Here is a 72,089-nt window from a genome sequence, read left to right as displayed (position 1 = left end):
CACATCCTTAATACTTTCGTTGATGGAAGAGGACATCTCCCAGCTAATCTTTACTCTTCCCTCCCCTGGCTATGAATGCAGTTGACCCCTATTTAATAATCTTTAAAACAAACAAACAAAGTCAGATAGGATTCACTACATAAAATAAGTTAAACAAGTATTTGGGATAGGCACTAGGGAAGGGTTTAAAGAATTAAGCAAAGTAGGGAGCCTCCCTGGTGGCTCAAGGGGTTAAGCACCGTACTACGAAGCAATCCGCAGCCTCTGCAGCATGAGTTCAATCCCCAGCCAGCCAGGGAGCAACCCACATGGCACAGCAGACCTCTCCTGACTCGCCCACTGCTCCCCTCAGCAGTGTATTTCGGTCACTCTGCCTGTCTGTTCCCCACTCTGTCTCTGGGGAATTCTCTCACCTTCCTGCATCTCTGGCCTGTACCCCATGCATAAATAAATAAATCTTTAAAAAAAAAGAATTAAGCAAATTATAAGGAATTCCTTTCTGAACTCACATGTAACCTCCCAACTGTGAATAGTATAAGGGGTATCCGTATGAAATTATAACTCTCATAGGGAACTTAGAGGCAATTAAAAGCAACATTAGTGTTTTTCATAACTTTACAATGTCTTTATGCATGTGATAAAATCTTACTAATCATTGAAAAGTTATTTGTATTAAGATTTCAGACCAGAGAGATAATCTGGGCAATTTAGAAGCCTAAGCCATCTAAGAGAGCTGGCTGGCTAACAAAACCAGAATTCCCTTGCCATCATCTCCAGTTGTATCAGTGAACCTCAAACAGGATCTTTTTCTGGCAAATATTGGCTTATTGTAGCTTAAAAATAAATAAATACCTTGAGCAAATGTGCAGTGACACCAAAAATTAGTTTCCACAAACTGACTAAATATAGTATCTGTTGGGAAAAGGCATACAAGTTTAAGTAGAAAAAAATACCAAGTTCTAGAATGGAAAGCATGCATTTTTTTTAAATGGATGAAATATTTCAGTGTGATCTGAATGTAATCAGCATTCAAGGCTTACTGTATGGTAAGAAGAAAGGTAGAGGCTGATGGGGCAATTATCCCAATCCAGTTCAGTATCAATTTGCTTGCAGGGGTGGGTTGGGGCACTACGGAACATCCCATAGTGTTCTGAGCACATACTGGGCACCCAAACCATACAACTGACTCCCCAAATTCTGTGATGAGCTATCACATAATAATCTAGCCAAGTAAAGTTTTAAAAGCATGTTAGAGAAAAGGTGAAGAAAATTACTGAGATTGCTAGAGTGGGATAAGAGCTATTTCAGAGTGGGATGGTCCTTAGAACTCACTGATGTCCAATTCTGTCATGGGAAAAGAAAAGAAATTGAGATGCAGAAAGACCTGAGGACTTCCACAAAGCCATCCATCCAGTGTGTGTCAGAACCCATGGCAAAAAAGAGTTCTCAGTGTTTGGGTAAATACTCTCCCCACATAAGTAATATAGCTGGTGTGCGACATAGGGATATTGACGAGCATATAGGTCAGCAAATAAGTGTTTATTACTTAGAAACAGTTAGTGTGGTGGGGACGTTGATCCAGGAACAATGTCAGATTACTTTAGGACAACACTTGAATTCTTTCACAGTTCTTCAGTACCAGGGGCCAGGAACAAGTGGTGCCAATCTGGAACAAGAGTAGGCAAATGCTATCCTCTCAGATAACCCAGACTTCTCTGGATCAATAATCACCAAGGTCCAGGATGGATAGGACTCTACCTAAGAGCTGATGACAGGAAGAATTTGAGTCCCTATAGAACTATCTGGTGCCTGGCTAAAGTGTAAAGTTACCAGAGTCAAGCATCCCGGATTATTTTGTATGCTGGCAATCCCATGGCCACTGAGTAGCACTAGCACTCACTTAGTAACAAAAGAAGCAGGGAGCAAGTATGTCAGTCTATTTAATTATCAAGTATGTCAAAGCTCTGTTTAAATCCATTAAGTAAAATAAGTGAGCCCAGTAGAGATCTGTCAGCAGAATTAGAAAGTTATTTCTTCATTGCTATATTTCACAGAGAGTACACAATCAAAAATATTGTGAGAATAGTTTATGACTGAGTCCTATCATAGACATTCATTAGGGAGGGGGCAAAGTTATGCTTATCCATCTCTAGTGAGCTTTGGAAGAGCAAAAGAGCATGCAGGGGCTGCCCATGGGGGGAGAAGGAGGACTTTGCAGGCATGAAGTTCCACATAATGACCTATTTATCATGAACACCATGCATTCATTGACCTGAAACCAATGCACTGAAAGTCAAAATATGTTTTCATTCATTATGCCTTCATTTTGCAGACTGCTACAAAGTTGTCATGTTTTGATAAATGCAAACTCATACACACAGATACACACTCACTCACCAACCACTACAACAAAGAAAATGGAGGTGGAGAGTTCAGGAAGACACAAAACTAAGCATATGATGAAGTTAGAAAGAAAGGCTCAAGCTACAGAGGTTCAAGCTATAAGAAAGGTTCAAGTTACAATAGTGAATAGCCAGGGAAACAACTTTGGGATAAGTAGTGCCTCCGGGAGTCAGGTTCCTTGCCACTCTGCCTTCTCTGTTTCCCATGTGATGCCCTGTCATGAGGCAAAAAAAAAAAAAGAGAGAGAGAGAATTGAAAGCTATAAATCAGCCGTGTGCTTATGGTTAAGGTGGTGTTTATATGGCTGATATTTAGACTGACCTTTGCTGGATTGTGGAGTTTGTCTGGAGATCCTCAAATCTCAAACCAGAGAATGCGCTGCTGAGAACCAACTGACCTGGAGGGAGATGAAATATTACTTTCTCCACTGTATACAATTTTGCTTGGTAAGCCTTCAGGCAGCTGAATTCCAAGATATGAGGACCCCATGAGGAGGTGAAGAAATTATACATTTGTCTAAACTTGGCAGGCTTTTCCCATACCCCTCCTGTCTCTTTTATGGAAGCAGGAAAGCAAAGCATGGTGGAGAACACAGACTCCAGAGCCAACAGGCTGGGCTCTGATCCTTTCAGTGCTTCGGTTTCTTATGTAGAAAATGAATGTGATGATAGGACAATCTTGCAGTTTTTTTGTGAAGATTAAATGTGCATCAGCCAATTACTTAGCACAGGTTAATGGATGGCCTGGTTCATACGTACTGTCAATGTCTTGATGTTTTCTTTTATAGCTTTAGAGACTATTCTGGGGCTTCCCTGGTGGCTTAGGGGTTAATCACAACACTATCACCACCTCAGCTGGAGTTGGATCCCTGGCCAGGGAGCTGACCCACATGCCACAGCAGACCTTTCCTGTCTTGTCCGCTGCTCCTCTCAGCAGTGTATTTCAGTGGATCTGAAACAGGGGTGGAAAGGGTCACAACAGCAGCCACAGGGCAGGAGGCCAGATGGAACAGACATGCCCCTGCCCAGGCTTTGAGACCAGAGAGCCACCAAAAGGCCCCAAAAGGCTAAAGACCAAAAACCAAAACCAAGAGCTCTAGCCTAACAAAGGACAGTGCCCAGTTAAGAGGACAAGTCATTGTCTGTGGGTCCTCACCTGCGCACACAACTGCAAGAGACCTTAGACTCCAGGAACAATAATCATGGGGTTTATTTACAAATAGGGGAAACAAAGAGCTCACTGTATCCACAAGTGGCAGCTGCCTCACCCAGGTAGCATCAGTGATGGTCATCACTGGTAACCAGGATTGCTGGACAGCACTGGCCAGTAGTGATGGCCACTACTGGTCCTGCAGAGGTGGTGTCAGAGACACAGACAGCTGTGTTAACAGCTCTTTGTGAGTTGTTTGGTTATCCCCAACAACCTGGGTTATCCCCAGCTCAAACAGCAATTTGAGGCACCAGGCCCAGGGCCTTTGGTGCTCCTCTCAGGCAATGTCAGAGACAGGACCAAGGCCCAATTTGTGACAGAGTCCTTCGGCCTCTCTTCCCTCCTCCGAGGGCAGCTGCTGGATGCTTCTTTTCTTCTTTCTTCGGAGGCTGGTACCATCTTCTTTTCTCCAGGGGCTGGCATTGTCTCTCCTTCTTTGGGGGCCCTGGTTGTTGTCTCCTTTCCTTTGGGGACTCCCTTTTCCTCTTCTCTCAGGGCTGGGGCCATCAGCTCCTTTTTCTGAGGGCTCCCCATGTCTCCTTCCAACCCCGGCTTACATCCTCTTTCACCCACAAGTCTGATTGGACCATTAAGTGCCAATCAGCTCACAGCTCACATCTGATTGGTCCATTACAAATGGCAGTTACTGAGCTCTGAGAAGCAACTGCCACAACTGACTTATGGTGGAGCAGCAGGGTTGAAAGGACATCACTGTTCTGCCTGCTCCCACCACTAAGACAGCTGGGTTCTGGTAACAGATCCGCCTGCTTTGCTCCTCATTCTGCCTCTGGTGGATCCTCTCACCCCCTGCACTTCTGGCCTACACCCCAGTTCTTCTATGCAAAAAAAATTACATGAATAAATAAATAAAAATCATTCTGACATAAGTTATAGGACTTCAGTCCCCTAAGGAGGAGTAGTTCAAAGTGATTAATAACACAAGCATTAATATATGATAGACCTGGACTAGAACACTGGCTCTGTGACTTAGTAGCTCCATGATTTCAGTAAGTCATTTTCAAGACTCAATTTTCTTATATGTGAATTAAAGATGAGAGTACTCAGCAAAGGAAACTATGGAGCCATTATTTTTAGATTCTAGAACTGTATCACTAGAAGTAAATCTAGAGATTTATTTGAAGAAATGAGTTTTATGAGAAATCTATCATGCATGTATGCATGTATGTATGTATGTATGTATGTATGTATGTATGTGTCTATCTATCTATCTATCTATCTATCTATCTATGTATCTATCTATCTATACGTTTAACCTTCCCCACATTTCCCATTATTCAAGTGGCAGCTAGACCATTCTATACTTCTGCCTCAGGGAAGAGATGTGACAATAGAAAAGAAAGATAGGCAGTATATTTCTGGCTTTGAGTTTCAAAAGCTAAGATCCTCAAGGCAACAGAAATGACTCAGTGTAGACTACCAATTTGGGAATAAACTGAATGATAAAAGAACAAAACTTCTCACCCCTGAAGGCAGCCTGTTTCCCATAGTTTGTGCTGAGGAAATGAAGTTTGCATAGAGTTCACAAGTCTCAAAGAAAGTGGAATCTTGCCTAGCTCCTTGGTTCAAATCCTGGAGATTAGTAAACTCTGATATTGCAGTATCTGAAAACATTGGAGATTTTCTTCCTATTATGCAGAGTAGAATATTCAAAGGAACGCATCAAAAATAAATGAGTGCATGTTGTATACAGGATGGTAAGTCCCAGTCACCCATTCAAGAGTTTAGCATATCCAGTGAGCTTGACCACAGGAAACCATCAGAGAAAGCCACTGGAGCTGAAGATACTTGCAGAAAAACAAGATGCTTTAGTTGCAACCTGTGTAGAGTGACAACAAAGGAAGAACTGGGAAGAGGGATACCTCAATGTTTGCTATGACAAATCGTCAGTGCTTAGATGCCACTAAGCCTTTCCTCCTTACTATGAAGCTATGACACTAAACAAACCTCCTAGAACTCAGAAAGGGTTCTGGAAAGGGTGCATGTCCAAGCGAATGGCATTGTGCTTCTGTCATCTTGACAAACTAAAGAGTTGAATTAGAGAAAAAACAAATTTATATTTCTTGCACAGACATCTTTGTGCAAAGGCTAGAATTATACTTGCTACATAGGTGGGTAAACCTGGAGACGTGAAAATGAATCACCTCATCATACGATCCCCTGATGTCCTACAGAGCTACCTCAGCACACTTTATAACACAAGAATGGAACAGAAATCTCCCTCTCATTTTACATATCCTCATTTCCAGAAACACTCTTTACATTGATGTATGATGCGCTTCTGACTATAGTTACTTTTAGGAGAGCCTTTTAAAAAAATCTTATACAGAATCCCAATTTTTAGAAAAGGTAAGCATAGCACTTTCCTTGTTGAAAGTGGAAGTGGACTTTGTCTGACTCCCTTTAGACATTTCTCTAGATCAATAGAACTCTAAAGAACAAGTTGAAGCTGTTTTCATAGAAAGGCCACTGTTGGGCCTCCCTGGTGGCACAGGGGTTGAAGATACAGTGCTATAAAGCTATTGCCTGTCACTGCAGTACGAGTCAATCCCCCCAGCCATGGAGCTAACCCACATGGCATAGGAGACCTCTCCTGTCTCACACTGCTCCCCTCAGCAGTGTATTTCAGTAGATCTGCCTATTCTGTTCCCCCCACTCTGTCTCTGGTGAATCCTCTCACCCTTCCAGCACCTCTGAGGCCTATACTCCTGTTCTTGTATGCATAAATAAATAAATCCTAAAAAAAAAAAAAAAAAAAACAAGAAAAACCACTGTATTTGTCTGCTCCATAACAAAATTCCACATGCTAGTGAGGTATACAACAAAAATTTGTTTTCTCACAGTTTTTTTTTTTTAAAGATTTATTTATTTAACAAAAACTGGGGTACAGGCCAGAGGCACAGGAGGATGAGAGGATACACCAGAGACAGAGCAGGAATCAGAACAGACACTGGCCGAAATCATTGCCAAGGGGAGCAGCGGGTGAGACAGGAGAGGTCTACTGCGCCATGTGGGTATCTCCCTGACCATCCAGGAATCGAACCCACACTGCAGAGGCTGCAGGCAGCTTCACAGTGCTGTGCTGAAGCCACTCCACCACCGGGGAGACCTGTTTTCTCATAGTTCTGAGGTAGAAAGTCTAAGATCAACATGCCAGCAGGGTGGACACGAGTGAGGCCTCACTTCCTGGTTTGCAGTCATCTTCAGGCTGTGTCTTCTTATGGTCTTTACTCCATGTGTGTTCATACACATGCTTTCTCTTCCTCTTATAAGGACACAGTCCCATCAGATTAGGGCCCCATCCTTATGACTTCATTTAACTTTAATAGCCTCCCTAAAGGCTCTATCACCAAAAGCTGTCAAATAGGGAGTTAGAGCTCCAACAAATGATTTTTTTTTAATACAATTCAGCCCTCAAGCAGCCTTACTGAAAGGCTGGAATCCTGAGAAGTACTCTCAACTCTGATTCTCACCAGCTGGCTTTAGAGTAGAAAGCCAAGTTTCTCTGGGATGCAGTTTCCTCTTTTTTTCCTCATAAATAAAGTGAGATAAGTAATTTCTAAATTAATTTTTTAGTTATTTGAATAAATATAAAAATTTAGGTCACAGCAATTCTACCTAGCCACTCTTCCCATTGTTGTCTGTGTTATACAAATTGTGCACATTGGTATTCACCCCTCTTCTTTGTCCTTCAGTTAAGGAAAGTGCCCAATTTCTACTATTACCTTCTCCTGGAATAGAATTTGAATATGCAAAAACTTCTAATAACCATCTGGATATGAAGAGTCTACTGATCAGACTAACCTTTCCATAGAGAACTACAAAAGTCATACAAATTATAAAATACGTAGTTATTTGAAGGCATGGAGAGCAGAGGCATCCGGGATTGAAGGACCATAACTATTTGGAGGAAAGGAGGATACACTGACGTGTGCTGAGATTATCTTCTATTTTCTCCATGAAGCATTTTGTCATAAATAAATGACCCAAAACCAAGGAAAACTAAGAAGATGGTACCTTAGAGTTTTAGTAATCATGTGTGTGAGTGCTAAAATTGGGATTTCAGTGCTACCAAAGCAACCAATAAATTTACGAAAGTATATGAAAAGATGAATCAATAAAAAATTAGTGAAAATTATAATATTTAAAAGTGCAATAGCTAAATGAAGAACTCAGTAAATAGATTTATCACACACTAGACATAGCAACAGAAAGAAAAATATCCAGATGGAGGTAGGTTATAAAAATGTTAGAGACATAGACATATATTACATGATGTAAGGTCATATAATTAGAGTCACAGATGGAACAGAAGCAAGGTTTTAAGGGAAAATAGAAAAAAATCCAAAATTAAGAAAAAGACCAAGTCACAGAAGTAAATAATAGTGTGAACCAAATGCAGGGTAAATTCAAAGTAAAAGAGACCTAGTGACCACATAGTGAGCTGCCTGCATGTGCTCCAAAGGCAAAACGTTAAGAAGACAGAAATAGACATTATGGTTAAAAAATAATTGTTTTTAAAGATGTGTATCAAAGTTTACAGCTAACTTCTTAAGAGAAACAATGAAATCATATAATAATAGTTACAATGCTGAGGAAATAATTGTAAAGCTATAATGTTCAATTTAGTAAAATTTCTTTTAAATATACCAATGATGCAGGTTATTTCCAGGCAAACAAAAATGAAGAGAAATCATTATCAATGTACCTGTGACAAAGAAATTACCAAAAGATGTTGTAAAAGTGGAAGAAAAATAATCCCAGAGAGAAATTTAAAGTTTCAAGAATAAATGAAGAAATATATAATAGGGCCTCCCTGGTGGCTCAGTGGTTGAGTGCTGGGCTGTGAAGATGCTGGCAGCCTCTGCAGCACCGGTTCAATCCCCAGCTGCAGGGGCAAGGGTCCCACATGGTGCTGCAGACGTCTCCTGCAGCCCGCTGCTCCCCTCAGCAGTGTACTTTGTCACTCTGCCTGTTCTGTTCCCCACTCTGGCTCTGGTGAATCCTCTCACCCTCCCGCACTTCTGACTGTACCCAGTGCATGTATAAATAAATAAATATTTTTTTTAAAAAATAAAGAAATATATAATAGTAAATATATGGGACCTCCCTGGTGGCTTAGGGGTTGAATTTCAGCACTGTCAGCTCCAAGGCATAAGTTCGATACTCGGGCCAGGGAGCTAACCCACAGATGGCACAGCTGAGCTCTCCTGTCTCTCCTGCAGTTCCCCTCAGCAGTGTATTTCAGTCAGTCCACCTACTCTGCTCCCCACTCCATCTCTGGTGAATCCTCTCATCCCCCCACCTCTGGACTGTACCCCAGTTCTCCTATACAAAAATTTTAAAAGAAAGTAAACATGTGGGTGAACTGCATGAATATTAAATGAATAAGCCATTAAAAATTAGTTTTATGTGGCTTAAAATGTAGAGAGAATTTTTTTCTTTTTATAAGAGCACATGATTTTTTTTTTTTTTTTTTAATACAAGCACTGGGTACAGTCAGAAGCACGGGAGGGTGAGAGGATTCACCAGAGCCAGAGCGGGGAGCAGAACAGGCAGACCAATGAAATACACTGCTGAGGGGAGCAGCAGGTGGCAGAAGAGGTCTGCCTGCCATGTGGGACCTTTGCAGGGTGACCAGGAATTGAGCCCGCGCTGCAGAGGCTGCGGGCAGATTCGCAGCCCAGCGCTCAACTGCTGTGCCACCAGGGAGGCCCGTAAAATGTAGAGAGAATTAAAGGCAAGTGTAGCATATATTTGAGGAGGGGAGTAATTTGAATTTTATATTTTATAAATATTTTATATTTTATAACTTTAATATTAATTTTAAGAAAGCAAGCAGTGACCAAAAGAAAGACAACTTAGCTATTCTAATATCAAACAGGTTTTAAATTAAGATGCATTACTGAAGATAATAAAAAATGTTTCATAGATCTAAAGATCAGTTTATTATGACCGTAAGAACTCCAAATTTGGATGAACCTAACAACAGAGTTCTAAAATATGTAAGGCAAAACCTAATACAACTAAATGGAGAATCATACAATTCAATATCATATTGGACTTTTCACCGACTGATTGAGCAAGATGACAAGAAGTCAGTAAAGATATAAAAAACACAGTGGCCAACTTACTCTATTTGACTCAGAAAATGCAGAACTACAGGGGGAATTTCTCTTTCAAGACAATGGAACATTTAACATATAAAGTTAAAACACATCACAAAAATATTTAAATATGAAATAATAGTTTACTCTCTGAAAATAGTAAAACTATGTTAGAAATCAATAAGTAATAATTAGAAAATGTCAAAATGTTTATAAGCCAAGCAGTTCACGTCTATTTAACACAGGATTCAATATTGTAAATATGCCTGGTCTTTCCAAATTGATTATATAATCAATACAATCGTGTGCATATATATGCATACATGTGTGAGTTTAAAAAGTACTATGTTAATTCTAAAATTCAAATAGAAATTCAAAGACCAAAGATTCAAATAATTGAAGAGAAAAACTGGATAATTTTGTAGAACCATTCATCAGGAATTACAGGAAATAATACTATTATTACCATAATGATGTAATGATCTTATATACTATTAATAATATATATTAATAGTATTAATTAATAATATTATATATTAATAGAACACATACTGATGAAATTCATATGGAACCACAAAAACTATGAATAGCCAAAGCCCTCCAGATGAAAACAAAGGAGAAAGGTGGTATCACACTTCCAAACTTCAAGCTATACTACAAAGCCATAATAATTAAAACAGTCTAGTATTTGCACAAAAACAGACACACAGACCAATGGAACTGAATAGAGAGCCCAGAAATAAAGCCACAATTATATGAACAACTAATCTTTGACAAAGGAGCAAAGCATACGCAATGGAATATGGACAGTTTGTTCAATAAATGGTGCTGGGAAAACTGGACCTCTACTTGCAAAAAAATGAAACTAGACCACTACCTCTCTCTGTGCAAAAAATCAACTCAAAATGGATAAAAGAACTGGACATAAGACCTGAAACCATAAAATATATGGAAGAAAATATAGCGAAAACACTACAAGACATACATCTCAAAAACATCTTTAAAGACTCATCACCCAAAGCAGTGATAGTGAAGGCAAAGATAAACACCTGAGATTATATGGAACTGAAAATCTTCTGAACAACCAAAGAGACATTAGCCAAAACAGAGAGACACCCCACTGATTGAGAAAAAATCTTTGCCTTCCATTCAACTGATAAGGGACTGATTGCAAAGATATACAAAGAACCCACAGGGCTTAACAAAAACAAAATAAACAATCCAGTCAAGAAATGGGCAGAAGAACTCAAAAGACATTTCTCCAAAGAGGAAATGCAAATGGCCAACAGGCATATAAAAAAATGTTCAACATCCCTTATCATCAAGGAAATGCAAATCAAAACCACACTGAGATACCCCCTTACACCAGTAAGAATGGCACATATCAAAAAAAAAAAAAAAAGCAACAACAAATGTTGGCAAGGATGCAGTGTAAAAGGAACTCTCCTGCATTGCTGGTGGGAGTACAAACTGGTCCGATCACTGTGGAAAGCTGTCTGGAGGTTCCTCAGTCTACTAAAAATGGAGCTACCATACAATCCAGCAATTCCACTCCTAGGGATCTACCCAAAGGACACAAAAGCAGTGATTCAAAAGAGCACCTGTACATCTATGTTTATTGCAGCACTATTTAAAATAGGTAAAACCTAGAAACAACCCAAATGCCCAAAAATAGATGACTGGATCAAGAAGATGTGGTGTATATACACAATGGAATATTAGTTAACAATCAAAAAAGAGAAACTCATGCCATTTGTAGCAGTATGGATGGATCTAGAAAGAATTATGCTCAGTGAAATAAACCAGAAGGAGAGAGAAAAATATCAGATGGTTTCACTTATAACAGGAATACAGGGAAACCAAATAAGACATCAGTGTAAAAATAATAATAACAGCACAGAACACAACAAAGCAAAAACAGACAATTATAAACCAGAGACAAACTGCGGAGGAGGAGGAGGGAGAGGGGAGAGAGGGAGGGAGGGAGGAGCACAGGGGACTGTGGTGATGGTGCACGGGTGCCTTGGGGAAGGAGATTCTGTGGGGACTCAATCTGAGGGGTGGGGGGAAGCAAATATTGTCTAAAAAAATTAAAAAATGATAAATATTAAAATAAAAAATAAAGTGAAAAAAAAACAACAAGGTGGGGAAGGAGCACAAGGGACTATGGCAATGGTGCACAGGTGAAGTGGTAGAAATTCTGTGGGGATTACACCTGAGAAAAGAAAACAAACATTGTAAAAATAATGAAAAATGATGCAAAATATATCTAAATAAATTATATATTAATATTGTATTTTTTCTTTTTAAAATTTATTTATATATATTTTACATCATTTTTGAAGAATGAAAAAGTAATATATATTATAGTATATTAATAATATATAATATATAATGATATAATATCAGCATAGAATTGATAGACTTTCACCTATATGATCACTTTAATGTAAAGAATAATAATTGCTTGGCTGATTGAATATTCATATATAAATAAATCTGATCCTCTCACATATATAGATAGAGAAATCAATTTCAGTTAAAGTCTAGAAAAAGTGAAAGAGAGACCAATAAAGTTTCTAAAAGATAACAGTATAATTTCTTCATGACCCTAAAGAAGACAGAGCTTCTTAAACAGAACATAAAAAGCACCAACTATAAAGAAAAATACTGGTAAACAGAATCTCATTAAAATTAAGAACTTTTCATTATCAAAAATTTCATGAATAGGGCCTCCCTGGTGGCGCAAGGGGTTAAGTCTCAGCACTATGAAGCTATTGACAGCCACTGCAGCATGAGTTCGATCCCTGGCCAGGGAGGTGAGCCACATGGCACAGCAGACCTCTCCTGTCTTGCCCACTGCACCCTCAGCAGTGTATTTCAGTCAATCCACCTGTTCTGCTCCCTACTCTGTATCTGGTGAATCCTCTCACCGGTACCTCCCTCCCCCGCACCTCTGGCGAACACCCCAGCTCTTGTATGCATAAATAAATAAAATATTTTTAAGGGCCTCCCCTGGTGGCGCAGCGGTTGAGTGCTGGGCTGCAAAGCTGCCCACAGCCTCTGCAGCGCCAGTTCGATCTCTGGCAGCCAGTGAGGGTCCCACATGGTGTGCAGACCTCTCCTGCTGCGCCCGCTGCTCCCCTGAGCAGTGTGTTTTGTCGGTCTGCCTGTTCTATTCGCTGCTCTACCTCTGGTGAATTATCTCACCCTCCCGTGCTTCTGACTGTACCCAGTGCTTGTATAAATGAATAAATAAATCTTTAAAAAAATAAAAATAAAATATTTTTAAATAATTTCATCAACAGGCAAGTCACATAGGGAAATACATTTTTCTAGAAAAAAAAAAAAAAAAAAGAACTTTCATTCAGAACATATAATGAAAGACAACCCAGTAGAAAAATAAGCCAGAAACTTGAAAAGTACCTTTGCAATCAAGAGGAGGTCCAAAAATCCAATAAACATCTGAAAAGATCATTATTAAAAAAATGAAAATTAGACCTCCCTGGTGGTGCAAGGTTTTAAGATTGCACTATAAAGAAATCCGCAACCTCTGTAGCACGAGTTTCATCCCTAGTCGGCCAGGGAGCAAGCCACATAGGGAAGCAGATCTCTCCTGTCTCACCCGCTGCTGGGGATTTCAGTCAGTCTGTCTGTTCTGTTCCCCACTCTGTCTCTGGTGAATCCTCTCACCTCCCTGCCCCGCCCGCATATCTGGTCGGTACCCCAGCTGCTGAATGCATAAATAAATCTTTAAAAAAATGAAAATTAAAACCACAAATTAACTGTGAACCCTCCTCCCCAAAGAAGTTGAAAAAGGAAAAAGAAAAAAAAAAAAAGAGAGAGAGAAGGAAGAAGGACAACAGAAGTGAAGAAAGTATTTCAATATCAAGCACTGAAAAAAGATGTCACAAGGGAATATCTCATGTATTAAGAATATTATTTGATAATATCAAACTTGACGTACACATTACCTATTACCCAGCAATTTCATTCCCAACAAAAAGGGATACATGCAAAAAAGGACTATACAGGGTCATTATCCCTATTCATGAAAACCAATAATAAAAAATTGAAACTACCAAACTTTCATCAGCAAGAGATTAGATAAATAAACAGTAGCATATTTTGCACAATGGAATTTTATTTGGCTTTGAAAATGAACAAACTACAACTATACACAACCACATGAATGGATTTCACAAACAACACTAAGCAATATAATCTTGACACAAAAGAAGGGAGGTGACTGTCACAAGGAACTAGGGAAGTGGTGGGATATTGATAATATGCTATTTCTTCATCTGGTGTAATTCTTCATCTTATGGTGGTTGCAGGGATGTGTCACTTATAAAAATGTCTTGCAGGGACTCCCCTGGTGGCGCAGCGTTTGAGCGCTGGGCTGCCAGGCTGCCCGCAGCCTCTGCGGTGCCGGTTTGATCCCCGGCCACCAGCGAGGGTCCCACATGGCGCGCAGACCTCTCCTGTCGCCCGCTGCTCCCCTCAGCAGTGTATTTCTTCGTCAGTCTGCCTGCTCTGTTCTACCCTCTGGCTCTGGTGAATTCTCTCACCCTCCTGCACTTCTGACTGTACCCAGTGCTTGTATAAATAATAAATAAGTAAATCTTTAAAAAAAAAAAAAAGTCTTCCAGTGCACACTTAAATTTTATGCATTTTTCTATGTATGTTATAAAGAATGAATAGAAAATACAAAAACATTTTTGCTGTAGTGAATGGACTTAGTCACCTGGGTGAGAATACCAGCACTGCCTTTTCGAGGAGGTCCGCAAAATAATTGATGGAAACCTGCGAAAACGTAATTGGTCAACTTTCAGAAGGTACCAGCATACATTCTCATGCTAAGCTCTTATTACATTCCCCATAATTGAGTAACACATTGTGGTAGATAAAAAATGTCTCATAACCTGAATCTTTTTTTTTTTTACAAATTTAGTGATAAGCCAAGGTATATGTATGCAAAATGAAGAATAGCCCTAGTGAGCTTTTAGTAAGGACACAATTATACAGAAGACATTGTAATGTACAGATGCAAAGGAAACAGAGTAATCTATATTGGGGGAATAAGAGAATTCACAGGGTATCAAGTGAGGCTTTGGATGTAAAATGTTACAGGGCTACAAGCATAGCTTGGCCAGTGGCATTCACGGGTGGCCATGGGGATCCCTTGGGAATATTCTTTTGTCTGATTCGTCTGTGATAGGGAAGTTAGATTCTCTATTGCTTTTTGGAGATAATTTTATAGCACATGCAATGGAATAATTGAATGACTATTTTCAAAGATAAGAGTCATCATTTATTTTCCTTGAGTTCCTTCTGTGGAGAAGGATTTGGGATGATTGGCATAAGTTGGGGCTAAAAAATGTGCCTGGTCATCCTAGCTGCTCTGTCTTTCCTGGACTCCAGGGAAAGGCACCACAGTTCACTCAAGGCAAGAAAGAACAGATGGTTAAACTTAAAAAGGACCCCTCGTGGCCGATTTTAAGAGCAAGGGTTGTTTTTATTTATTTATTTTCCAACTGCATTGGCTAAAAGAGTTATTTTCCCTTGAACCTTTAAGCACCAGATGGGCCTGCACCTCCCAAGGACTCTTTTCTTCTTTAAAAGCACAATTGTTGTTCAGTTTCTCTCAGGTGCAGATTCATTAGCTCTTGACTGGCTTTCCTTGTTTGCCGACTACTTGTGGAAAAAGCCATTTACCCTGGTGAATGTCAAGGTTAGTGCAAACCGTCCTTGTCATCAGTCTCTCTGGCAGAAGGTCAGGGATAAGCTTTCCTCAAATGGGCAGCGTCAAACAAAGCAGAGACGGACTTAACTCACCAAAAGAAAGAAAGGAGGCCTGCTCAGGAGTTGATAAACATTCCTGTGAGCTTTGAGGACAAAAGATTAACTCCTCCTCTGCCACTTCGAGACCCGCTCACTGGGAGAAGCCTTATATATCTGGATTTTTCAGAGCATGTGTGATGTGCTGATAAGGTAATGAATAGCTGTCCACATCTACCCGTTCTGTATCTATATTCATCTTCATAGCAGCCTGTGGAATCATCTCTTTTAAGCAAGTATTGTGACTTACAAAATATCTGTTTCAGCAGTGTATACCATTTCCTGGCCATGCTCTTGTGGGTCATTTTTAGTTTCTCCCCTATGTTCACTTTCACTGACAAGTTATAACCACATCTGAAGTGTTGCCACAGTTGGAAGTCGCCAAATTTCAATTTATTTTCATAAAATAATAAAACTTTGGTGTTGGACGTTACTTCAAGAGAGGTCTAGTCCAACCTTCCATCTATCAAATACTCTGAGTGACTGTGACAGATCTCACCCAATCTGTTTAGTCCCTCCCAGTGAAGGAAACGTCCCCAACTCACTGGACAGTTATTCTTTCTGGGGTGTGGAAGGCTTTATTGTTACAAGGAAATATTTCCTTAAACCTAGCTGAAATTCATCATCTTGGAAGCTTAATCTGTCCAGTTTTGCCTTTTAGTTTAGTACAAGAAGCCATTATTAAGCCAACACAGCAGGTCCCCAGATATTTCGAAAAGTCACTGAGGTCACGCTGAGGTATTTTCCTCTTGTGGCTTACTGTCCCACTGCCCACTTCTTACATGACATGATGGCCAGACTCTGCATTTTTCTCTTTGTGTTCCTCTGAATGACCATTAGTTTTGAGATGTATCCTTGAAAGATGGGATACAGAAATGTGAATATGCATTATGCATCTTCATGTGTCAGATGATATATTATTTATTATATAATATATATATATATATTTGCAATTCTTCCAGTCCATCAATTCCTGCATTGATTCACTGAGAAATCAACTAATACCAAAAAGCTTTTATATATGGTCCAACCAGGCAGACTTGCTCTCATCTTTCTGTATTCCAATCACAACTCACACACTGCATATACATTCTTAGTTATTGTATCAAGTTTTTAGTTTGTTTGCTAGCCATACTTGGCCACCTGTTTTATTAATATAATGAAGTCCACATTATTCTTCCAGGAAAGTTCTAGGGACCCTGTATGTTGGTCTCTCGGGGCCACCATTTGCTGTCCTTGTCCTTACTATTCTTTCCTTAGTGGTTTCCTAAGCAATTTTGTTTCTCTTTCAAAGTTATCTTCAGCACTCTTGGTCAAATCACTAAGATGTCAACCCTGGCATGATTTTAATGATAAAACACACTGTCAGCCAAACGAGTCCTAGTCCTCAAAATCAAAATCGTTAGAAATTAATGTTGATGTCTGCTTGGTTAAATTTGTCCCGCATGAAATAAAATGGGAAATTTTTGAGTTCTTATATCCCCTGCATTTTGTCTTCTTCATATGATCCAATTTTGCTTTCTTTTGAATTTCGCAAGATTGTGAAAATTTCAAAAGATTATGCAAATATTTTTCTTGGCATCTAATCCTACAGACTTTCTTTCATCCTCCCTAGAATTCCTCCTCAGCATATAATGATCAAAGTATTAAAAGGGCGTCTTCCTTACCTTTCCCTCATTCACCTTCTCCTCTATCAAGGAGACAAGTTACTATTTATAGCACATGCAATAGCTGTGTAGTTGAGGAAGGAAAATTAACCTAGAGCAGCTCAAGGCTTAAGGATAATTTCTGAAGGGTCCACATTTTGTGGACATCCAGATAAACTAATATTTTGTGTGACTTCTCCTAGAAACTGTCTCAGAAGTTGGCATGGCTTGCTTGTGTTATGTATTCACTCCTGAATGACTTTATTTTTATTTAAACCAGTCTGAGAACCACATTCTTTCTTTCCCCATCTCCCAAGACCTTAGCAATGGACACTATACTACTACTAGATGTAAGTCTCACTTCTTCAAGAATGTTAGAAGGGTTTTTCTTGTGTTTTCTCATCGTTAGTGGAAATACTTGCATTAACTCCTGTTCCTGCCCCCACAGCCACCACACACTCATTCAGACACTCAACAGCTTAGATGTTAGGAACTTGCAACAGCTTTCTAATTAGGGACCCTGTCTCTAGGCTCAAACCACCAACTCTATAAAAAGGCAAGCATAAAATGTACTTTTGTAATTATTTCACAACTCAGAATCTCTGAACTTTTTCCAATGTACATGCAACAAACAAAGTTTCATCATTGTAACTAGGTTTACATAGTTTATGGTTAAAAAAAAAGTCTAAACACAATAAGTCTTTACACTTGACAAATATAGGGAGCATTACAATAAACATAAATTGAACTATCACTATTTTCATTATTTTCATTAAAAGTGACCTTCCCACTCTCGAGTTTATCAAATGATCCATTTAACACTGTACAGACCAGGTGGAGCCATTTTTATCATTAGAACGCGTATGTGATTGCTGAACTTGTCCATGACGTGGCAAAAATAACAGTTCTAAACTGAGTTTATACTTGCTTTTCTGCTAATGTACCCTCATTGCTACAAGGCTTCACTGGGCCCCTGCGTGCTGTATGCTGAGCACCCCCAGCGTTCCTCCCCTCCCCACCATAGCCCCTATTGATGGCATAATCTGCACAGGTTGTGAGAGGAGAGGACACTTGGAGACTGCACCTGCTAAAAAGAGGAAAATCAATATTCATCATCCCAAAATACAGAACTACTAGCACGCAAACCAGTTGCTCAAGGTCTCTAGGGTCGAGAAGGAGAGCCCCTTTAAGAAGGACATATGCTTAGAGAGAAGTCAATACTTATAGCCTAAATAATAAGGGAAGTGAGGATGAAAGAGCAGGATGGGATATCCCCATGCAGGTCCTCTGTTCTGCAGCAAATATCAGAGGGAAAATAGAGCCATTTTTATATCAAAATATTAGGTGGGGATCTTTCTGAGTGTAATCTATAAATCCTAGTATTCTAAATGCTCTTTAATGCTAAATTCAGTGGAAACAAATCTATTGTAATTCATTTTTTAACTATTACTCCCACTTTTACTACTTTATCTTTTCCAATTAGGCTCTTTTCTAATAATTGATATTTCAGGTTAGAATTTCATCATTTCATATCAGAGATGATTTGTTGAAAAACACGAACGTAGATTTGCATTCTTAAAAAGAAATCTCACAGAGGAGAGAGGTTGATAAAACCAAACCCATATACTATAACCCAAGAAAGGATTGTTGCATATTTGCAATTCATATTTTAATTACAGAAGCAATGCACAAATGTAAATAAATGTGCTTTATAAATTGTAGATGGATAGACTAAAGAGTAGAAATCATACTTCATATATCCCTGATCTCACTCCTCTCCACAGAACTAATTGTTAGTTCTAATCACTTAACTCTATCTTCCTGACTTTGTACTATTAATTTACATAAAATACATATTCACATGTGTTTAGTACAAAATAAACGGTTTACTTTTGCAAAATAGTGTAGTCCTCAATATGAATTTTCTAGTTAAATAACTCTCTTGAAGATCTTCCTGTTCCACTATTTGTGAATCCACCTTATTCTTTCAGATTTCTGAATAGTTTCCCATAACATGGATTAACTTAATTCACATTAATTTATTGGGATCTCTTACCCTCAGTTTTTTCTCAATTACCAAGAAAAAAAATTAAAATTAGTATCATTTTACCTACTTCTTTGTGTGTTTTTCAGGCATTGCTCATGAGTAAATAATGAGAAATATAGAATTTTTAGGTCAAAAATCTATGGAAGTTTTGATAGAAACTGACTAACTCTAAAAAGACTACACATTTATGTTACCACACATTGCTGGTAACCTATCAACTAATGAGTAATAACTGTAGTGTGTGATGGTTTGCATTTCTCCACACATGCTCAAATGCTATATAATTTTTTTAATCCCTTGATGTGTTTTGTTTTTTATTTGAATGTTCTTTTTACTTAAGGTATGTATTTACAGTTATCTGTCATCTATTATTTCCTGTTCACTTTTTGGACAATGCATTGAGATAATTGTTTTTCTTAATCCTCAATAAACAGAAAGGTAGGTAGGTAGATGGATTAAGTATGATTGCTTTTCTTCATATAGTTCAGTTATATTTTTCAGTCTGTCATTTGCTTTTTATTTTAGCCTATGGAATCTTGGTCATAAAGATTTAAGTTTTTTGCTATAAAATCTGTTAATATTTCCTTTGTAGATTCTGAATTATTTTCTTTTTCCTGAAAAGTTTTCTCAACTCTAAGGTTTAAAAAAAGTGCCCTAAATTTTCTCCTTTAAAAGTTTTATTATCTTCCTTTTATCATTTTTAATGTGACTTTATTATTTCATCCAAGTATTTAAAACAAGTATTGATTTATATGAAAAGATATTTTATTCTCATTGAGATTATTATCTTTTTCTTTTAATTATTATTTATTTACATTACTAGATTTCCTTAATTTGAGCCATTCTTGCATATTTTGCATTTTCTGCTTGTTTAGGATTTAATGTCATCCATTGATAGCCAGATTTACTTATATTTATTATATTTGCTTATCTTTGATATATTTGCTTATATTTTGCATCTATGTTTAACAGTAAGATAATAAGATTGGCTTTTAGGGCCTCCCCGGTGGCGCAGTGGTTGAGCGCTGGGTTGCGAAGCTGCGGCAGCCCCTACAGCACCGGTTCAATCCCCGGGGGCTCCCCGGCCACCAGAGGAGGGTCCCACGTGGCGCGCAGACCTCTCCTGCCGCCCGCTGCTCCCCTCAGCAGTGTACTTCAGTCTGCCTGCTCTGCTCTCAGCTCTGGCTCTGGTGAATTCACTCACCCTCCCACACATCTGACTATAACCAGTACTTGTATAAATAAAAAATAAATAAATCTTTAAAAAAAAAAAAAAAGATTGGCTTTTAGTTTTGTTTCTTGTTGACTTTTTACATAATTTTTCTCTTGCTTGGAAATCAAATGTACCAATATTATTGAATGTATTAGGAGAGTTCCTTTTATTCTATGTTCTAGAATACTTTTATAATATGATTTCCTTGAAACTTTTGAGAATATAATTAACTGCCTAAACATTTAGAGTAATGCATATATGAAAAAAATATAGAGAAGTTCACAAAATATAGTTTATAGTTCAAATATTATCACAACTGAACCTCCATGTGATGTCTGCCCAGATCCTGAGATAGACTCTTAATGGTCCCAGGATGCCTTCCTGTCCTGTCTCCTTCTAACCATTACACTCTTCCACCTCTTCAAATGCAATCAATATTTTAATTGTGAACATTTTAATTTCCTCTGCTTGTGAACTGAATATCAGTGGACTTACATAGCATGTGTCTCCTTTCATGTTCAACTTCTTTTTTTTTTTAAGATTTATTTATTTATTTACACAAGCACTGGGTACAGTCAGAAGTGCAGGAGGGTGAGAGAATTCACCAGAGCCAGAGCAGGGAGCAGAACAGGCAGATTTTCTAAATACACTGCTGAGGGGAGCAGTGGGCGGCAGGAGAGGGCAGGAGAGGTCTGCGTGCCTTGTGGGACCTTCGCGGAGGGCCTGGGATAGAACCGGTGCTGCAGAGGCTGCCGGCATCTTCGCAGCCCAGCATTCAACCACTGCACCGCCGGGGAGGCCCTCACCTTCTTTTTTTTTTTTTTTTTTTAAACACTTTTCCATTTGCCTGACCCCCTAGAGCCTTTATTCTTATTTATTTATTTATTTATTTAGTGGGACCCTCGCAGGCGACCAGGGATCGAACCGACGCTGCAGAGGCTGGGGGCAGCCTCGCAGCCCAGCGCTCAACCGCTGCGCCACCAGGGGAGGCCCCCTCAACTTCTTTTGTTGAGTATTATACCTGCTAGTCCCATATGTAACAGCAAGCTATCCATTTCATCACTATAATCAATACAAAATATCCCATTATGCTATATACTTACCTCATATATTTTTTTCAGATTTTGGTTACTGTGAACCAGGCTTCTGTGGACATCCTTCAATTTTTCTTGATCCATATGTGCATGTTTCCTATTGGGTATTCAAAGGAGTAGAATTTCCTTAGTAGATAATGTCAAGCAGTGATATTATTCACCAAACCCAGCAGCTGTGACTAGCAGTCATGCTCCCTAACCTGTATGTTTGCTGGGTTTTCCATTGTCAGTCTTTAAAATTTTAGTCTAGAGAATGTACACCAATATCTCAGTTACTTCAATTTACTTATTCCTTTTCTGAGCATCTATTCTTACATTTATTGGTAGTTCAGATATTCTCATTTTGAACTGCTCATTCAAGTCTCCAATTCATTTACATTGTGTTTGGGGTCTATGCTTTCTAGAAGCATTATAACCTATAACCTAGATGAAGTTGATTTTGTTACTGGTGTGAGGAAGGTTCAAAAAATCTTTCTTCTTCCTATGGATTCCAGGAGAAGAAATGATTTAGAGAAAAATTTTAAAATGTTTAGAGAAATGATTACATTCTTACTTGTCTACATAGGTCTCCATTTTAATCATATTTCCACATGTACGAGTCTGCTTCTGAATTATTCAATTTCATAAGTATATTTTTCAAAAATGCTCTTCTTTAATCACTGCAATTTTATTACAAGTTTGATAACTAATAGAAAAAGTCCTAGTAAATATTCTTGGCCCTTTTCTTTTCTAATACTCATTTTAGAAATGGCTTGTCTCTTCCATACTAGAATCTATGGGTGAATTTGAGCTTGTATTAAAAGTAAATGTCAATTCATAGAGAATCAATGTTTTTACAATTGACTCTTCAAATCAAGGAATATGGTATTTTCTCAATTTATTTTGAACTACTTACTATCAATATTCTTTTAAAAAATTTCTGTGTAAAAGTTACTTACAGCTTCCACTAACTTTGTTATTCTTATGCATTCAAATGGTTTCTTTAGGCATATTTTATTTTCTTCTAACTTTTTGAAACTAGTATACAGATATAGAATTGATTTGGAGGCATTATCTTCTTATTTAAAAACTTGCTGCCCCATTTATTAACTCTAATAATTTATCTGGAAAATTCTTTTAGAATTTTATGATTATAGTAATAACATTTAAAAATAAAATTTTTATTTTTTAATTTAATACTTCCTTCTTTTGTTTGCTTTTAAATCTTATTGCCTTGAAAATGACACCCAGTAACATGTTGAACAGTGCTAGTCAAAGTATCCTTGAATCATTCCCAATATTGAATATACTCAGTATTTCACTATGAAGTATAATATTTGTTGCTGTTTATTTATCATTATAATTTATTGCATGAGGAAATTTCCTTTTGAGTCCTACTTTGCTGAGATGTTTTGCTTATGTCTGTCCTTCTTTGTTTTAATCAGAAATAGCAAATATTTCTAAAATTGCCTTTTCTGTATTTATTGAAAATATGTTTTTATTTCCCTTTAATGTGTTGATGTGGAAAATTACATTAATTAATTTTCTAATATTAAACTTTGCATTTTTTGGAATAAAACCAACTTTATCATGAAATGTGACCATTTTTTATTTATTGCTTCATTCAGTTCACTCTTATTTTGTTTAGAAATTTTGCATCTATGTTTGTAAAAGAAATTGACCTGCAATTGTCCTATTTGCAATTTTTTGACAGTTTTGGTAAAGAGGTCATGCATACTACATAAATTGAGTTGGAAGTGTTCCCTAATTTTGTTTCTGTTTTCTCTTCTTTGGAAGAGGATGTCATGATTTTCTCCTTAAATAGCTGGTAAAATTCACTTATGAAGCCATCTGGCCATGGACTGCATTTTATTTTTTGTAGAAGACTTTAACAGGGAAGTCATTTTTGTTTAACAGTTATATACATTCAAGTTTTCTGTTTTTCCATCCTCCTGTTTTTGTAAGATGAATTTCCCTAAAAATGTGTTTATTAAATGTTACATTTTCTTGTGCTTGACATAAATTATTCATTAAAAAAGCATGTGATTTTTATAAGATCTATAGCAATGTCCTATTTTTTCATACTTGATTTTGATACCCATTTTTCTCACCAATTTTGTTAGAAAACTGAAATTTCTCAATTTCAGAAATTTCTCACAACAATTGACACTAGACTTTATTGCATGTTTGTTTTCTATTTCTTTAATTTCAATTGGAACTATATTTTTTCTTTCTTCTACTTTTTTTTTGGATTTCTCACACTTTTCTCAATTTCATTAAATGGGAGCTCAGAGTATTTTTTGAATTTATTGTCTTCCTATCTATGTATCTAAATACATGACTATCATCTAAATCTCTTTAGTTGCAAACTTCAAGTGAAATTTTCATTACCACTCATAATCTTATAATTTCCCTTACAATTTATTTTTGATGCAAAATCTATTTAGAAGTACAATTTTTAATTTTCAAACATATGGGTACTTACTACTTTGTTATTCTTTTTGTTTCTAGCTTAATTTCCTCTGTGGTTAAAGAACATACTCAGCATGAATACAGTCACTTGAAATTTGTGTAGGCTTTCTATATGAATCAACAAATGATCAATTTCAGTTAATGTTTTATGTGCACTTCATATGACTTGCCTGGCAATAATATTCTCACAATCCACCTTTTCATTAATGATTGCATGGTATATATTTTCTACTCTTTCAATTGCCACATTTCTTACATTTAAAACCTTTTTATTTTCATATAGGTGAATTCTACTTTTTTTACTTAATCTGAAAATTTTGTTATTTTTGGAGCATTTATTTTTTTTACATTTATTTAATTTCTTAATTTTTATTATGAATTTTATTTTTATATTCCCCATACAATTGTGACCCCCTTATTTTGACCACAATCCCTCCCCTCCAACCCCCAACCACCATAGAGTGTCTCTGGTTCGTAGTTGTTTGTTGATTTTGAATTTTACTTTCTTATAGTTATTCTTTTTCCTGGCCCCTTATTTAAGTTTTCTAGATTCCTGCTATGAGTCAGACCATCCGGTATTTTTCTTTTTCTTTCTGGCTTATTTCACTGAGCATGATCCCTTCCAGCACCATCCATGTTGCTGCAAATTGCATGTGTTTATCTTTTTTGAATGCTGAGTAATATTCCATTGTGTATATGCACCACATCTTCTTGATCCAGTCATCTATTTGGGGGCATTTGGGTTGTTTCCAAAGCTTAGTTATTGTAAACAGTACCGCTATAAACATAGGGGTGCAGGTGCTCTTTGGAATTGATGTTTCTGTGTCCTTTGGGTAAATACCTAGGCGTGGAATTGCTGGATCATATGGAAACTCTATCTTTAGTAGGTCAAGAAATCTCTACACAGCTCTCCATAGTGGTTGGACCAGTTTGCACTCCTACCAACAGTGCAGGAGTGTTCCTTTTTCTCCACAACCTCGCCAACATTGGTTGTTGCTATATTTTTTAATATGTGCCATTCTCACTGGTGTAAGATGGTATCTCATGGTAGTTTTGATATGCATTTCCCTGATTACAAGTGCTGTTGAACATTTTTTTCATATGCCTGTTGGCCATTTGCATTTCCTCTTCAGAGAAGTTTCTTTTTAGCTTTTCTGCCCATGTTTTGACTGGATTTTTTTTTGTTGTTGTTGAGTCTCATCAGCTCTTTGTAGATTTTTGTGATCAGTCCTTTACCATTAGTGTTGTGTGCAAAAATGTTCTTCCAGTCGGTGGGGTTTCTCTTGTTTTTGTTATTGTCTCTTTTGCTGTGCAGAAGCTCTTTAATTTGATGTAGTCCCAGCTGTTGATCTTTGCCTTCACTATCACTGCTTTGGGTGATATGTCTGTAAAGATGTTTTTGATGTGCATATCACATGGTGTTTTGCCTATATTTCCTTCTATGTATTTTATGGTTTCAGGTCTTATGTCTAATTCTTTAATCCATTTTGAGTTGGTTTTTGTGCATGGTGTGAGGTAGTGGTCAAGCTTCATTCTTTTGCATGTAGCGACCCAGGTTTCCCAGCACCATTTATTGAACAAACTTTCTTTGCTCCAATGCATATTCTTTGCTCCTTTGCCAAAGATTAGTTGACCATAAATCTATGGGTTTATTTCTGGATTTTCTATTCGATTCCATTGGTCTGTGTGTCTGTTCTTGTTCCAATACCATGCAGTTTTGATGATTGTGGCTTTGTAGTATAGTTTGAAGTCTGGGTGTGTGAGGCCTCCATTCCGTTTTTTTTTTTTTTTTTTTTTTTCAGGAGAGCTTTGGTTATTTAGGGTTTTTGGTGATTCCACATGAATTTCATCAATAATCGTTCTATTTCTTTGAAGAATGACATTGAAATTTTTATTGGAATAGCACTGAATCTGTATATTGCTTTTGGTAGGATGGCCATTTTAATAATGTTTATTCTTCCAATCCATGAGCAGGGGATGTCTTTCCATTTCTTTGTGTCTTCTTCTATTTCTTTTAACAGTGTTTTATAGTTTTCTTTGTATAGGTCCTTTACCTCTTTTGTTAGATTTATTCCCAAGTACTTGATTTGTTTTTGTTTTGATAATAAAAGGGATTTTTTTTTATTTCTTCTTCTTCAGATTTATTTTTTGTGTATAGGAAGGCTACTGACTTTTGCATGGTGATTTTGTATACTGTCATTTTACTGAATTTATTGATGAGTTGAATTAGTTTTTCTGTGGAGTTTTTGGGGTTCTCTATGTATAATATCATATCATCTATAATAGTGATAGTTTGACTTCTTCTTTTCCTATTTGGTTTCCTTGTATGTCTTTCTCTTGTCTTATTGCTCTGGCTAGGACTTCCAGTATTATATTGAAAAGCAGTGGTGAGAGTGGACATCCTTGTCTTTTTCCAGATCTTAATGGAAATGCTTTCAGCTTTTCACCACTGAGAATGATACTGGCTGTTGGCTTGTCATAGATGGCCTTTATGATGTTGAGGTATGTTCCTTGTATCCCAAGAATTTCAAGGGCTTTTATCATGAATGGGTGTTGCACTTTGTCAAAAGCTTTCTCAGCATCTATTGATATTATCATATGGTTTTTATATTTCTTTTTGTTGATGTGTTGGATAACGTTGATTGATTTTCAGATGTTGAACCATCCTTGTGTCCCTGGAATGAATCTGCGTGGTTGTGGTGAATTATCTTATGGATACATCATTGGATTCTGATAGATAAAATTTTATTGAGGATTTTTGCATCAGTGTTCATTAGGGAGATTGGCCTGTAGTTTTCTTTTTTTGTGTTGTCCTTGTTCAGTTTCAGTATTAGTGTAATGTTGGCTTCATAGAACGTGTTTGGTATTATCCTTTCCTTCTCAATTTTTTGGAAGACTTTGTGAAGGATAGGCACTAATTGGTCTCTGAACATTTGGTAGAATTCATCTGTATATCCATCAGGTCCTGGGCTTTTGTTTTGGGGGAGGTTTTTGATTACCATTTCAATTACGCTCCTTGCAATTGGTCTGTTTAGGTGTTCTATTTCTTCTTTATCTAGCCTTGGGTGATTGTAGAGTTGTAGGATTTTGTCCATCTCCTCTAGATTGTTGAACTTGTTTCCATATAACTCTTCATAGTAGTTTCTGATTATTCTTTTGATTTCTTCTGTGTCCATTGTGATTTCTCCTCTTTCATTTGTGATCCTGTTTATTTGTGCTTTCTCCCTTTTTTTCCTTTGTGAGCCTGGCTAAGGTTTTGTCTATTTTATTTATTTTTTTGAAGAACCTGCTCTTGGTTCATTGACCTTTTGGATTATTTTTTTTTTAGTTTTGATTTCATTTATTTCTGCTTTGGTTTTTATCATTTCTTTTCTTCTACTGGATTTGTTTTTTTTGTTGTTGTTGTTGTTGTTGTTGTTCTTTTTCTAGATCTTTGAGCTTCGAGATTAGGTTGTTTCTTTGAGTTCTTTCTTGTTTGTTGATGTGAGCTTCTATTGCTATATATTTTCCTCTTATTACTGCTTTTGCTGCATCCCATACATTTAGGAAATTGGTGTCCTCCTTGTCATTCAATTCAAAGAATTTTTTAATTTCTTCTTTGATCTCCTCATTAGTCCAGTGGTGTTCCAGTAGTGTGGGTTTCAATCTACATGAGGTAGGAGAGTTCCTTGCCTTCTTTTTATGGTTTATTTCTAGTTTGATGCCTTCATGGTCAGAAAAGATGCTTGGTATGATTTCAATCTTGGTGTATCTGTTGATGTTTTTCTTGGGTCCCAGTATGTGATCGATCCTGGAGAATGATCCGTGTGTGCTTGAGAAAAATGTGTACTCAGATTTTTTTGGGTTTAGTGTTCTATAGATATCTCTTAAGCCCAAGCACTCTAGATCCTTATTTAGAGCTTTAGTGTCTTTACTTATTTTTTGTCTCGTGGATCTATCCATTGTTGATAGTGGGGTGTTGAAGTCTCCCACTACATATGTGTTTTGTCAGATGTCTGTTTTCAAAGATGATAATAGTTGTCTGATATATTTTGGTGCTCCTTTGTTTGGTGAATATATGTTAATGGGTGTTATTTCTTCTTGAATTATTGTCCTCTTGATCATAATGTAGTGACCATTGGGGTCCCTTTTTATCATTTTGAGTTTGAAATCTGTTTTATCTGATATAAATATAGCTGTTCCTGCTTTCTTTTTTTGGTCCATTTGCTTGTAGGATTGTTTTCCATCCTTTAACTTTGAGTCTATTTTTATCTTTTGTAGCTAAATATGTTTCCTGGAGACAGCAAAACTTTGGATTTTGTTTCTTAATCCAGCCTGCTACTCTGTGTCTTTTTATTGAAGAGTTTAGTCCATTTACATTTAGAGTTAATATTGATATGTTAGCATCTGTATTTGCCATTGTGTTTGTCTTTCCTTTGATCTTATTTGTTTATTCTTTTAATAACTTTATTTTGCCCTTCTTTAGTTGTTATTCGTCCCTCTGGCTTTAGGACACCTTGTAGTATTTTTTGGAGTGGGGGTATAGTCATAATGAAATTCCAGAGTTTCTGTTTGTCTGGGAAGGTCCTTATTCTTTCTTCATAGAGGAAGGAGATCTTGCAGGATAGAGTATTCTTGGTTGGCATCCGTTTTCTTGGAGTCTGTTGACTATGTTTCTCCTCTCTCTCCTTGCCCGTAGTGTTTCTTCAGAGAAGTCTGATGTCAGTCTGATTGGTTTTCCTTTGAATTTTATCTGTTTCTTCCCTCTTGTCAGCTTCATTATTTTTTTCTTGTCTTGGATTCTTGGGAGCTTTACTATTATGTGTCTTGCTGTATTTTTCCTTTCGTCATGGAAGTTTGGTGTTCTTCTTGCTTCTCGTATATCAATTTTCAGCTCCTTTTTCACATTTGGGAAGTTCTCTTCAATTATCTCCTTGAATACTTTCTCTGTTCCTACATGTTTCTCCTCTTCTTCTGGGATTCCTATAACTCTTATATTTCCTTTCCTCATGGAGTCAGATATTTCCTGAAGTCTTTCTTTGTTCTTTTTCCTTTGTACTTCTCTTTCCTTTTCTGTTTTGGTTCTTTTTATTTCTGTGTCTTCAAGAGTACTTATTCGTTCTTCCATTTCATCTATTCTGCTTTCATTGCTTTTTGCAGAGTTCTTTTGCACCTCCATTAATTCTTTGATCTCCTGCATTTTTTTTACTTCCCTCTTCAGGGACTCAATTTCATTCTTCTGATCATTGTTTATTTTTCCCTTATCATTGTTTTCTTTATGATTTCTGTCAGTTTTTAATCATGGCAATTTTAAATTCTCTTTCTGGAAGCCTCAGGAGTTCTTCCAAGTTACTGTCGTTGCAATCTGGGGGTGGTTTTCTTTTTGTGGTGTGCTCTTTCCTGAGGTGTTGCTGGGTTGTGTGTGGTTTTTCTATGCCCTACTGTCTGTTTTCTAATTTGCCGCATGCATCGAGACTGTGTTGCTGGTACTGGCCAGCATCTTGGGCAAACTTCCCAGCTCACCTCTGGCTCTTCCACGAGCCATCTGCTGGTTTCAAGCATTCTTTACTGAAGAAAGGCCCCTGTTCTAAAAAGGCAATGTGGGTTCGCACTCCTCTGCGTGCCCAGTCTGCCCCGGTCTTGGGTTCCCATTCCCCTTCTGGGCTCGGACTACTGGCCAGAAGGGGCCTGGCATGGGCAAACTTCCCAGCTCACCTCTGGCTCCTCCGGGAACCTTTTGCCGGTTTCAAGCAGTCGTGACTGAAGAAATGTCCCTGTTCTAAAGTGGCGATGCGGGGACACACTCCCTGCGCGCCCAGTCTGCCCCAGCTTTGGGTTCCCGCTCCCCCTCTGGGCTGGGACTGCAGGCCAGAAGGGGCCTGGCGTGGGCGAACTTCCCAGCTCACCTCTGGCTCCTCTGGGAGCCTTCTGCTGGTTTCAAGCAGTGTTTACTGAAGAAATGTCCCTGTTCTAAAATGGCAATGCGGGACAATTTTTGGAGCATTTATTTTCTCTATATTTAATAGCTAGTGGAATTTCTTTTCTATTATAAAATATTACCATTTTCTAAAAGTATATCCTACTTCTTTTTTGCAATTTTTTCTCTTTTCTGCCTAATTATAAATTAATTGAAATATTTTACTCTTTCATTTTTTCTTTTTATTACCTCAACATTATTTCCTTTAACATTTATTTTTAGTGATAACACTAAAGACTAGAACAAATATTCTTGACTTATCAAAAGCTGATATAAAATGATACTTTCATCTTTTTCCTGGGCATTTCAGGGACCATAAAACCCTTTAACTCCATGTTCCATTCTCACAGTTTTTACGTTGCTATTGTTGTATGTTCTCATTGTGTGTGTGTGTGTGTCTGTGTAAAGCCCTAAAACATATTATTCATTTTATTTGTATAGCTAACATTCATTTTGGTCTACCCATCTATTTACCTTTTTGTATTTTTCTTTTTTCAGACACTGATTTATTTCTTTCAAAAGAACACCCCTTGTAATTGTTTTATATTGTGTTACTGTTACAGGTGATTTTATGTAAACTGTCTTTGAAAATGTCTTAATTTCAGAACAATAATTTCACTAGTTACAAAATTATTGGTTGATATTTTTTATGTTCTGTCAACAAGTTGAAGAAATCAATACTTCCTGTTCCCATTGTTCTGTTGTGAGGTCTGCTGTCAGTGAAGTTGTGACTCTTTGAAAGTAATGTCCTATACTCAATTGTTTTAAAGATCTTTGTCTTTGTTTTTAAATAAATTTACCATGAGAAGTGTGTATTTTCTTGTAATTTGTTTTACTTAGTAGTATGTGTGGGAATTCATTTGTATGTATATTTCAAATATTATTATTTCTAAAATTCTCCTTACTTTTTCTTCTGGTTATGTCTCAGTATACATGTTAAAACTTCCCATTTTATGACTCTTATTTTCTTCTCTGTATTTTTTTTTCAGTTTGTTTTTCTGTGCTGCATTTTTTCTCAACTTAATAGTTGATTACACTATCTATTTGTCATTACCAAGATTGTAAACTCAGAGTTGATTGATTTTAAGTGTTATTATTATTAATTTAGTCATTTCCACCTTTTCTTAAATCAATTCAATTAGATATAGTGATATAATATAGATATTTCATTAAAATGTCCATATAAACAGAATTAATATGTTGTTTTAAATATGCTGATGGCATTCTCTTTCTATTATTCAAATATACTTTGCATCTATAATTATATCTCCTTTTATAAATCAAGTGTTTGTGTATTTTCACTTTTTCTTAATTATATGTTTTACATCATTATACATTTTACTTTATATATCACAACTTTTCAGAGTCTACTGGTGTCACATTATATCCATCTGAGTGAAGTATATATATATATATATATATATATATATATATATAACCATTACCTCCCTTTATATCTCATTACTCTTCCGCATTCATTATATAATTTTCTTAATTTTTTCCTGTACATAAATTCAGAATAAGATTAGACAAAAATAATTTTGGTAACACATGAAAAAATGAAATGCCTGTTTTATTGAACCATATTTTTGTTCTGTCCATTGCTTGTTTTTGTCTGGAATTTCCTTGGAAACACCAACTTTCAAGATTTTTCTTTACTTCACTATACTCAGAACTCATCCTTTAAAAATAGCTCCCCCACACCACAGCATTTGTTGAAAACAATTAACAGCAATTGTTTAACATTGAAGTTGCTTATTAGGGCAAACAGGAAGCTTACCAAAAAGTTAAAAAGGGAAAGCTAGGTAACAAGATGCTCATAGGAGACTTTACAAAGCTGCAACTGATTCATGAGACTCTAGGAGACCATGTGCAGTGTTGTTTGCTTGCCCAGGAAAAAAATTGAGAAGTTTCTAGTCTCTCACATTTTGATGACTTTGAGATTCTCCAAAGGCAGGAAGTGAAGTGAAGGCAGTTTTAAACTGCTTGCCAAAGCACTGAGGGCATATTCTAACATATACACAGTCCCCTTAGAAAAGGCAGGGGAAATTATTGGTTCAAGATAAATTAATGAAATTTAAGTATAATTCATTTTATAGGTTACCAATAAGCTAGCCATACAGAGATTTCAGTGCACATAAATTAAATAGAAAATGTATATTAAAGAACTGGTCATAAATGTAAACAAATAGCTACCCAAACAAAACCAAATAGCAGCAACAAGAAAAATTGGAGAGGGTGGGCAGGTGAGAGGGGGCAAAGTTGATACATTATATTATTTAAATATAATATTTTAAAGAGATATTTGTGTTTTCAAATATCAACAAAAAATTAGATGGAAAGAAATAGGAAAGTGTTGCCTGTGCATAGTAAAAAAGTCAGTCAACAGAAACATTTTGATAACACAGAGAAATTATATGTAGTAGATAAATTTTAAATAAACTAAAATATGTTCAAAGAACTAAAGAAAATAATGTCTAAACATTTAAAAGAAACCATAGTGTTGGAGGTGGCCACCCTGTGCAGTGAGCAGAAGGGCCTTGACCCAAGTCTCTAAGGCATGTGAAAACACATGCGTCTCGGAGGAAAACCTCCAAGTGACAGGACTTGGTGTTGAGAGCCTGGAAAGTGACCTGTGTGGAATCGGGCTTCTACATCTCCACAGTCTGAGAATAACAAAATGGAGAGATCCTGCGCAGTGAGCAGAAGGACTTTGACCTGAGTCCCTAAGGCATGTGAAAACACATGCGTCTCAGAGGAAAACCTCTGGGTGACAGGACTTGGTGTTGAGAGCCTGGAAGTGAACTGCGTACATCTCCACAGTTGACAACAACAAAATAATGAGTGAACTTTCCAGGACACTAGGAGAGATCTCTGGCACACCTAGCAACCAGAAAATAATCACCAACACCCCATAGAATAGGGACCTTTCTTCAGTAAAGACTGGTTGAAACTGGCAGAAGGCTCCCAGAGGAGTCAGAGTTGAGCTGGGAAGTTCACCCAAGCCAGGCCCCTTCTGACCAGCAGTCTGAGCCCAGAGGGGGAGTGGGCACTCACGGCTGGGGCAGATCCAGCATGCTGGAGAGTATGCCTGTCTCCGAATTGCCATTTTAGAATAGGAACCTTTCTTCAATAAAGACTGCTTGAAACCGGCAGAAGGCTCCCGGAGGAGCCAAAGGTGAGCTGGGAAGGCCCAGGCCCCTTCAGTCCAAACCCAAAGGGGTAGTGGGCATCTACGGCTGGGGCAGACCAGGTACACGGAAGAGTGTGCCTGTCTCCAAGCGCCATTTTAGAACAGGGACCTTTCTTCAATAAAGACTGCTTGAATTTTGCAGAAGGCTCCCTGTGGAGCCAGAGGGAAAAGGTTCCCTGTACAGTCAGAGGTGAGCTGAAGGCCCCCACAAGCCCAGTCCCATCTGGAAGGAAGTCAGAGCCCAGAGGAGGATCCAGAGATTTGGAACCCAGAGTGCAATCCAGCTGCCCCACCTCCAGGGAAGTCTGTGGGACTTCAAGACACACCTTTGTAACTAAACACAGAAGGAGGAGAGATTCTGTGACAGTAACCATTAACATCTCAAAGTATCACTACCTTACTAGACTTCTGGCATAACAGTTTTTGACTCATTTGGAGTGCCAGTTTCTGAAACACCTGAAAGAACACACCAAAAAGATGCTAACCAGTACCAGCGGCACAGTGTCCCAACGCATAAAGCAAATTAGAAGACAGGCAGCAGGGAAAAGAAAAACTACAAGCAAAGTAGCAAGGCCTCAGAAAAAAGACACACCAAAAAAAAAAAAAAAAAAAAAAACCAGCTTGCAACTATGGTGACTTGGAAGAACTTCTGAGCCTTCCAGAAAAAGAAATTAAAATTGCCGTGAAGATAAAACTAATGGAAGTCACTAAGGAAAACAAAGCTCAGAATGAAATTGACTCCCTAAGGAGGGAAGCAAAAGAAATGCAGGAGATCAAAGGATTAATGGAGGTGCTAAAGAACTCTGCAAAAAACAATGAAAGCAGAATAGATGAAATGGAAGAACGAATAAGTACTCTTGAAGACACAGAAATAAAAAGAACCAACACAGAAAAGGAAAGAGAAGTACGAAGGAAAAGGACTGAAGAAAGACTTCGGGAACTATCTGACTCCATGAGGAAAGGAAATATAAGAGTTATAGGAATCCCAGAAGGAGAGGAGAGAGACCCAGGAACAGAGAAAATATTCAAGGAAATAATTGAAGAGAACTTACCAAACGTGAAGAAGGAGCTGAAAATAGATATACAAGAATCAAGAAGAACACCAAACTTCCACGACGAAAGGAAAAATACAGCAAGACACATAATAGTAAAGCTCCCAAGAATCCAAGACAAGAAAAAAATAATGAAGCTGACAAGAGGGAAGAAACAGATAAAATTCAAAGGAAAACCAATCAGACTGACATCAGACTTCTCTGAGGAAACACTACGGGCAAGGAGAGAGAGGAGAGACATAGTCAACAGACTCCAAGAAAACAGATGCCAACCAAGAATACTCTATCCTGCAAGCTCTCCTTCCTCTATAAAGAAAGAAAAAGGACCTTCCCAGACAAACAGAAACTCTGGAATTTCATTACGACTATACCCCTACTCCAAAAAATACTACAAGGAGTTCTAAAGCCAGAACCTCTGAGGGACAAATAACAATGAAAGAAGGCCAAAAAAAGTTATTAAAAGAATAAACAAATAAGATCAAAGGAAAGACAAACACAATGGCAAATACAGATGCTAACATATCAATATTAACTCTAAATGTAAATGGACTAAACTCTTCAATAAAAAGACACAGAGTAGCAGGCTGGATTAAGAAACAAAATCCAAAGTTTTGCTGTCTCCAGGAAACACATTTAGCTACAAAAGATAAAAATAGGCTCAAAGTTAAAGGATGTAAAACAATCCTACAAGAAAATGGACCAAAAAAGAAAGCAGGAACAGCTATACTTATATCAGATAAAACAGATTTCAAACTCAAAAAGGTAAAAGAGACCCCAATGGTCACTACATTATGATCAAGGGGACAATACTTCAAGAAGAAATAACACTCATTAACATATATTCACCAAACAAAGGAGCACCAAAATATATCAGACAACTATTATCATCTTTGAAAACAGACATCAGATAAAACACATATGTAGTGGGAGACTTCAACACCCCACTATCAACAATGGATAGATCAATGAGACAAAAAATAAGTAAAGACACTAAAGCTCTAAATAAGGATCTAGAGCGCTTGGGCTTAAGAGATATCTATAGAACACTAAACCCAAAAAAAAGGAGTACACATTTTTCTCAAGCACACACGGATCATTCTCCAGGATCGATCACATACTGGGACCCAAGAAAAACATCAACAGATACACCAAGATTGAAATCATACCAAGCATCTTTTCTGACCATGAAGGCATCAAACTAGAAATAAACCATAAAAAGAAGGCAAGGAACTCTCCTACCTCATGTAGATTGAAACCCACACTACTGGAACACCACTGGACTAATGAGGAGATCAAAGAAGAAATTTAAAAAATTCTTTATAATGAATGACAAGGAGGACACCAATTTCCTAAATGTATGGGATGCAGCAAAAGCAGTAATAAGAGGAAAATATATAGCAATAGAGGCTCACATTAAGAAACAAGAAAGAACTCAAAGAAACAACCTAATCTCGAAGCTCAAAGATCTAGAAAAAGAACAACAACAACAACAACAAAAACCAAATCCAGTAGAAGAAAAGAAATGATAAAAACCAAAGCAGAAATAAATGAAATTGAAACTAAAAAAAAAAAAAAATAATCCAAAAGGTCAATGAAACCAAGAGCAGGTTCTTCAAAAAAATAAAATAGACAAACCCCTAGCCAGGCTCACAAAGGAAAAAAAAGGGAGAAAGCACAAATAAACAGGATCGCAAATGAAAGAAGAGAAATCACAATGGACACAGAAGAAATCAAAAGAATAATCAGAAACTACTAAGAACAGTTATATGGAAACAAGTTCAACAATCTAGAGGAGATGGACAAATTCCTACAACTCTACAATCACCCAAGGCTAGATAAAGAAGAAATAGAACACCTAAACAGACCAATTGCAAGGAGCGTAATTGAAATGGTAATCAAAAACCTCCCCCAAAACAAAAGCCCGGGACCTGATGGATTTACGAATGAATTCTACCAAATGTTCAGTGCCTATCCTTCACAAAGTCTTCCAAAAAATTGAGAAGGAAGGGATAATACCAAACACGTTCTATGAAGCCAACATTACACTAATACTGAAACTGAACAAGGACAACACAAAAAAAGAAAACTACAGGCCAATCTCCCTAATGAACACTGATGCAAAAATCCTCAATAAAATTTTATCTATCAGAATCCAATGATGTATCCATAAGATAATTCACGACAACTAAGCAGGATTCATTCCAGGGACACAAGGATGGTTCAACATCCGAAAATCAATCAATGTTATCCAACACATCAACAAAAAGAAATATAAAAACCATATGATAATATCAATAGATGCTGAGAAAGCTTTTGACAAAGTGCAACACCCATTCATGATAAAAGCCCTTGAAATTCTTGGGATACAAGGAACATACCTCCACATCATAAAGGCCATCTATGACAAGCCAACAGCCAGTATCATTCTCAATGGTGAAAAGCTGAAAGCATTACCACTAAGATCTGGAAAAAGACAAGGATGACCACTCTCACCACTGCTTTTCAATATAATACTGGAAGTCCTAGCCAGAGCAATAAGACAAGAGAAAGACATACAAGGAAACCAAATTGGAAAAGAAGAAGTCAAACTATCACTATTTGCAGATGATATGATAACATACATAGAGAACCCCAAAAATGCCACAGAAAAACTAATTCAACTCATCAATCAATTCAGTAAAGTGGCAGGATACAAAATCACCATGCAAAAGTCAGTAGCCTTCCTATACACAAACAATAAATCTGAAGAAGAAGAAATAAAAAAAAAAAATCCCTGTGCCTCCCTGGTGGCACAGAGGTTGAGCGCTGGGCAGCGAAGCAGCCTACAGCCTCTGCAGCACCGGTTCGATCCCTGGCCTCTGGCAAGGGTCCCACATGGCGCGAAGACCTCTCCTGCCAGGCCTGCTGCTCAACAGTGTACCTTGGTCTTCTGACCGTTCTGTTCCCCGCTCTGGCTCTGGTGAATTCTCTCACCCTCCCATGCTTCTGACTGTACACAGTGCTTGTATAAATAAATCAATCTTTTTAAAAAAAATCCCTTTTATTATCGAAAAAAAAATCAAATACGTGGGAATAAATCTAACAAGAATGACAAAGTAAGGGGCGGATCAACATGGCGGCGAGGAGAAGCTGCGAGTAAGATCTCCCATTAAAAAAAGCTAATAGGGAGGAAAAGCGGCAGGTCCCAGTGAGAACTGGGACAGGAAAGATAAACGGATGACTCCAGCAAACTACCCGAAGAAGAACGTTGCCATAAAAGAGGACCAGAAGGGAGGAAAGCGCAGAACCCTGCTCCCCTCCCCCACCCACAGAGTCAGCACTCTCCAACCAGCAGAGAGGAGGAAAAAAACAAACTAAAACGACCAACAAGATCAAACTATACAGCAAGCGGGACTGGGAGTGGAAAGGAACTATTGCAGCCACCACACCCCGTGAACTGGAGCTGTGGAGAACCTTGCAGGATTCGCTGTGGCAGTGAGCAAACGGCTCCGGGCGCCATTAGAGAAGAACAAAGAGACTCTGGAGATGCTCACACAGCCCCGGGCAGGCTGGTAAGCTTGTGCGGAAAAGCAGCGCGCTTGGCGCGCTTGAAAAGCAAACGCGGATCGGGATCGCAGCTGCCCAGGTCCCCTCACCTGTGACCTAGGCTTGCGGAGAGACGCGCGGAGGCCTTCACTGGGGTGAAAGTCCCTCACTAAGTAAGCAGGAACCAGGCGCCCAGGCACGGGAGCGGGGTGCAAAAGGCGCCATTCCCGCGCCACTGAACTGGGCTACAGCCCGCGTCCTGGACCTGAGGGCTTTGGAACTGAGACCCGGGGCACAAAATTCGGGGCATGGGTTCTCCACGACAGTGGGGCACAAGGCAGACACAGCACCCCAAAGCCGTTGAGGTTTACCCTACCATTCCTGCTCTGTTCCCTGTCCCACGGGGTGGGGGGAGGCGAAAAACAGCCCCCCCAAGGACAATAGGAGAGATCTCTTGCGCCACCTAGCGACCAAGAAAAACAAGTCACTAACACCCCATAGAACAGGGAAATTTCTTAAGACTGCTTGAAAAGGGCAGAAGGCTCCTGGAGGAGACAGTGGCCAGCTGGGAAGTTAGCCCACGCCAGGCCCCTTCCGACCAGCAGTCTGAGCCCACAGGGGGAACAGGCACCCACGGCTGGGGCAGACCGGGCGCGCAGAAGAGTGTGCCTGAGACCGGAAGCACAGGAACTGAGTCCCGCGTCGCCATTTTAGAACAGGGACATTTCTTCAGTAAAGACTGCCTGAAACCAGCAGAAAGCTCCCTCAGAAGCCAGAGATGGCTCCTGGAGGAGCCAGAGGGGAGCGGAGAAGTTCACCAAAGATGCCGGCCAGTCCAAGAAACACGGTGTCCCAATGCATACGACAAATTAGAAAACAGACAGTAGGGAGTAGAAGAACCACATGCAACCTAACAACTCCTCAGGAAAAAAGCACACCACAAAAAGAAAACCACCCCCCAGATTAAAACGACAGTAACTTGGAAGAACTTCTGAGACTTCCAGAAAGAGAATTTAAAATTGCTGTGATTAAAAAACTGACAGAAGTCATAAAGAAAAACAGTGATATGAGAAAAATAATCAATGATCAGAAGAATGAAATTGAGTCCGTAAAGAGGGAAGCAAAAGAAACGCAGGAGATCAAAGAATTAATGGAGGAACTAAAGAACTCTGGAAAAAGCAATGAAAGCAGAATAGATGAAATGGAAGAACGAATAAGTACTCTTGAAGACACAGAAATAAAAAGAACCAACACAGAAAAGGAAAGAGAAGTACGAAGGAAAAGGACTGAAGAAAGACTTCGGGAACTATCTGACTCCATGAGGAAAGGAAATATAAGAGTTACAGGAATTCCAGAAGGAGAGGAGAGAGATGTAGGAACAGAGAAAATATTCCAGGAGTAATTGAAGAGAACTTCCCAAATGTGAAGAAGGAGCTGAAAATTGATATACAAGAAGCAAGAAGAACACCAAACTTCCATGACGAAAGGAAAAATACAGCAAGACACATAATAGTAAAGCTCCCAAGAATCCAGGACAAGGAAAAAATAATGAAGCTGGCAAGAGGGAAGAAACACATAACATTCAAAGGAAAACCAATCAGGCTGACATTGGACTTCTCTGAAGAAACACTACGGGCAAGGAGAGAGAGGAAAGACATAGTCAACAGACACCAAGAAAACAGATGCCAACCAAGAATACTCTATCCTGCAAGCTCTCCTTCCTCTATGAAGAAAGAATAAGGACCTGCCCAGACAAACAGAAACTCTGGAATTTCATTACGACTAAACCCCCACTCCAAAAAATACTACAAGGAATCCTAAAGCCAGAACCTCAGAGGGACGAATAACAACGAAAGAAGGCCAAAAAAAAAAGTTATTAAAAGAACAAATAAATAAAATCAAAGGAAAAACAAACACAATGGCAAATACAGATGCTAACATATCAATACTAACTCTAAATGTAAATGGACTAAATTCTTCAATAAAAAGACACAGAGTTGCAGCCTGGATTAAGAAACAAAACCCAACCTTTTGCTGTCTCCAGGAAACACATTTAGCTACAAAAGATAAAAATAGGCTCAAAGTTAAAGGATGTAAAACAATCCTACAAGCAAATGGACCAAAAAAGAAAGCAGGAACAGCTATACTTATATCACATAAAACAGACTTTAAACTCAAAAAAATAAAAAGAGACCCCAATGGTCATTACATTATGATCAAGGGACAATACTTCAAGAAGAAATAACACTCATTAACATATACTCACCAAACGAAGGAGCACCAAAATATATCAGACAACTGTTGTCCTCTCTGAAAAAGACATCAGAGAAAACACTTATGTAGTGGGACACTTCAAGACACCACTATCAACAATGGATAGAACAACAAGACAAAAAAAATAGGTAAAGAAACTAAAGCTCTAAATAAGGACCTAGAGCATTTTGGCTTAACAGACATCTATAGAACACTAAACCCCAAAAAAATGGAGTACACGTTTTTCTCAAGTGCACACGGATCATTCTCCAGGATCGATCACATACTGGGGCACAAGACAAACATCAACAGATACACAAAGATTGAAATCATACCAACCATCTTTTCTGACCATGAAGGCATCAAACTAGAAATAAACCATAAAATGAAGGCAAGGAACTTTCCTACCTCATGAAGATTAAAAACCACACTACTGGAAGACCACTGGACTAATGAGGAGATCAAAGAAGAAATTAAAAAATTCTTTGAATTGAATGACAAGGAGGACACCAATATCCTAAATGTATGGGATGCAGCAAAAGCAGTAATAAGAGGAAAATATATAGCAATAGAAGCTCACATCAAGAAACAAGAAAAAACTCAAAGAAACAAACTAATCTCAAAGCTCAAAGATCTAGAAAAAGAACAACAACAAAAAAACCCAAAACCAGTAGAAGAAAAGAAATAATAAAAACCAAAGCACAAATAAATGAAATTGAAACTAAAAAAACAATCCAAAAGATCAATGAAACCAAGAGGTGTTTCTTTGAAAAAATCAATAAAATAGACAAACCCTTAGCCAGGCTCACAAAGGAAAAAAGGGAAAAAGCACAAATAAACAGGATCACAAATGAAAGAGGGGAAATCACAACGGACACAACAGAAATCAAAAGAATAATCAGTAACTACTATGAACAGTCATATGGAAACAAGTTTAACAATCTAGAGGAGATGGACAAATTCCTACAACTCTACAATCACCCAAAGCTAGATAAAGAAGACATAGAACACCTAAACAGACCAATTACAAGCAGCGAAATTGAAATGGTAATCAAAAACCTCCCCAAAAACAAAAGCCCAGGGCCTGATGGATTTACAAATGAATTCTACTAAACATTCAGAGACGAATTAGTGCCTATCCTTCACAAAATCTTCCAAAAAATTGTGAAGGAAGGGACAATACCAAATACGTTCTATGAAGCCAACATTACACTAATACCAAAATGAACAAGGACAACACAAAAAAGGAAAACTACAGGCCAATCTCCCTAATGAACACTGATGCAAAAATCCTCAATAAAATTTTAGCTATCAGAATCCAACAATGTATCCATAAGATAATTCACCACGACCAAGTAGGATTCATTCCAGGGACACAAGGATGGTTTAACATCCGAAAATCAATCAATGTTATCCAACACATCAACAAAAAGAAATATAAAAACCTTATGATAATATCAATAGATGCTGAGAAAGCTTTCGACAAAGTGCAACACCCATTCATGATAAAAGCCCTTGAAATTCTTGGGATACAAGGAACATACCTCCACATCATAAAGGCCATATATGACAAGCCAACAGCCAGTATCATTCTCAATGGTGAAAAGCTGAAAGCAATTCCATTAAGATCTGGAACAAGACAAGGATGACCACTCTCACCACTGCTTTTCAATATAATACTGGAAGTCCTAGCCAGAGCAATAAGACAAGAGAAAGACATCCAAGGAATCCAAATAGGAAAAGAAAAAGTCAAACTATCACTATTTGCAGATGATATGATAATATACGTAGAGAACCCCAAAAACTCCACAGAAAAACTAATTCAACTAATCAATCAGTTCAGTAAAGTGGCAGGATACAAAATCAACTCGCAAAAGTCAGTAGCCTTCCCATACACAAACAATAAATCTGAAGAAGAAGAAATCAAAAAAACCATCCCTTTTATTATTGAAACAAAAAAATCAAATATTTGGGAATAAATCTAACAAAAGAGGTAAAGGACCTATACAAAGAAAACTATAAAACACTGTTAAAAGAAATAGAAGAAGACACAAAGAAATGGAAAGACACCCCCTGCTCATGGATTGGAAGAATAAACATTATTAAAATGGCCATCCTACCAAAAGCAATATACAGATTCAATGCTATTCCAATAAAAATTTCAATGTCATTCTTCAAAGAAATAGAACAATTATTGATGAAATTCATATGGAATCACAAAAAACCCCGAATAGCCAAAGCTCTCCTGAAAAAAAAGAAGGGAATGGAGGCATCACACTTCCAGACTTCAAACTATATTACAAAGCCATAATTATCAAAACTGCATGGTATTGGAACAAGAACAGACACACAGACCAATGGAATCGAATAGAAAATCCAGAAATAAATCCACAGATTTATGGTCAACTTCTTTGACAAAGGAGCAAAGACTATGCATTGGAGCAAAGAAAGTTTGTTCAATAAATGGTGCTGGGGAAACTGGGTCGATACATGCAAAAGAATGAAGCTTGACCACTACTTCACACCATACACGAAAATCAACTCAAAATGATTAAAGAACTAGACATAAGACCTGAAAACATAAAATATATAGAAGGAAATATAGGCAAAACACTACATGGTTTGCACATCAAAGATATCTTTACAGACACATCACCCAAAGCAGTGATAGTGAAGGCAAGGATAAACAGCTGGGACTACATCAAATTAAAGAGCTTCTGCACAGCAAAGGAGACAATAACAAAAACAAAGAGAAACCCCACCAACTGGGAGAACATTTTTGCACACAACACTAATGATAAAGGACTGATCACAAAAATCTGCAAAGAGCTGGTGAGACTCAACAACCACAAAGAAAATAATCCAGTCAAAAAATGGGCAGAAGAGCTAAAAAGAAACTTCTCTGAAGAGGAAATGCAAATGGCCAACAGGCATATGAAAAATGTTCAACATCACTTGTAATCAGGGAAATGCAAATCAAAACCACCATGAGATACCATCTTACACCAGTGAGAATGGCACATATTAAAAAAACTAGCAACAACAAATGTTGGCGAGGGTGTGCAGAAAAAGGAACTCTTCTGCACTGTTGGTGGGAGTGCAAACTGGTCCAACCACTATAGAGAGCTGTGTGGAGATTTCTGGACCTACTACATAGGCCTTCCATATGACCCAGCAATTCCAATCCTAGGTGTTTACCCAAAGGACACAGAAACATCAATTCCAAAGAACACCTGCACCCCTATGTTTATAGCAGCACTGTTTACAATAGCTAAGCTTTGGAAACAACCCAAATGCCCAAAAATAGATGACTGGATCAAGAAGATGTGGTGCATATACACCATGGAATATTACTCAGCATTCAAAAAAGATAAGCACATGCAATTTGCAGCAACATGGATGGCGCTGGAAGGGATCATGCTCAGCAAAATAAGCCAAAAAGAAAAAGAAAAATACCGGATGGTCTCACGCATAGCAGGAATCTAGAAAACTTAAATAAGAGACAAGGAAAATGAATAACTATAAGAAAGTGAAAATCAGAATCAACAAAAAACTATGAAACAGAGACACTTTTTGGGGGGGTGGGGGGCGGGAGGGGAGGGATTGGGATTAGAAAGGGGGGGTTGCGATTGTATGGGGAATATAAAAATAAAATTTATTATTTAAGAAAAAAATAAATCTAACAAAAGAGGTAAAGGACCTATACAAAGAAAACTATGAAAAACTGTTAAAAGATATAGAAGAAGACACAAAGAAATGGAAAGACATTCCCTGCTCATGGATTGGAAGAATAAATATTATTAAAATGGCCATCCTACCAAAAGCAATATACAGATTCAATACTATTCCAATAAAAATTGCAATGTCATTCTTCAAAGACATAGAACAATTATTGATGAAATTCATATGGAATCACCTAAAACCCCAAATAGCCAAAGCTCTCCTGAAAAAAAAAAAGAAGAAGGGAATGGAGGCATCACACGCCCAGACTTCAAACTATACTACAAAGCCATAATTATCAAAACTGCATGGTATTGGAACAAGAACAGACACACAGACCAATAGAATCGAATAGAAAATCCAGAAATAAACCCATAGATTTATAGTCAACTAATATTTGGCAAAGGAGCAAAGAATATGCATTGGAGCAAAGAAAGTTTGTTCAATAAATGGTGTTGTGAAAACTGGGTCACTACATGCAAAAGAATGAAGCTTGACTACTACCTCACACCATGCACAAATACCAACTCAAAATGGATTAAAGAACTAGACATAAGACCTGAAACCATAGAATACATAGAAGGAAATATAGGCAAAACACCACATGATATGCACCTGAAAGACATCTTTACAGACACATCACCCAAAGCAGTGATAGTGAAGGCAAAGATCAACAGCTGGGACTACATCAAATTAAAGAGCTTCTGCACAGCAAAAGAGACAATAACAAAAACAAAGAGAAACCCCACCAACTGGGAGAACATTTTTGCACACAACACTAATGATAAAGGACTGATCACAAAAATCTATGAAGAGCTGACGAAACTCAACAAAAACAAAGAAAATAATCCAGTCCAAAAATGGGCAGAAGAGCTAAAAAGAGACTTCTCTGAAGAGGAAATGCAAATGGCCAACAGGCATATGAAAAAAATGTTCAACAGCACTTGTAATCAGGTAAATGCAAATCAAAACTACAATGAGAATGGCACATATTAAAACAAACTAGCAACAACAAATGTTGGTGAGGTTGTGGAGAAAAACGAACTCTCCTGCACTGTTGGTGGGAGTGCAAACTGGTCCAACCACTATGGAGAGCTGTGTGGAGATTTCTTGACCTACTAAATATAGAGCTTCCATATAATCCAGTAATTCCACTCCTAGGTATTTGCCCAAAGGACACGGAAATATCAATTCCAAAGAGCACCTGCACCCCTATGTTTATAGCAGCACTATTTACAATAGCTAAGCTTTGGATACAACCCAAATGCCCAAAAATACATGACTGGATCAAGAAGATGTAGTACATATACACCATGGAATATTACTCAGCATTCAAAAAAGATAAACACATGCAATTTGCAGCAACATGGATGTAGCTGGAAGGGATCATGCTCAGCAAAATAAGCCAGAAAGAAAAAGAAAAATACCGGATGGTCTCACTCATAGCAGGAATCTAGAAAACTTAAATAAGGGACCAGGAAAATGAATAACTATAAGAAAGTGAAAATCAAAATAAACAAACAACTATGAACCAGAGATACTCTATGGGGTGTGGGGGGCAGGTAAAGGAGAGCTTGGAGTCAAAATAAGGGGGTTGTAATTGTATGGGGAATATAAAAAATAAAATTTAAATAAAATGTGAAAAAAAATAGAGAATTATGAAGAGGTTAAAAAGATCGGTGGTTTCCAGGAGTTAAGTTGTGAAGGAATCAATAAATGGATTATAGAGAGTTTGTGGAACAATGAAATTCTCTTTCTGACACTGTAAGTATGGTTGATATCATTATATATTATATATATATAATAGATAATAACTTTATATATCCAAACTCATATACTGAACACCTACAATGGACCCTAAGACAAACATACATTATGGCTGATTATGATGTGTCAATGTAGGTTCAGCAATTGCAAAATATGTTCCTATCTGATAGGAGATGTTAATGGGGGAGGTAATGAATATGGAGGGAGCAGAGCATAGGAGGGAACTCTCTATCTTCCTCTAGATTTTGCTGTGATCCTCAAAGTACTCTAAAATAATGCAATATTTTTTAAAAAAATACAAATCCTTCTTCTACTGAAAACTTTCATTTAAAAATGAGAATTCATTTTGTTTTAGCTTTGCCTTCTTTTGTTTTCTTTATTTCACATGAGTGAAATAATCTAATATTTGTCTTTCTCCTTCTGATTTATTTTGCTTAGCATATCTCACTCCAATTCCATCCAGGTTGCACAAGTGGCAAGATTTCATCATTTTTAGAGCTGAGCAATACTCCACTGTGTATTTATTGCACATTGTGTGGATATAGTCATTTGCCATTAGGTAATGGGTTGTTTCTATAACTTGGTTATTGTAAATAGTTCTGCAATGTAGAGGGAGAGGTGGGTAAAAAAAGGGGGGAGGAAATTCTATAGACCATGGTGGAATATTATGGGTGATTTGGTGTGGTGACATACATCTAAAAAGGTATGAACTTATACCCCTAAATCATATACAGTATTCTGAATCTGCCTCAATTGAAAAATAAAAAATATTTATTTATTTATTTAATGTTCATTTATTTTTTGAGGATTTTTTAATTTAAATTTTATTTTTATATTCCCCATACAATTACAACCCCCTTATTTTGACCCCAAGCTCTCCTTTACCTGCCCCCCACACCCATAGAGTATCTCTGGTTCATAGTTGTTTGTTTATTTTGATATTTTCTTTCTTATAGTTATTCTTTTTCCTGGTCCCTTATTTAAGTTTTCTATATTCCTACTATGAGTGAGACCATCCGGTATTTTTCTTTTCCTTCCTGGCTTATTTTGCTGAGCATGATCCCTTCTAGCTCCATCCATGTTGCTGCAAATTGCATGTGCTTATCCTTTTTGAATGCTGAGTAATATTCCATGGTGTATATGTACCACATCTTCTTGATCCAGTCATCTATTTTGGGGCATTTGGGTTGTTTCCAAAGCTTAGCTATTGTAAACAGTGCTGCTATAAACATAGGGGTGCAGGTGCTCTTTGGAATTGATGTTTCTGTCCTTTGGGTAAATACCTAGGAGTGGAATTACTGGATTATATGGAAGCTCTATGTTTAGTAGGTCAAGAAATCTCCACACAGCTCTCCATAGTGGTTGGACCAGTTTGCACTCCCACCAACAGTGCAGGAGAGTTCGTTTTTCTCCACAACCTCACCAACATTTGTTGTTGCTAGTTTGTTTTAATATGTGCTATTCTCATTGTAGTTTTGATTTGCATTTACCTGATTACAAGTGCTGTTGAACATTTTTTTCATATGCCTGTTGGCCATTTGCATTTCCTCTTCAGAGAAGTTTCTTTTTAGCTCTTCTGCCCATTTTTGGACTGGATTATTTTCTTTGTTTTTGTTGAGTTTCGTCAGCTCTTCATAGATTTTTGTGATCAGTCCTTTATCATTAGTGTTGTGTGCAAAAATGTTCTCCCAGTTGGTGGGGTTTCTCTTTGTTTTTGTTATTGTCTCTTTTGCTGTGCAGAAGCTCTTTAATTTGATGTAGTCCCAGCTGTTGATCTTTGCCTTCACTATCACTGCTTTGGGTGATGTGTCTGTAAAGATGTCTTTCAGGTGCATATCATGTAGTGTTTCGCCTATATTTCCTTCTATGTATTTTATGGTTTCAGGCCTTATGTTAGCTCTTTAATCCATTTTGAGTTGGTATTTGTGCATGGTGTGAGGTAGTAGTCAAGCTTCATTCTTTTGCATGTAGTGACCCAGTTTTTCCAGCAGCATTTATTGAACAAACTTTCTTTGCTCCAATGCATATTCTTTGCTCCTTTGCCAAATATTAGTTGACTATAAATCTATGGGTTTATTTCTGGATTTTCTATTCGATTCTTTTGGTCTGTGTGTCTGTTCTTGGCCCAATACCATGCAGTTTTGATGATTATGGCTTTGTAGTATAGTTTGAAGTCTGCGAGTGTCATGCCTCCATTCCCTTCTTATTTTTTTTTTTTTCAGGAGAGTTTTGGCTATTTGGGGTTTTTGGTGATTCCATATGAATTTCATCAGATTATATGATAATATACATAAAGAACCCCCAAAACTCCACAGAAAAACTAATTCAACTAATCAATCAGTTCAGTAAAGTGGCAGGATACAAAATCAACACACAAAAATCAGTAGACTTCCTATACACAAACAATAAATCTGAAGAAGAAATAAAAAAATTCCCTTTTATTATCGAAACAAAAAAAAATCAAATACTTGGGAATAAATCTAACAAAATATGTAAAGGACCTATACAAAGAAAACTATAAAACACTGTTAAAAGAAATAGAAGAAGACACAAGGAAATGAAAAGACATCCCCTGCTCATGGATGGGAAGAATAAACATTATTGAAATGGCCATCCTACCATAAGCAGCATACAGATTCAATGCTATTCCAATGAAAATTTCAATGTCATTCTTCACAGAAATAGAACAATTATTGAAAAAATAAAATATAATTAAACAAAACAACAAATTATTTTTCTCTTCCTTTCAAGAGTTGGAGTGTAATTCTTAACTTTGTCAATATGTATTGGACATGGTAGTTCACTTCTAATAAAACAAATACATCAGAAGTGATGGTATATAACTTTGGAAATCAATGCAAAGGATGTGTTTGTAAGGGAGCAAATTAGGAAAATGGATCAATCCATTGCTGGTTTCCATTTTCCTCATATTTCCCCTTATAATTTCATCTGTGGTACTGTTGGTTGTGGCAAGTACACAACTAAAATATTTGTAAGACCTGACTTCCTTCTCTCCTTCTTAGTTTATATCAGCCTGCAATTTTTATAATGTGGGCAGACCCTTTGGCCATGAGTAGCTATATATTGTGAAATTTAGGGTAGTGTTAGTGGTGGTAAGTAAGCAGAATTAATACATCTTGGGATTAACGTGTACCCTTACTAAAGCAGGATTAGTGACAACTGGTCCAGCTGCCTTCTTTGTTTCTGTCAGAGAGTCCTGAGATATGGCAATCTCCAGATTATAAAAGGAATAGTAGTCCCTTCCAAAAAAAAATTCACAGTTGGAGCAATTCAAGACTTGATTATTACTCTAGCATTTTATCTGTGCTGGGATGGGGCCTCTGGAAAGAGGATTCTGGGGAAAAGGCTAATATATAAGTAATTTGTGTGTGGGCAGGAATGGAGTATAGAAAGATTGTACAGGAGAAGACAGGAATATAAATATGAGGTTATTTTATTGAGATACCACTACTATGGGTCCTGTTGCAGTATCCCATGGATTGGTAGAAAAGTCTTGTGAAATACTCTTCTCAGGACTCAAAGAAACAAAGAAGGCAGCATAAACCCACTGTCTCCAACCCTGCATTAGTAAAGGTATACGTTGGTAATAATCCTCCTTACACACCACCACTAGCACTACCAAAAATTCCACAGTCTGCAGCCCCTCAAGGTCAGAAGTTCTGCTTATTAAATGAAATACTATTCAGCAATCAAAAAAGATAAACGAATGACATTCATAGCAACATGGCTGGAGCTAGAAGAGATTTTGGTCAGTGAAATAAGTCAAAAGGAAAATGAAAATTATTGGATGGTTTTACTTATAGGAGGAATACAGGGGAACCAAATAAGGCATCAGAGGAAAAAATAATAATAACAATAAAAAACACAACACAACAAAACAAAAAGAAATGGACAATTATGAATCTGAGACATTTTGCTGGGAAGGCGGGTGGGGACGAGGGTGGAAAGATCTTGGAGGACTGTGATAATGGTACACAGGTGAATTGGTGGTGGAAATTCTATGGGGACTACACATGAGAAAAGAAAGCAAGCAGGTAAAAAAAGAATCAGTGATGTAAAATATATATAAATAAATAAATTATTAGAAATGAAAAAATAAATAAAAATTAAAAGAGTAAATACTGTAGCCTGATAAAAACAAGGAGAAAAGGAAGCCAGGTCATCACTTGCCACATCCAGCAATGCCACTGATGTGTTTATAAGGGGAAAAAGTTAGGAAAACGGAAACCAACAATCTCTTCACAACTCTACAGGAAAATGTGAGGTGGGAACAGAGTGTCTTTGTGCCTTGAGCCTTCCCCTTTGAAGTTTAAAGTGTTTATTCATAGCTATATTCTCCCAAACTAATTTTATTTCTCACCTCCTACCTCCTCACTTCCCCTTATATTTTTCAAAACTTCAAATTATTTTTTCAAGAAAACCACAAAACTGATAGTTATCCAATTAATTAATCCATCCTGGATGATTCTGCATTATAAGATTATAATTATAACCAAAGATTATAACCAAAAATAAGATTCTAAGGGGATATAAGATGCGAAGGTGAAAAATCAGGCCTCCAGCAATATCTGAACAGAGAAGAGAGGAAGAAAGAATACACATTCAACCTATCTATTCTCTCTATTGTAAGACTAGAGCTGCATTTTAATGGGACAGAATGCTATTGGCACATGCTAAACACTGCTTTAGGTTTCTGTTAGACTCTTCATAAAACATTTCCAAATCATTATATTAACTACTAAGAATTGGCCAACTTCACTAATTTGGATTGAACTTTGGTTATTTTTTTTACAAAATGTAGGCAAACAAACGACATTTCTCTCTCTACCTATCTATGTATCTAATCTGTTGCCGTTAGTAGTATACTAAGCTCTTTGTTTCATTTTCTCTGTGTTAACTGACAAAGGACTCTCAGTATACAAATAAAAGAGAAGAATCAAAAAACCTAAAGATTCAGGGACCTGAGGCTTTTACAGACCAGGAACGGTCAGCACTTACCTCAAGATAGTTGACCAGTCTGGTTCCTCCTTCAATCTTATCCAAGTGACATTCATTTTAATAACAAGTTAAACTCATTATGTGAATTGCACAATTCTATTAGAATATTGTTATCCCATGTAAATGCTATTAGTTCCACAAATGAACTACTCTATGTGAAACTGCTTAGAAAACTATAAAGCACTTTACAAATGGAAGAAAAATTATAATGTCCAAGAGAGAAAAACATTATACTAAACTGGAATCATAAAATGCTAAAGTACCCACTGATGCAGCTCCAATTCACAACTTCACCCTTTTTGTGTGAAAAGGTAAAGGGAAGCAAAGTGTTTTCTTTGTAAATCCCATTTCTATGACTAATGTTCTTCTACAACTAAAGTGTAATTTTCTTTTTCTGATTTGTTTTCGCGTCTTACCCGACATATTTTATGCCCCTTCTGTCTTCTTAGATGTGCCACTTCGTTGAAGGGGGAGGTGGGGTTTTGCAAGAAGTTTTAAAATATGCTGTTAATGAATGAATGGACAACTAATTACTTGCTAAATGCATTAACACAATTCTGGGTCTGAAATTGCTTTGAAATAAATTTGGGACATATGTGCACATCCTCGCTTATATTTGCAGGGGGCACGATACATGGATTTCCACTTATATGTGAGGAAGTCTTTCCCTTTTTACACAAACCTGGCTACAAGGAAGAAATGTCATTGACAGGTTAATTTACTTTTCAAGCTATACCATTTAAAAAGATAAATTTCTGAATTATGCTGCTTGTACACTGATTTCATTCTCTTTCACTTGTTCTCTCTCCCCATCCTCCTCTTCTTCCTTCCTCCTCCCACCTCTCTCTCTCTCTCTCTACACACACACACACACACACACACACACACACACACTCCAAATGTCGGCTGTGTACGTAGGTAGGAAGATTATAAACACACCACATGTTAAATGAACAAACATACAACTTCTATTCAATGGATCAAAATAGCAGTTATTCCCAGCCTTAGTTACTTTTTAAAATGCTTCTATTCCTATTTCCCCAACCTCATTTCTTCTTATTAAATACGGAGACGTAGAAGATCATTATTTTCTCAGTATAGAGACTGGATTTTTACTACAGTTCAAACAAAAACTTTGGTATAAATGGTTTTTAATAGCAACGTTAAGGGTCTACCCATACACATTTTGAACATGCAGTTATTTCCTGGGATGGAAATTAGTCAGCAACAGAGTTCCATTAGAACTCACATTTTCAGATAAGTATTATATTTTCTTTAACACTTAAAAACTTGGCTCTCAGATTATGACACTGATAAAAGTTGGGCCAACTACTACATCAGGCAAGATCAGAGACAAATTATTTCTTAACTTTGCACAAGAGTTCTTGCCTCTCTCAAGACTACAGCTCTCTTCTGGGGGGGATAACCTTCTAAGAACTTAACCTCACTCTCTGTTAGACAGAATTCCCAGCTTGTACTAGTTCAATGTTTTTTGTTTGCTAGATCTTGTCCTCAATGGCCTTATCAATCATAAGCACAGGATCTTAATCCCCTCAACACTTATATTGCAAATATTCCATGTTCCCATTTCAAGTGGGCTCATCCTCCCTGATTTATATCTGCCCTCTAAGACTTAGGGAAAATATTAAATTAAAAAAAAAAATTCTTCAGCTGGACCTATTCCACGGTGAAGTTAGATAGTCTACAGTAGGGACTACATTGTGTCCCCTCAAAATCCTTATGTGAAATCTGAATCCCCTGTGTGATTTTCTTTAGAGATAAGGCATTTAAGGAAGTAATTTAGTTCGAAAGATATATGAGTAAGACTCAAATCCAATATGAATTCTTGGATTCTTATGAGAGAGAGCAAATAGAGAGCAAGTGTAGGTGAGACACTTTGGTGTGAGTGACAATGGAAAGACCTTGTGAAAATAGTGAGAAAGTGTCCATCAAGGAGAGTCAAGGGGAAAGGCCTCAGGAGGAACCAAATCTGCCAGCACCTTGATCTTGGACTTCAGCCTCTACAACTATGAAAGAGAGTATTTCTGTTTTTTACCCCATGTGTAATTGGTATTTTATTTTGGTAGCTGAGCAGTATAATATAGTCCTTTTCCATATTTTATAAGTAGGTTACAGGTTGCAAACATCTTCACCAAGAACTTTAGTCTTGTTTTCTATGTGGGGACACTGCTATCTGATGACTCTTCTGTCTTCAGTTCTATTATGATTTTTCATGTGTTCGACCAACATTTCTTTTCCCTGATAACAGGTATCAGTTGTCTGACCATAGGAGAAACACGGGATCCAGAATACATTCAGAATGGAATCAGTACCTAATGTAACCAGAAATATTTTAATGACCATCATATTCTTTCTTTGTCTTCCTCCTCGTTTGGTGTTTGTTCTGGGAATAAGCACATGGTTCACACTGAGGGAATTAGAACCTTCTTCTGCTTTATATTTTTCCTAATCAAACTAAAAAAAATGGGGACAATTTCTCATATGGTTGTGAAGTTGTGAAGATGTAATTGAGCCTGAGATATGGAGAAAATGCCTCTGTGGTTTGAAAGAAGGACATTAACAGGCAGAAAGAAGCACATACAAGAAATAGAGGGATGGGAGGGCAGAGGCAGTGAGGGAGAGAGATCTGCCAGCCCTGCAGTCTCAGGGTCCAGGCATCCTCAAGGTCAGCCTCCCTTTCCCTCCCTATGGAAATAAATGCACTCTACTGTTGTGCCTAAGTTACTTTCAGTTGTTCCTCATTTTGGACATCGAAGAGTCCTAGTTCGTGATTAGAATGGATATATTTTTCTTCCTCATCTTTTTACCTAGGGTTGATCTACTTTCTGATCTCCTCCTTTCCATTTGCTAATTCACCACTGTTTTGGGGGGCAGATCAGGAAAATAGCAGGAATAAAATGGGGAAAATCAAAGAGGAAGAAATAAAAGGTGGGAAAGCAGAGAACCAAATGACATTCCTCCTTACAGCGCTAAAGTCAGTTACGTCCATTCAGAAGTAGGAAATGCATTATACATCAAAGAACTGGGGCATGAAGACTATCCAGTCCATTCATGGCTCTTGAGCTCAAGTCCTATAGACACTTCCTCAGGGTTCCCTCTATAACATTCCAACCGAAGAGATTTATTGCTATTCCTTTTTACAAACTTTTAAGCGTCTTCTCCATATCCATCCTATAACCTGTATCCATACAGCTGTCAAGGGTCTGCGGGATGAGCCTCCATGGAGGTACCACACTGGTCTCAAGCAGCTTGCTAGCCACCAAAATCGTATCTCTGTCCCTCCTATTCACCCTACTGTGCCACAAAGTTTAAAACTGTCTTTTTATATTCCTTTGTATTCTTCCCCAATTTAAAATACATCATTTTTGTAGCTTATTGACTTTGCGGTCCACTTAGTGATGAACTCGTATTAATTTGGTCAAGTATAACTAAGGTATTACTACTGATTATAGATTAATATTTTATTCTTCCAGTGAAAATTTACATTTTATAGTGGCCTTAAGCAAAAGAAATTAACCATATGGAAATTTCTGATATGGGAGGGGGTGTTACCGAATATGAGAGCCGGTGGGACTGGAAGCCCCCTTGATGCACATTACATACGGTCCTGCCCTCGGGGGTGATTCCATGTCCACTCTCAAAGAGCTTTCTTCTCTGCAGGAGTGATCAGCCATCCTCTCCCCCAGTGACCTTCGCATTCCTCCCTGTGGCTGATACCATTGCTCACCTCTCCTCGCTCTATTATTGCCTTTACCAGTGTCTATAGTTTTATTAACTCAGTAAATTTAGATTCTCTTAAAGAGCACATCAAAAGTTCAAGCCATGCCACCCAGCCCTAGAAACAGTTCTTGAAACGGAACTGATGACTACGAAGTTATTTCAGGTAAGAACTAGAAAATGTCATCAGAAGGTTCCTGGTCACTTTATTGGCTTTAATTGAATAGTTTGCCCAGAATCTATGGCTTACTGGGACCAACGATAATATGGGAATGTTCTATGGCAGGGACAGGACTCACAAGAAAAGTAACATGGGCAACTACATTCAAACTCGGTGCTGCAACTTAAAAAGAGCTCTGAAAAATAAAAGGGTGTTTTGAGAAGGTGCTGAGAGAAGCTAAGTGAGCCAAGTGCCATGAGCCCTTATGGAACTCCAGTGAAGATGGTGAATGGAGACCTGACGCTGTTCTCGTGTTCCAGAGACAAATATTCTAGGAGGGAGAGCAGAGTTATTCTAGATTGCTGCACTAGACAAAAGTATGGTCGGTGGTAACCACACATTACAAAGAGGAAAACTTTCTCATTTTAAAGACTTGCCAACAGTGCTGTCCAGCGGTGGAGTTGCCTTCCACAGTCACAACAGATAATATTTGAAAAGTGCCTAAATGTCCGTTGATTCGGGCATTGCAGAACAGCTTTCTGTGCCTAGAGGCTAGACACCTTCTAAGAGTTCTTAAATACTTCCATCTCATATTGTGTAAAACCGCCAGCACTGGATTAGCTGGCTGACCCTCACAAGCAGCCTCGGGTCTTTGTATGAGTTCTGGAACAAGAAGAGGAGGTGAGAAACAGACAGCACAAAAGAGTCAGAGGAAACAGCACTTTAATCTGTCACCTGTTGGCAGCTTTAGTCTTTTGATTGGCTTCAGCCTGTTGGCTACTCACCTGCCCATCTATTCTCTAAATGAAGTGCTCCAGCAATTGAGTTCAATTCAACAAGCACGGACGCTGTGCTGCTATAAATCATCGGTCCCTTCCTCCCCGAGCCCTTCAGTGGTGGGAGTAATTGGTTAATTGCCAGAGTTGTTAACAAGAATTAAGAATTCAAGGGAATTGGCTAGGAATGCAGATCTGTCGCAATATGGTTAGAACAAATGTGTTTGTAAAGGGGCAGGAATTTAGAAATAGGCACACCTAAGTCAAAATAAGTGGGTCTTAAAAAAATTTTCATATCAATGCCTGAGACTTACAGGGCCAGTGTTCCTTTCTCTAAGGAACTGGCACTATCTGAAAAATGCTTTCTCCTTAGCTCCTTTCTGAGTCTTTCACCTGCAGAGTCCAGACACTTTCCATATTCTCCCTTTGCTCCCATTTCTCACTTTTGACAGAGACATTTCTCCCTGCTTTGCTCACTTTACACACACCACATTTCTTTTGAAATGATTATCCCTTCTCACATGTTTTCATTTTCTCTGTCAAATGAACAGAGAATTTTCAAAAATGACAAGACAAAATCTAAATTGCCTAGCTGTCCACAGGCCCCAGCCCATGTACACATGTCTCGTAGGGATACACATTCGCTTTAGCAAGTGGAGATGTCATACCAGCTCCACTCTGGGTGGGACACCTAGGCATCGCTTAGGATCCTGCAGGAGATCTAGATATTCTAAGCAACAATAAATATAACATCCTTAAGTGTGCATAGTACTTTATATTTTTCAAAATATTCCCTTCGTTTTATTTGTTTTAATAACAGTGTAAAGTAGAATAAGTATTATGATTCCTATTTCCAAAAGGAGAAATTTGAGCTAAAGAGCAGTTAACTTATAAAGCCAGTTCTTAGTCCTCAGATTTCCCAACTCCTAGAGCCTATACTTTCTACCTCCTACCTTTGTCAATTGCTCAACCTCTCTGCTCCACAAATCTGCAGTGCTCATTGTAATGAGGAGATCTCTTCAGAATTGTGCATGAAACATAGAAATAAGTGATTGGATTGAATTGCATATACATTTCTTTAGTTTTCTTGAGATGTAATTGACATATGATATTGTGAAAGTTGAAAATGTATAGAATGTTGATTTCATACACTTACTTATTGCAAAATGATTGCCACCATAGCATTAGCTAATACCTCCATCAAATCATTTGATTACAATTGCATTTTTATGGTAAGAACATTTGAGATGTACTCTTAGCAACTTTCATGTAATGAACACAGCATTATTAACTATAATCACCAAATGTACATTAGATCTCCAGAACTCATTCACCTTATAGTTGGAAGTTATATGCCCTCTTTCAATTGCATAGCTTGAAGGTGTGTGTGTGCATATGTGTGTGTGCATACACGTTTGTGTTTTGAAATAATTGCAAAGCATAAGACTTGGGTATAATTTGCAACTCATGAGGTGTGCACTTGTAGAGCAGAAATGGAAACATGTCCATGAGAATAAAGGTCAAACAATATTAGTGGATTTATAAGGACTGCTAGTTTTCACTCTTCAAATGGTCAGAGGTGGTAGGCATATATTTGAGTCATCATAAAACCAACACCTCATCTTATCTATAAAGGATCTTTGAAGAGAATTTGATGAAAATGAGATAATTTATTGCCAAAGCTGTGGAAATGCAAATGAGCTGAAAAACACACAATAGTTGTACCAGTGAAAACCCTTTCAAGTAGCAGGCCAGGAATAGAAAACACAATCAAGGGAGAGATTATTTTTATATAACACAATTAAGTTTCAGGATTCTCATAAACTGCCATAGAGAGCACATATATTCTAGAACATCCAGGAGCTGAAGCCCTGACAGAATGAACTGATTAACACGGGAACTCCAAGTAAAGGCGACCAAGTACAATGTTTTCTCAGCTGCCAAAGATCTGTGGCACACATGAAAACTGAGTCACTCATATGTATAGATTTTTCAAGACAGTCTTGGTTTCATGCTATTTTTAAAGTTAGTTGTTAAATTAAAACCAATTGTGAAACATTTTATAGCCATGCTATGAACCATGTCCGTTCCACCATCAGCTGTAACAGAATACCATATTCTGGGTACTAAAATAACAGATATTTATGCCGCACAGTTCTAGAGGCTAAGAAGTTCAAGATCACGTGTTAACATGGTGGAATTTGAGAAGAACCACTTCTTGTTTTGCAGGTGGCCATTTTTGCTGTGTCCTCACATGGCAAAGAAAGGGGAAGAAAGCGCTCTCGGATCTCTTCTTAAGGGTGATAATCCCGCCATGAGGACTCTACCCCTATAACCTAATTATCTCTGAAAGCCTCATCTCCAAATATCATCAGTTTGGGGATTAAGGCTTCCACATATGAGTTTTTTGGGGGGGACACCAATATCTGTCCTTAGTACCATGTAAGTTTATTTTTTAATGTTTTAGTTAATTTATTCAGGGATAACTTGTAGATATCATAAAGTGCACCTATTTTCAGTGTGCAGTTTAATGTATATCAGTGAATAGATTCACCGATATAACCACCGCACAATCAAGGGTAGAATATGTCCCTCATGTGTTTTTTTAAATAATTTTCAAATTTAAAGGGAAAAAAAAATCCTTTGTCAGACCACATACTCAGATTTATCTCAGATAATATTTCAATCTGAATAAAGAGGTGAGTGGATCTCTTTTCAAAAATGTCCACTATCTGGAATTAAGGAGACCAGACAGAAGAAACCCACGTGTCCATGTTCCCTGCAAGATCTACCATGAGGTAATGAGGCTAGGCTAGTGCACTGGAGTAAGATTAAATCGTGTGAAGCTTAGAGTTGAGTGTCATGTCAACTTACAGCAGATCCTTGAATAAAGTGGTTCTGGTATAACTGCAACAAGAAAAACAAAATCCCTGCCAGCATTAGATGAAGTCAAAGTTTCCATGAACCCATCAATGACACCGCCTGAGGATTTACTGTGCATGGGGGAGCGTGGGTTCTCATGCACTGTATGCCCGGCATGAGTGGGTGGTTTGTGCCTTGGGCGTGGGGGCACAATGTTGCAGTCCAGCCTTCATGATACTTGTTTCTGGGTTCTGTGGAGACATAGAGAATACAGATCATGACTGGAGGCACTCTTTTTAGTAACTACTCTCTGCGCCTTTGTGCACACACAGCACAGCCAAAATGGAGAGGAAGGTCATCTTTTCCACCCACCTCCCCAGGCCAGTTGTTCAATCTGGATGTCTCTGGGTTCCACAGTCTCACCTGCTGCAGGGAGCAGAGCTGGAAGGTGCAGTTGTATCTCGAGGAAGCCCAGGTTGTAGAGGGAGATGTAGGCAGTGGAAACAGCACTCAAGACACCTTTCTTGACCGCAACCCCCACTGAGGCTGTAGAATAAGGAGTTGGGCTTCCGGCGCAGTCTGAGGACTGGAGCCAGAGAAATGGTGACTCTAGGCAAGGCTAGTGAAAAAGGGGGTAAATTGCATTATAAATTGTGAGCTCAAGGAGAGTGTGTAACATAACTGACCCACTGATAGACTGCCTCATATTATATCAGTGCTGACTATTGGATAAGATATCGACCTTCACATCAGTTCAACAACAGAAAAACAACTAGAAAAATAGGGCCTCTCCTTGTGGCACAGCGGTTGAGCGCCTGGCTGCGAATCTGCCCATAGCCTCTACAGTGCTGGTTCGATCCCTGGCCACCAGCGAGGGTCCCACATGGCATGCAGACCTCTCTTGCCGCCCGCGGCTCCCCTCAGCAGTGTGCTTCGTCAGTCTGCCTGTTCTGTTCCCCGCTCTGGCTCTGGTGAATTCTCTCACCTTCCCGTGCTTATGACTGTACCCAGTGCTTGTATAAATAAATGAATAAATTTTTAAATAAAAAAAGAAAGAAAGAAAAATATATTCTACTTTTAGAGATCTACTTCTGGCACACTGATCAGAGCTGCTAGGAATCAACTAAACTCTCAAATGTCCATTGGCAGAGAAACAGAGGCATGAACAATGCAGCCTTTTAAGTGTGAGAAACACCAGAGAAGAAAACTCTCACCTCAGAACCACCTCTAACTTTACTATGGTTAGTGGTCTATTCTTGAATAATCTCTATCCATCCATCTGCGTTTTGTGTTCGCAAGAACTCCAATCAGAGCCTGTCATTTGTTTGAAGGCTTTTTCTGACTGAGGCCATGTTTTCACTGACGGATGCTCAGGGAGCACTTGCGTGCCATATGGCAAGGCTACCTATTTGGCACCTTCTCCCTCATAGTGATCCTGTTCCATCTAATGCAGAACAAGATCTTAGACCCCCAACTCTAACAGCTTTTACACCTGTTCTCTGTGTTTTCCTGAGTTTTCAATCTCTTTGATGCTTTGGAGTTTTTAAAGGAATATTGGCTTGGCTTCCCATTCTCATTACCAGGTATAACTACTTGGATTGGAAGTTATCTAGAGAGGCTGGGAGGGAAGACTTTACTAAATTGGCTCTTTTCCAGGTAATTCACCATATCCAACTGCTTGGCCATTGCATTTAGTAAGTTGTTGTTGCACCATGAGGAGTGAAAAGTACACACACTGTGGCTGTAGGATCTGCTATGCTAGCAATACAGTTTCATTGGGTGAGACATAGGGCCAGCATCAATGAGAAAGAATCTTCAAGCATTGGTTTCAGAGAGAGAGTTTCAATCATACTTTGTTGAGTTTCAATTCTCGCTCTGTAAGTAAAGAACCAAGTCTGCTCCCAGAGCTTGGATTCTTGGCCTCCCACATGGAAATGGAATCACAAAGACATGTGTGTGTGTGCATATAGACGTATGCTTGTATTCCAAACTCAAGAGAAAGAAAAAACTTCCCCAGATTTTTCAATTCCTATAAGGATTGTAGTTTACTATTTCTGGATTTGGATCATTGAGTTCCCTGGATTATTAAACATAGCAAAAAGCCATCTGCAATGAATCGGGTTTGCTCCTCTAATTGAGTCATGCTGTGAAGCCCTTTACCGTTTCCCTCACTTCATTGCTGAATATTTTTTCAAGAATGATAGGAAATACATTTTTACTACTAATGCCACCTGCAGGTTAAAGAGAAACTGTTGCAAGCTTCTTGAAACCCTCACAGCACACTATATATAATAAGTCCCTCCAAAATATTCCTCAAACCTTGCCAATCAGCAGGAATGTTGTCCCCCTTCATTGATAACATTCTTTATCAGAATTATGCCTTTGCAATCACTGTTACAGCCAGCTTTCCTTCTTTACTCCACACTCCAACCAGATGATACTTACATCTAGGAACACGTGAGAAGTCATTTCCTAGGAAATAATTGCTTTGGGCTACTGCATGCAATGCTACCCAAGTGCCTCTATAAAGTGTGTCATGTCACAGGTAAAGGTGGAATAAGATTTATCCTCAATCAATTAGTTTCCACATGAATTATTTCCTGGGTCAGTCAATCATTCCTTGCAAATGCTGTTTCTGGGGTTCACCCTACTAAATGAATTAGCACATGCTGTGCCATCTACATGTCTGATTTTCTCAGCTAGATAAGGTTTCTTAAGGAGAGATATTGTTTTCCACTCTAATTAGTCCCTGCTTCTTATGACTGACATTAACGTTACTACATTATGATTATTAGTCATAGTAGATAAACTTTGCTATCAGTTCATTATAAATTATGTTTCATCTTCTAGTCAAAGTGATGCTATATTCCCGATCATCTGAAGAGCACAAATCTAAGAGAAAGTGAAAGACATCCCCATTGATATTTTTACAGATAATCCAGATTCATTGAGGTTACCAAGCAGAAGAGTAACCAGCCCCCCGTGTTGTCACCCACCACCAGATGGAGGTAACTTCAAGCATGTGTACCACTTCTGATGTCAGGTCACATGGAATGTGAAGATGTAATGTGGTAGGGAAATCTTTCTCCACCCAAAAAGGGACAACTTCAAAACTCAGTCTTCCTCTTAATGCAATGATTATACTTGAGCACAGAAATGAAAAACTAGAGTTAATTAACTTAGGGCATCTGACATGCTACCCTAAAAGGATACTGGGCTCCCTAATATGGGGCCAGTTTTATCCCTAGGAATAATAATAAGTGGACATAGATGAGATGACTAAGAAAATTCCACACCTTCTAGAAGGCTTGACTGTTAATTAATAGGAAAATTTCCCCATGGCTAACTAAGAATGTAGGACAGATATTTGGTATTTTCTTTTATCTTTTTACTGAATGAATTACAGAATTTATCTTCCCCCTAATCTCAGGAGAATTTCCAAAAACATGGATCAATATCCATGGCTGCAAAAAGCTTGTAAGGGTTTACTTCCAAATTTTAAGCAAAATGCCACTGGAACCTCATTCACCCCTGGGTGAGACCATGTGACAACACATCAAAGTGTTCAGACTTTATTGGGAAAAGGAACAAGGTGGAGATATGCCAGAAAGTTCCAAGTTTACTCAGAGTTTAACTTTTCTTTCTAGAAAATGATCATCTCTCTAGACCTTGGCACAACTGACATTTTGGACCAGACAAGTCTTTGTGGCAAGGGCCATCCCTCTCTTCCACCCACTAGATGCCGGTAGCAGGCCCCCATTTAGGACAACCAGAAAAACGTTGTCTCCAGACATTGTCAAACACCCCTGGGGGCGGATTCAAAATATCATCCCCAGTGGGAGACTGTTCTCTATACTGAGAGCTCTTTGAGTATGGGGAGCATATCTGATTAATCTTTATAACTGAGTCTCGTGCAGAGAAAATGTTGGACATTGAGTAAATATTCAATGAAGTTTGACTGCAATTATGCAAGAGTGAAAAAGTGCACACAGCTGGGATTGGAAGGGATTTCTTTTACTTTCCATTTGAAAGGAGGACATGATGCCATTCAACCATTCTGGCCACTTTTATGTAATAAAGTCCAATGTGAAAGATCTCTCCTGTTTAAACTAAAACACCAGTGTCACTGTCCCTGGAAACTCAATAAAGACAGAGCAGGGGTGCCTGGACAGGAGCGGGAGAATAAAAGCACAAAGACAATTTAATTGTGAGAAGTTAAAAAAAATATTTGCCAAGTAACAAAATTATTAATTGCAATTCATGTCAGTTTTTGCAACAATCACAAGAATGGATGGACAGGCTGTTCAGTGGTATTTCTGGAAGGAATTGTACATTTTAAAAAATGAGGAATTGCTGGAGAAAGACTGTGTATGTGAGGATTTGCAGAAACATATACTCCTATAACTTCATGGGGTAGTAACAAGGGAACTGCTGTACCTTTAGACCAGATGTAACTTATGGATCAAAAGGGCATGACATTCGCCCACATCATTGTCCTCTGAAAGATCAAACTCTCATTATATACCTGAAGCAATATCTTCTCTATGAGGCAGTGTACGTATTTCTCTATTTTAAAATATAGGCAGTTATTTCCTCCCTTCTACAAACGCTCTTATCAGTTTTGAATTACAGAGATCTATTTTGAGATGAACACATTGAACAAAACCTTCATCCTTGTGTGCGTGTGTCTGTGTGTGTGTGTTTTTATTTCCCAACATGGCGGTAGGAGCTTATGCCCGCTATCTGCATAAGTCTTTTGTGTATTGCTAATGGAGTGCTGGAATTGTAGCAGCCCTGAGCAGGGAATACATGTGAGCAACAATATGCTGAGAGACCCCTCGGTGGAATCTAATCTGTTCCAGCTCATGCACTCCTCAGAAACTATTTAACTTTCATTAAACTGTGTTTGATATCAGCTAAATAGGATGCATACGGCTCCAATATAGCTCATATGGTCGCATTCATTCGATCACAGCAGTGCTTTTTTCTTATATTTCCCCCCACTTGTGTCAGTATCCAGTATAGCTGGGTAAATAGGAGACCTTTGAAGATGTAGTTAGTACTCAGATTTCTTTATTCTTTTGTGCTGGTTTCTTAGTGTTGAAACAGTGATTCATGTATGTCGCAGACAGCCTCCATTAATTTCATGTAATGTAGCTTTTATCTCGTAGCTGGGACAACTATCTTCAGCATTCTGTCGCTCTAGCATCCCAGCTCTGTCCCAAGTCCCCTTTGCATTTCCCAGTTTTCCCCCAGGTCCCAACACTCTCCATAGCTCCTCTTTCTTCATGGAAAATTATGTTCTTATCCAGCCTGTTCTTTTCTGGTTGTTGTAGCATAAGAACAAGTGAATACACAGGTTAAGATGGACAGGAAGAAAGACTGAGGGGTGAGATTTTCAGTCTCAGAAAGCCTTTATGTCTGAAGGGAAGAAAGAAAAGCAACTGGGATAAAAACATCCATCCAGGCAGGAGAACAGTTTTGTGCCCCTTCCACCACCACCACCCCCATCTATTGAAAGAACACTAATTTGTTTATGAATACAGCACAGTAGGAGTATGCCATTCCCCTGTTTCAGGAGGGGAAAAGGCTAGTGGATTTACAAACTGGAGCTGTTGAAAAGTTTTAATGATCAAGTATACATCACACACACACACACACACACACACACAGGTGGGGGGAGAGAAACTGGACATATTATCAATATGTTATCAGCCGAGTAAACGTCATTATTTACTTGTAAAACATCTTTTCTCCTTAATAACGAGAAAGCTTTAAGAATTTCACCTTTAAAAATATTAAGGGGACATAGATGTGATTGCTTTATGTTATCCTCACTGATATTTTTTCAATTATGTTTTATTAAGTCCAAAGGAATAATCACAATTTTTTTAGATTGCTTAAGAGAAACTACATGGGGTCCTTTGGTACAGGGAACCCAATTATTTAGGATATTATTTTGTGAACCTTTTTCATTTTATTAGTGTACCAGAGGGTTTTCACATTCTCAAGGAGAATCTAGCTATTATTGCTTTTTTGGAAGAAATGTCTCAGTGGGGCAATTAATTCCATACATTAACACCAGTCACAGTTGGGCTGTATATTATTAAAATTATAAAGCAAAAACCCCACATTTTATCATTCAGTTCAGAAAGGGGTCATTTATAGGTGTGCATGTTGGAGAATACGCTGCTTCATGATTAGCCCTCACTGTATAAGAACTTTACAAAACACCCTGCAGATTTGGATATGTTCTCTCCACAAACACTGATGGTTTACAGAAAAGTAAAATGGGGTTGAGAAAGGTGAACACGTAGGCAGCCTTGGAGATCACCTCTGTCCGTCTCCGCGACACTTGAGGGATGTTATCCATTTAACTTTGTTGATGAGCACATGTAATTAAGACGCTGTGCCTTAACGTTTGATGCTGGGACTTGAAAGGATGATTTAAAAAATTTATTTAGATAAGCATATTGACATTTTTAGTATATATTATTAATCTTATTAATAGTATTAACAAAGGCTAATTGAAAATGCATCATCTATAATTATATTAGTCTTCATTTTAGTACGTTTTTGTCAGAGTAAACTAGAAAGGAGTAATTAATGTGCCACTGTTATTTACCCCTGTTTGTATTAAAGCTAGTATTACACAATGTTAGAGATGAATATAGCCTGATTTCACTGAATACCATGGAGCACAGCATTCAGAAGCAGTAAAATAAGCAGCTGTGTTTTCCTGTACTGGAAACCTAAAAATAAAATCAACTTCAGGATTGCAGGATAGGTGTGCAGGAGGTGAAGACAGGAAGTCTCGATCTGTGATCCCCCACACTGCTCCATCCTGGCTGCCCTCCTCCTCCTCTCAGTGCAGGCTCAAGGATCCTGAGTGCTCCGAATCTAGTCCTTATGTCTCATCAGTTTAAGAAGTCAATTTACAGCAGACAAGCCTGCCTCCGTGCACATGATGGGGTCACTGATGCTGGTTCCATTGGGGCAGGGCAAGGACAACGATTTTATATTAACCTGGAATATATCCAGTTGAACCTTCAAAACAGAAAAGAGAAGACCCTAACAATGGTCCAAAGAATATTGCCCTTAAGCAATCAAATTCCCAAAGTTAGACTTGAGACTACTTCCAATGCCCAAGCCCTTTCTCTCACCCCATTCCCCACTCACAGGCATGCACACTTGTAAGCACACATACACACAAGGAAGTTTCAAAACTACCTAAGAAAATAGTCCCTTTTATCTTCCATGGGCAAAATAAAACAAACAAACAAAAACCCTAAAGTAAGCTAGGGATGGGTACTTAAGTTACTATGGAATTAACCCCTTGAAAGGTTTCTCCCACCCTGGTCTTTGTGATTCCATCTCTCCGGGGTCAGCCAATTCCTGAGGCAGGCTGCGAGAGCGCAGCACAGGGGTGTGAATGGAGGTGTGTGGGGATGGCAATGAATGGCACATCTTTTAATCAGGTAGAGCCAAGACAGTGATGGCTGGCGTTCCAAAGCTGGGCTCCAGACTTTCTCCTGAGCTCTAATAAAAAGCATGGCATATTGGTTGTGCTGGCTGCCAAGTGATATGTCCGTGCCCTCTCCACAGTGGCCAACCACAAACATGCTAGCTAGAAGCTCTCAGGGGGCCCTGCGTGTGCTGTTCCTACACGACTAACATATGTATCGACACCTGAAAGCTACAGCCTGCCACATCGCCAGGACCCTGCTCGCCTACCTTTGCTCCTTGGTCACCAAGGGTTAATTTTCTAATGGCTGCCTTGCTGCTGAAGCTGGCCAAGTTTTTCATCGCCTGCAGAGTACCACAAGCTGTGATTTGGAGCCAGAAAACACCATTAATTTTCTAAATAGGAAGGATCACATATGTAAACTGTCTGGTTCTGTAACGAGTCGGGCAGGTAGAAGATGAAGGAGGAGGAAGTGAATTTTTCCAGACACGTAGGCCAAACAATCCAGGCCAGTGGGCAGCTGACTGTGCAGGACTTTTGGGGGCAATGGTGGGGGCAGGGGGGTATTTGAGAGAGGACAGAGAATTTCCCTCCCATCTTCAAATCGGTTTCACTACTCACCTTCTGTGTTTCTACAAAAGGTCAGGTTGTGATTTATTGGGCAGTGTTGGGAGTTTTCACATTAGACTTCACAAGAAACTTATTTGTAAATGGAAGGAAGGATTAAGCAAAGTGCACTAGCTCAGAGACCACATAGGGGCTCACGAGCACAAAATGAAATGGTGTGGTTAACACGTCCTGGGTCTTCAGGGACCAAGAGATTAAAAAATTCCCCTTATGGAAATGACTTAAGCAGCAACTTACCTGGATGTTCTAGAGGCCTAGAAATACATTTCTGCAGATGTTGCAAATCCACAGAAGTCTACAAAAAAAAAAAAAAAAATAGGACGTTATGTCCTCTAGCTGGGATTTAGCATGTATGTGTACATGTGTGGGTGTGGGTGTGGGTGGGAGAAAAACATTAAAACTGGGTGATAAAAATGCCTTCCCAAATTTTAAAAATCACTTGATCTCCCATATCTACATCTCTTTCGAGAATAACTGTCACTGTTCTCTGAGATGCTGGACCTACAAGGTAGGCCAAATAGGACATGAACCCCATGCTTTCCAGAATCCAGCACTGAACTGGCCTCCAGCATTAGCCTTCTAATTTCTGGTTAGAGAAAAACCTTCTCTCTACCTTCACCCCAACATTCTGCTTCCATTCCACAACTCTTATATTAAAACATAAACAGGGCCTCCCCTTGTGGCGCAGCAGTTGAGCTCTGGGCTGCGAGGCTGCCCGCAGCCTCTGCAGCGCCAGTTCATTTCCCGGCTGCCAGCGAGGGTCCCACCAAAAAAAAATAAATAAATAAAATAAACAAAAATCTAGCTAATGTCAATTTCTTTCTTCATTCTCTCGTACTGCCTTTGGGGCAAAAATTAAAACTTTGGGGTATAAATAAATTTGGGGCAGCCTTTTTATGGCCTAGATACAGGACTGAGTGCTGATCTGATTTTTTGTATCAGTAGAGCTGCTAGGACTGCAATGATTTGGCGCCAGCGTGTTCCCTAAGAAAGGCAAAATGGGGACAAAGAAAGTAAGGTAGGCTTCCTGAGTCCACAAGTTCATGTGAAGGCTCAGTATTGGGGAAAAGTGACCACAGGCCTGGTCGACCGTAAGGGAGGAATAACCTCGGGGTAGTCTGATCTCACCCTTAGGAACAACCTAAGGGTGGGTAGGATACTTGGGAGTCTTAGCTTCCTAGGATTTTCATGACAAAGTACCACAAACTGGAAGGCTTCGACAACAGGCCCTTATTACCTCACAGAGTTCCAGAGACTGGAAGTCTGTGTTCAAGGTGATCTCTGAGATCCAGAGGCTGTGAATCCTGATCTCTGTGATCCAGTGTCTATGCCAGTCCTCTCTCTTTGACTTGTAGATGGCAGTCTTCTCTCTGTCTCTTCAAATGGTTTTACCTCTATGTAAATCTGTCTCACAGCCCAAATCCCCTCCTTTGATAAGGACACTAGTTATATTGATTACCCTCTCACTATGACCACTTCCCATTCAATTTCATCTGCAATGACAGTTTCTAAGAGGTACTGAGGGCTAGGATTTCAATATCGGAAACTGATGGGGACACAGCACAGGGTGGGAGAAAGAACTTCCCCAAGAATTAACCAGTAGCCTCATAATGTTTATCCAAGGCCTATCTAAAGTCTAGATCATGTGTACATGCTTACCCTTTACAGACTGCTGGCTATTTTTGCTTCCAATAATTTATTCCAGATAATTCCATATTGATCAACTTAAAGATCCACATTATTCCCATTCTCCTGGTGGGAAAACTGAGACTTTGAGAGGTAAGTGTCCCACCACTACAAAGCTGGGGCCAACACCAGAGCTTCCATTTCCTATGTCAGTGTTTTGCCCACTAGCCTACACGCTCTGCTCTGTGCTGCCCTTTAACATCTCACCCCTGAAAATGCACATAGTGGCCTGCCCCAAACTCACCAAAGAAGGCAATAAGCTTAATCCTAAGATTATGACTTGGGCAATTCCATTCAACTATGACATTCAATAATTCTCCTCCTTACTTCCTCTGGAAGGAGTGGGGGGCCTTATCTCCGAGTAATTCTTGCTCAAGTGCATCTTACAGTGTTTCATACTGAACAAAGTACAAAAACAGGCCCAAGCCTACAACACTCCATCTTGTAGTTTTATTTACACCTATGTGAGTCCCACTTTGGGGGCCACACAGACACCAGAACCCTGAAATTGACTCCAGAATCAGCCCGAAGTAGACCCAAGCTGGGCACTGATGTTGGTAATAGCCAGGCTGGGTGTAGAACAGCCATCATTTTTCAGCTAATTTTCTCCTCTTGCCTCCTCCCTTGCTCCAGGTAGAACATTGTTCATTAAGAGTGCTGCAGAGCTCAGTGGAGCTCATTCTCGCTGAGATCGCCTCTCTGATCTTCTGAAGCCTTTAAAAGGGAATGAGCCTTGGCCTCCTTTTTATGGGCTACATTATGACCTGGCTTCAAAGTGTGAAAAGAGGTTCCAAGATTCCCTTTGTGCGGTGGAGTCTCTTAATTGCACTTTTAAACACAGTGTAATTTTTGTAATTAACATTATGGTTTCAGAGGGCAGAGAAGCCTGCACCATGCTAATTACAAACCCGCGTTTTCAGAGTGGTGGAATTTCTAAGGCCTCTGATATTGGGGTGGAATACAGTTTTTATGAAGGATTTCAAAGATCCTCTGTGGGCTGTGTTCTGAGTCATCATTAGCATTTGATAATATAAAGAAATTTTACAACATGTGACAGATTTTCTATGTGAAGATTTTACCTGATAACTGGAAAATTTGCATAAAGAGCTTCATTAGTCTCCTCTCACATTACTGAAAGAGGAAGAAGTATAGTGCACTCTTTCCCTAAGATTATTCTTAGGAGCCAAGGAATTGGTGCTTTATAATAAAATTTACAGTATATTATGAAGTGAAGTTGTAATAATCTTCAATGATGTTGAAAATCAGAGCATACGTGCCTTTTAAGGACAGGGAGAGAATATGTATCAGAATTACCGTGTTAAATGAAAACCCTGCAGTAAAGGTATATTGTACTGCTCTTTGCCATATAAAAGATCTAGTCCTGCGCTGGCTGCCGAGTCAAGGAAAGAACTTCATATATATAACACCAAGGGACAATAATGTGTAATTTTTTTTTTCAGTCCGTGAAGAGTCTGTTCACTAAGAAAAATTATCTTCCTCCTATTCCAGAGGCAAGTTACCTTCAGTTTTCAACCCCAAGCTATCGAGCCAATCGCGTGTGTGCCACGTTTGTTTAAAGGAACATATACAACATGGGGAGGGGTGCACACTCACACACCCACACACTCCTGGAGACGCGGGGTGCCTGCCCTGTGGGGCGGTCACAGCTGTTCAAAGAGTAGTAACTGGACTTTCTTAAGCTGATGCTGTCAGAAATCGTGCTGTGGTGTAGGGAATGAGTCCCAAAGCCATCCATTTGCTGAAATGCTTTCACTGAGCATGGATCAATTAAGCCAGTAATAGTGATAATTTCGGGAAAGCTTTCTGTCACGATGCGAACAAGAATTCATCATTATTCCATGCTGTCTTATTATTTCAACGCGGCACATATGCCGTTGGATGTATAGCAGTGGCTGGCGGCATTACCTCAGTTGGAAGCATTTGCCTTCAGGAGAGTCTTTTTTCCTTGGCGATTATGCAGATAATGCATAGTTTTGTAATGACATCATAAATAGAACCCAAAGTCCTAAGGAACAATTAGGGAAGTATATCAATACTTCCCTTGTAATCATAACATCATCTGACTTCCAGTGGGATGCCAAGTCGGCACCCCAAGTTCCATAATCACGTATAAGCATTAATGCCTGCTTCACAATCTATCTTGGAGTCTCACAAATTCTGGCACTAGAGACAAATTAATATGCATTTTAACCCATTGTCAAGAAGGGAAACCACACTGAGGTTTTGATCATAGTGCCTAGAGTGAGATCCAGGCATATAAAACCCAAACTGATATAAACTGGACCCTCCATATATTGACCCCAGGCAAAACCAAGAAGAGACTAAAAAATAAAAAAGCCAATATCCCCTGAAAGTGAAAAACCAAAGAATCCTTGCAGCAAATTGTCACACACTTTCCTTTTACAAAACTTATTTCTGCAGGTGGATTTTTATTTCATTTTTTCCCCTTGAACTATTTTTCCCATCCAATGTTTCTTTGCTGTCTCGTTTAATTCCCTTTAAAAATAAACATGCCTTTTTCGTGGGAGGAATGGGCACTTTCTCTAATTGGTTTGAGGCATGTCAGTCACTTCAGCCTGCAAAGGATGCAAAACCATGCTCTAAGCAGACCTTTCAAACCACATGGTGGGTTTTACAGGTTCTGCTTGCTCCTGCTGAGGGGGGTGAGGTTGGAGGAGGATCCAATTATAGGTCTGGATTCCCTTCCAGATTTTAGGAAAGAGACAAACCCTTCTTCTCCAAACTCTTGTGACTCTTAACAAATAGAAACTGAAAATTTAGATAAATGATCCAACTTCCATAGTATATAGCTTTTATTTTTACAAAATATTTGCTTCCAGCAGAGTGTATCTTAATTCACAAATGCAGAAATCTGTCATTAAGATCTGACCCAGCTGCATGGCATTGTCAAATGCAATAACGTAGCTTTTAATAGTTTTATATCAAGTAAGGATATAACATATCATTAGTTTAAATGTATTTGCAAGCAATTACCCCCACCAGGATATTTGAGAATGCTCATGCAAAATTGATGAAATTCTGACATGCTTAAACATTGTTCATTTAGCTCAATTCCTTATGTATAGAAAAATAGAATAAATAATTCTGCTGCCATTTGCAAACTACTGTTAGGCATTTTTATTCCACTCAGGGCTTCAATGCTGCCTTTAAACTATAGCCTTTGGTGATCATTTGGGAAAAAACAGTTTCATATATGTTTAATTTTAAATAATGGACTAGATTTTTCATTCTCCTTATTATTGTTCAATGTAGTAATTTAAATATGGAGTAGATTTACTGCATGTCAGCTGCCTTTCTTCTACAAAATGGGATAAATTATTAAATGAGTAGAGGTTGTTTGACAACCAGTTTTCCAGTACTACACAAAAGAAAGACCTTTGACATTCAGCTGTCTTTTGAAAAGAATAAAGTATAAATCAATTAAGCCACTCGGCTGTGGTTCAGACATGCCGCTCTACAGCAGTCTGCTTTGCCTCTCAGGTGACTTTGGATACTCCCACCTTTTGCCTTCACCTGGAGGAAAGGAATGACCACCATGTTGAGGTCTCTGGTGTCTTCCCAGGGCTCCCAAAGCCTTCCTTAGCTGCCAAAATATCAGAAGCACACCACAGCCAATACGTTCCTTTCTGATTTTTCTTGACTACTATATACTGATGATGGATTAAGACACTTTTTTTACTTTTGGATTTTGCCTGCAATTTTTAATATGTTCACTGTGCCAGAGTGGAGAATCCTTGTGTTGAACATCTCATCACCCTTCACGCAAGCCAGGTGAGAAATCACATTTCCATGCCTTCCTGTGTTATTCCTCAATACCATATTAGCATCTGTAATTAATAATACTTTGAGCTCTGTCAAAATGAAATCACTTTTATTCTTTCCCCAAAGAGAATCATTTATTAACTCTGTGTGATCCACAAATACATTTTTTCTTTACTAATGTCACTAGTAACTATACCTTTTGAAAAATTAATCCTTCCATCCACAGTCATAAAGACTGGTCAAATTATTTTTTAAATCGATCTTATCATTGTGAAAAGCAGTCAGACTGACTATTTGGCAGAACCTGCAACAGACACTTCTAGAGAGATCTATCTAAGTATGGCCCTGCCATGGGGCAGACAAGGACAAAAAGAAGGAAGGCAAGACAAGGCTATAAAAGGGAAGGCATGGGTGCGCCTCTGGAAAAAAGAAAAGGGAGTCTAACTGAAGGGAGAAG

This window comes from Talpa europaea (assembly GCF_964194135.1).
Source record: "Talpa europaea genome assembly, chromosome: 6".
Taxonomy (NCBI): domain Eukaryota; kingdom Metazoa; phylum Chordata; class Mammalia; order Eulipotyphla; family Talpidae; genus Talpa; species Talpa europaea.
This window is presented reverse-complemented; position numbering follows the sequence as displayed.